At 41.3% G+C, this 72089-nt stretch overlaps 2 long non-coding RNA genes across 3 annotated transcripts; one reads left to right on the forward strand and one right to left on the reverse strand.

Annotated features, from left to right (window-relative positions):
• Positions 1-8329: 8329 nt before the first annotated feature.
• Positions 8330-27995, reverse strand: LOC148120764 (uncharacterized). 2 transcript variants are annotated; one of them, XR_015738723.1, is made up of 5 exons: positions 27906-27995; positions 27327-27514; positions 11474-11634; positions 9701-9833; positions 8330-9318 (listed from the first exon to the last, which is right to left on the reverse strand). It is a non-coding gene; the product is annotated as an uncharacterized LOC148120764 (long non-coding RNA). The 2 variants fall into 2 exon arrangements; XR_015738722.1 differs by lacking the exon at positions 27906-27995 and having other exon boundaries at positions 27327-27898.
• Positions 27372-44473, forward strand: LOC125408066 (uncharacterized). Its single transcript, XR_015738724.1, has 3 exons — positions 27372-27484; positions 31515-31608; positions 44248-44473. It is a non-coding gene; the product is annotated as an uncharacterized LOC125408066 (long non-coding RNA).
• The last annotated feature ends 27616 nt before the right edge of the window (positions 44474-72089 follow it).

A 72089-nucleotide genomic window follows, 5' to 3' on the forward strand; every position in this document is an offset into this window, starting at 1 on the left:
GCGCCATATGTAGTATGAGGGGGCCGGCTTGTTGGGGTTTCCATTCCTGCCCAGTACCACACAGCCGGCAACTCCCAAGGAAAATCACACACAGGACTCCATAAGGTTATAAACTGATTGGCCCATTAGGTCAGGCTACTTATTAGTTCTTATAACTTATCTTAACCCATTATTCTGATCTATGTTAGCCACATGGGCTCAGTACCTTTCTCAGTGTGACAGCTTACATGTTGCCTCTTCGGTGTTCTGCGCAGGAGTGGCTGAGGGAGCTCTGCTTCCAGAATACTCCCAGTCTCTTTGCTCCACCCCTACTTCCTGTCTGGCTTTCCCGCCTATACTGCCTGCCTGGCCAATCAGCGTTTTATTAAAATACATGATTGACAGAATACAGATAATTCTCCCGCACCAGTATACTTGTGTAGATCAGAGACGATTTTGAGGAAGAAGCTTTCTCCTTTCACTATGGGATCTCAGAAAGAGATTAATGTTGCCAGGCTTATGAAGCAAGAACCTTCACCCACTGTGTTAACTCAGCAGCTCAGTATAGGATCACTACTTAAGACAGACAATGTTTTGTTTGAAAGATATTGTCTTTAAACACAGATGTAGAGGTAAGTAGGTAGATAGATACACAGATATTTACAACAAACAATCATTACTTAAGAATGAAGTGCATGTGTGTATGTGAGAGAGAGAGGGAGAGAGACAGAGACAGAGATAGACTGAGAGAGGGACACACACACACACACACACACACACACGCAGAACTCATTATATAGGGCTTATCAATCAAATGTAAGTTGCATCGTTGGTGTCCCCAGCATCTCAGAATTGAGAGGATGAGCCATGACTGAGTCAGAGGCAGTGATATAAAACTAACTGAAGGGTTTTGTGTGCTCAAATATGAAGAGAAAGGTTGTCTTGAAGAGAGGAGACTTGTGGACTGCTGAGCTGCCACAGAGCACCCCAGTTTCCCTGTGATCCGGAGACCTTGCCTGACCTGTCCTCTGGGAGGTCCTTTGATTGTACCTTATCTATATCTGAGCTTCATAAAGATGAGTAGTTAAGTGTGGTTAATAAAGCCCAGCTGGGTGTTTTCTCCATGAGTCAACACACCACTCTTTCTACTGTTTGTTCATATGGGACTGATGAATAGGACTCCCGATTCGTATTTTCATTGTAAGTAGAAAACTAGAAATAATATCAACATATGATACTTGTTCTTATAAAGTGTTTTAGAGACACCCTGAAAGTTTCAAATAATTATAGCCCCAGTAAAAATTTTATGGCTGCCTGTGGATTTTCATGATCAAAGAAAAAGTAAACAGAACACTTTTAGGCTGAAAGACACTTAGGACCCTATGGTTTATTTTTTGTTGTTGGCTTTCTTAAGAGAGTGATTAATAGTTTCACAATGTAAAATCACCCACATTTGGGATCAAGCAATTGAATGAAATTAATTCCTGAATCCATTTTTCATGCCCCTCAGGCATGATGTATAGTAGACTTTCTTGGTGCTTGAAGTTACCATGAGCTAGAAACAAGAAAAGCCCACCGGGTTTCTCATGGTTCTATTCCATTCCCTGCACTTCATCCCAATGCTTCTCATCTGGTTACATCAAAAATAACAGTGCACTAGTGCTAGCAATACTATTTGAAAAGAGATGCGATTACATTTTAGTACTCTTGGTATTAATAGCTTGACCTTAAGAGTTGTCCTTTGGTCATACAGCAGATATCATCGGTTGACACAATACCATTGATGGTAGAAATTACCATGTGCATATGATCAGAGAAGGAAATTCATGACTTAGTTCCTAATAAGAAATATGAGATGTATTTAGTCATATAGACATGGATTTAAATATATATGAATAAGTATGTGTGTATGGATGTGTGCAGGTACACATAGATGTGTGTGTTAGAATGTGCAAGTACATGTACAAAAGCACAGGTACAGGATTTATATCTATGTATATGGAATTAAAACAAGAATATGTATACATTCACACCTATACCTCTTTCCCACACTGATTTTTCTTCTCATTGGATTGATATGCCATAGTAGGATTTCTGGACCATATATATGGCAGTTGTAGTATTCATATTTCGGAGGAATCGCCATACTGTTTTGAAAATGTCTATCATATTGTTTGCCTGTTTTTAAATGTAGTTATTTTCATTTTTGCTTCAAATAATTTACATTTCTTATATATGTCCCATATGATCTCTTATTCTGAAATTTTGAACCAAGTTAAACTTTTTCCCCCCTAACTTGTTTCTTTCAGGCATTTATGTCTCAGCAACACAAAACTAAGACAGTAATGATTCTCAGCTTTCTCTTATTCCACCATACTTAAATATCTAAGTTTTTCCTCGCTTGGCCCCAGCCATCACTATCTCCTACCCAGATGGCTATGATTGCTCCTGAGAAGTTGCTCTGACTCATTATGTTTTCAAGCTTATGGTTCCCAACCACCATTTAAAACAGCACCTCGCCACCTCCTGTCCCTCTCCTGGCTGTCAACCTCTGCAGAATTGCACACCATACTAGTGATTACATTTTATTTTACCGTCTTTGCCTTTACGTTTCTCCTAGCTTTGACTATAAACTTAAAAAAGAAAATTTTGTTTATTTTCTTCTGTTTTTGACCCTTATATCTGCAATCTACCATAGTACCCAACACATTGTGAAGGCATGTTTTAGCTGTTTTCATAAGAAATATTGGAAATATATCTAGAATCCTCCCCAAGTCTTCCTTGAGATAGACAGCACTTATTTAGCATTGAATAAGAAAGCTCATTAGGAAAGCATCATAAAGCACACATGTTTTTAAGACTTATTTTATTATGTGTATGTATGTGCACATGTACATGTGTTTGTACATGCATGTTTGTGTGACTGAGAAGATCAAAAGAGGGCACTGGATCTCATCAGCTAGAACTGCAGGTGACTGAGTTGTTCAGTGTGAGTGCTGGGAACTGAACCAAGATCTTCTAGAAGAACTGTAAACCCTGTGACCCGCTTGAACCACCTCTCCTGCCCACTTAGTATGAATACTTCAAACTAATTTAGAGACAAAAGATTATCTGTAGACCAAGAGACATTCACAAATCAAACATTTTCAGGGCCAGTTGAAGAATCTCCCTAAAAGGTTTGGATTAAAGGATGCCTATTCAAGTTGATTTGTGACTTAAGACACTATGAGTCTAAACCCATTTCTAATCCTTCAGTGAAATATTCCTGGACTTGGAGCCTGTAGGATTACAGTTGTATTTCTTAGACACATCAGCTATGGGATAACTGGGTGAAGTGCTTAATCCATTCGGGGCTTAAGCTATAAATTGGTGATGACATCCGTAATAACCGGGACCTCACAAGATCATGGAAGGGATCAGCCTGAGATTATGGACATCAATTACCGTCCTCAGTATCTTCATATATAAGGATAAAGACTATGAACCCAAGCTAAGAGGATACAATAAGTTCAATGCTAGTATTCTCTTACCATAGGATTTATTATGAGATTTGTTCAAAGCTTAAAGAAATTCTAGCTTGTTTGAGAAACTATTTCAAACAGTCTCAATTGTAAGTAATTATCATTGTATGTGCTCTCTCTCTCTCTCTCTCTTTCTCTCTCTCTCTCTCTCTCTCTCTCTCTCGTGTGTGTGTGTGTGTGTGTGTGTGTGTGTTTGTGTGTGTATATATACATTTGCTTATATCAGCAGAAGCCAAAAGGAGATGTCAGATCCCTGGAATTGGAGTGAGTTACAGGAGGCTACACGCTGCCAGTCATGGATGCTGGGAACTGAAATCTGGTCCTCTGCAAGAGCGACAAGTGTCCTCAATCTCTGGGCCACCTCATCAGCCCAATAGTATTCATCATACCTCAGCTGCATGCTTCCAAAGTGGATTTTACTTCTCCCAGCTAGAGTTGGAGGCCACCCATTTCCTGCCTCTCATACCCAGGTTTACTTGCTCCCTGTCTTAAAAAAATCAGTCCGTTGAATACACTGTAGAGGAGTCAGAAAAACACAAGGTGAACGGGCTTAGAATACTGATATTAATCTAGGTTGCCTGAAGTGGCCTTCTCAGTTCTTCCTTCAGAGTCACAGTGATGGTTAATACTGGGAATCTGACTAAAGGGTCTAGAAATACTCAGGAGAGGAAGCTTCTTGAGAAGGCTAACGGAAGCAAGCAAGGAGACACATTCTAAATGGGAGCAATGCATTCTCACAAACTAGGGTTCCAAACTGAATAAAGAAGGGATGGTCCGCACAGAACCAGCATTTGCCTCTTGGTTTCCTGAACAGGGATACTGTGTGACTGACTGCCTCATGCTCCCACTGCCCTGATTCCTCATCGTGATAGATTATGAGCCAAAACAGACCCCATCTCTTTCAGTTTCATTGCCTTTGTAGGGTATTTTATCACCGCCACATTGAAGCACAATTAATAAAAACTCAGAGAAAGAAATTGGAGATTCAACCTGAAGATCCAGAAAGCAAAACAGCCAGACACTGGCTCTTACCTCAACCTCAGTCTGAAGTGGCCATCCTGCCCCCTGAAATCTCAGAATGAGACGGTGTGTTGAGAGCTGTTTTCTCCCATTTTATATTCCTCTCTAAAGCTGGCACTAGTGGCACTAAAGGCGTGTACCACTGTGGTTAAAGGTGGCATGGACTGCCCGGTTTCTATGGCAACGAGTGAGGCTACTGTGATTAAAGGTGCGTGTCATTATTGCTGCTAGGATTAAGGTGTGTGTTGTCATAACCTGGTCTGTAAGGCTGACCAGTGGAACTGTTTTGCTCTCAGATCTTCAGGCAGGCTTTATTTATTAAAATATAATTAAAATGCCACCACACCACATGAACAACTAAGATTGCGTAAAAACTGGGCACTTCGTACCCCAATCCTTTTACTCTTTCTCAAATCTTTGTGATCTACCACCACCACCATCCCTTTTGCAAAGAAGCAAATTGGAAAATTGGAATTCTAGGGGTTTAGAAGAAGTCATGGTAGAACCATGCTTTTCAACTATGGCCACGGGATCCATTTTGCTTAGATTTTACATTGTGTGTGTGTGTGTGTGTGTGCATGTGTGTGTGTGTGTGTGTGTGTGTGTGTGTGTGTAATCTTGTACCACCGCACACATGTGAAGGATAGAGAACAACTGGCAGGTATCAGTCCTCTCTGTGTGCGATGCCTCAGGTGTCAAACTCAGGTTCTCAGGCTTGGCAGCCAGCAATTTTGTCTGCCCAGTCATTCCACTGGCCCAGCAAATCTCTGCTCTAATACCCAAACCTCGTCATGTTGCAAGCTTCTGTGGGTGGAAAACAAGTTCCTTAAAGGCAGGTGGTCTCAAAAGAAAAATGAAAAGAAGAGAGAAAAGCAAATAACAAACACACCAAGAGGGTAGATTATGGCTCCTGGGAGGCAGTCTTCTTATAGCTGTATCAGGTTCCCTTGGACATGGGGCTGCCTTCCCCTAGACTTGACCTAATTTCCTTAAGACTTTGACACATGAGTGTGGCCATTTCTCTGGCCTCCAGGGGTGCTCAGACTTTGGCTAGAATACTGCAACCCTTGTTCTTTTGGTCAGTGGAGTGTCTGACAAATTTAGAGCCCAAAAACCAAAACAATAAAATTACAGTGTTATAATTTCTTAGGTCGCCTAACCATTCGCCAGACAGAAGGAGTGGGCACGGTTCCCCTTCGTGCTATTTTCCAAGCTTTCTTGGGATCTTCCTGGGCCGTTTGCTTCTTTTATGCACGCAGCTCAGTCTCCAGTGAAAGAAACGGGAAGCCCTTATATATCATCCCGGCCCCGCTTCCAGCTCACCACTGGCCTTGCTGGGTTTAAATGATTCCTTTCTTTGGGCAGGAACGGCAGCATTTCAGGACTCCTTGGGTGGAAGAAAGTTGGCAGAGAAGAGGTCCACAGTGAACCGTTAAGCATTATATGAATTAATACTCCCCATCAGTACTTTAATGGGTAAAATGCATTGATCGCTTGGAGAATTGGGCTGAGGGCTACAGTCGTAGGCAGAGATGTCTGATTTGACATCTCTAAAAAAAAAAAAAATCTACGTCTGCCATGTAATCTACTCCCAATTACACAACAACCCCACCAAAGTAGTGCCGAGTGGTCCCACTACAGTAGTAACATCTTATAAAAGCTCAGGTTTCAGGACAATTAGCTTCTGGCTGCAGTTTATGACCCCATTTGAGATTTAAAACATTTATTTTTCCATTGCATTCCATCAACGCTTATGTGTCTGGGGCAGGCGCTTTAAAACAATAACGGACTTGCAAATATCTGTCTGGCAGGCGTTTGCTTTAGAAGAAGGGGATATTGCAGTAAAAAAAAAATCAAACAAGACACAATGCATTAACAAATACAATTTTTTTAATTATTTAAAATAGTCAGGGTTGCAATGTTTTACAAAGAAAAGTTACTTTACTAGCACGATGTAGAAAACTTAAGAAACATTTGGAAAATGGAATTACTCTGTTCTCTTTTAAATTTTTTTTGTTTGTTTGCTTGTTTTAATTTTATGTGTATGAGGGTTTTTTTTTTTTTTTGGTTTTTTTGGGGGCCTGGATGTATGTCTGCGCATCAACTATGTGCAGTTCCCTTGGAGTCCAAAAGGGGGCGTCAGATACCCTGGTTTTTGAGATACAGAAGTGTGTGAGCTGTCATGTGGGTACTAGGAATTGAACCCTGCTCCTCTGGAAGAGCATCCTGTACTCCTAACCGCTGAGCCATCTTTCCAACCCCAACTCTGTTATCCTAAAGACAATATCCACACACTGAAAAACAGCATCCTTGTCTGCATCTGTTCATCCGTTTTGTGCCCTTCTTATAATGTCTGATGTGAGATAACTGAACCCTCCCTTGGATTCCTTAGTTCACAGGATGTTGGCAGTTAGGGGCTTTGCATTTTTGAGTGGGCATGACGAGAGAGAAGTTTGTTAGGAGTTCATTCCATGAGCAAGTGCTAGGCTAAAGCCTTCTGTGGATGATATTTTTAAAATTTCCCCCAACTTCTTTGGTTGGGTAATATTATTGCATCCATTTAATAAATGTAGAAATAGAGGCTTAAATACTCTGGAATTAATTTACTGTACAGGAAATAATGGAAGTTCTTATTAAACTCCATTTCATAATTTTTTTTTTTTTTGGCTTTTCGAGACAGGGTTTCTCTGTAGCTTTGGAGCTTGTCCTGAAACTAGCTCTTGTAGACCAACCAGGCTGGTCTCGAACTCACAGAGATCTGCCTGCCTCTGTCTCCCGAGTGCTGGGATTAAAGGCGTGTGCTACCACCACCCGGCTAAGAGTATCTTGATCATACTTCTCCACGTAGCTCCTTCCCACCTAACCTCTCCCAGGACCACCAACCCAACACATTTCCCTCCCAACTTCAGATTCTTTTTTATTCATTTACTCATGTATTTATTATATTTGAATCCACCAGATAATTAGTGTTGCCCATATGCTTGCGGGTGGGAGGGGTCTTTAGCAAGGGAATATGTTTCCTGTCTGTGATCACATCCTCAAAGAGAGAGTAACTCTCCCTCCCCAAGCAGTCATCAACTGCAGGAGTCTGTCAGTGAGCGACAGAGATTCAGAAACCCCTACCGACCTCTGATGGAAAGTTTAACTGGTTTGATTTTGCCCAGATCTGAGAACTCATGTGTGTGACAGCTGTGTCATGTCTAGGTGACATTTTACAGCACTCTTGTCCCTCCTCCAGCTCTTACCATCCTTTCTTCCCTTTTCTGCCATGTCCCCCAACTTGCTGATTGTGGGCAGGGAGGTTGGAGCTGTGGCCTTCACTAGAGACAGACTTGACAGAGGATGCTAGTGATGCTGTTGGTGACAGATAAGAAAGACAGCCGGAGCGAACCTGGTAGATGATCTTTTCTGTCTCTGATGTTTTATTAAGCAATTCTCTTTTCTAGATCTCTGAATTATATATCATTTTTCAGGTCTCAGTGTAGATCCCTTTTGTCTTGGTGTCCACTTGTGTCTTATTCCCCCCTCACTCAGTGTCATCTGTCCCTCATGGTGGGAGCCCATGCTTTCGTGAGGAAGCTGAGGTGAAGCTCAGAGGTGAGCTCTTCCAGTTCTCAGTTATGAATCTCACCTATATTCCAAACCATATCATTTCTTTCAAAGACTCTTTAAAATCAGTATTTCAGTGATCAAGACTCATTTTCCTGGAACTCGTGCGTGTAACGTGAGGGCAGGCTTGTTGGGGTTTCTGTCCCTCCCAGGACCCCAACAGGTGGCAAGCAACAAAGAAAATCACCCACAAGACTCCATAAGGTTATAAACTGATTGGCCCATTAGGTCAGGCTACTTATTAGCTCTTATAACTTATGTTACCCCATTATCCTTATCTACGTTAGCACATGGCTCAGTACCTTTTCCAGCAGGGCAGCTTACATCTTTCCTCTCCGGTGGTGTGGGCAGAACTGTGGAGGGAGCTTCCTGTTTTCCCAGAATACTCCCAGTCTCTTTGCTCCACCCCTACTTCCTGTCTGGCTTTCCCGCCTATACTGCCTGCCTGGCCAATCAGCGTTTTATTAAAATATGATTGACAGAATACAGACAATGCTCCCGCACCACGTGCTGACAGATATTTAGGCTGTTTAAGTCAGTTAGAATATTGACTTAGCATGTATTCTGTATATAAGCACGTATTCTAAGCATGTATGAGAAGACTTTCCTTCCTAATGCTTCAACCATTAGGCCCTTAAATACTGTTTCTGACATTGCGATGATCCCCAACCATAAAATTATTTTGAGCCACTTTATAATTGCAATTTTGCTACTGTTACGAATCATAATGTAAATATATGATACACAAGATCTCTGATATTCCATTCCTGTGGGGCGTTGTGACCCACAGGTTGAGAATCACTGCTTCAGACTGAGGCTATGTATGCATTTGCCCAACTGATATTACTAGATGCCCATTGTTTGCACTCGTCTTCCTAGGCACAGAGGGCAATAACAGTAAGTAAACCTGGGGGTTTAAGTGGTTTCATGGAGAGAAACGTGCGTGTGAACCAGCCAGGTGAATGACTAATAAAGACAACAGGTAGTTGGGGTGCATACGGTGAAAGATGCATGGTTTAAAACTGGGTGTAGGTTGAGAGTAGGAGTCTGATTTCCATGGTTTTTGCTGTGTTCTCAGTCCTGCATGCAGAGGTATAACTTGTTGAGTCTCTCTGCTATCAGTGTATGTCCTCAAAAAGGGAAAACTGGGGGAAGGAAAACCCTCGGAAGGAACCAGGATGAGCAGCCCCTGAAGAATATGAACAGAAACAGCCCGTCAAGGCAACTAGAAACACAGCACATGGCAAGACACACGGATGCAGCCTGAGTGGAGCATGAAGAAGGACGGGGGTTCGCAGTCTCACTGTGAAGATCCAAGACTCCTGACTTCATCCTGAACATGTGTGTTTGGAACATGTCTGCAGTAGGATAATGTGATCATGCCAGTATCTTTATATAGGGAGCAGAAGTCTTAGGTAAATCATGGGATCTGAATTGGTAAGCCTGGAAGTATGGGTTTTTCAATCCTAAGTATCTTAGTGAAGTTATTTTTTCAACGAATACAATTATAATGTTCAAATAAGCTCTTTCTGGGGAAAAGAAAGTGGTCTGTCAGGGTCTACTTTCCATACCTAGGACGAGGCATGTATTACACTGTCTACTCTTTAACACTGAACTCTAGCTTTCCACCAGACAAACCTCTCCTCTCTCGGGGGGGTCCAAGCAAAGACTTGTATGCCAATCTTCAGGCTCCACCTTTTCAATCTGGAGAAGAGGATGAAGAAAATAGAGAATTAAAGCACACACATTGAGGAAAACAGGAATTCGGCATGCTGTTTCCTTGTGAAAATATGTATAAGGCTGGAGAGATAGCTCAGTGGTTAAGAGCCCTGAATTCTCTTCCAGGGAACCCAAGTTAGGTTCCCCATACCCACATGGTGGCTATCAACTTCTGTAATTCCAATCCTAGAGGCATCCTTTTTACCTCTGTGAGCACTGCACTTATAGAGTACGTGGACATACATGTGGGCAAGACATTAATACATACAAAAATAGAAATATTAAATGATCAAAAAAGTAAGGAATATATTTGTAGTTGACATTTTGTAAAAGACTTCAGTAAAGCACCAATTTTCATTTTCTTCTCTCTCTCTCTGTCTCTCTCTCTCTTTCTCTCCTCTGCTAGTAATATTGCTAAGTCAGGTATAAAGAAGAAACATCAAAATTGAGAGTGCTTCTGAAAGAATAGGATCAAATTGATTTGCTGATTACTCGGAGAGGGGTTTAATGAGTAAACATTTTACAAAACATTAAGTAGCCAGGCAATGGGGCTGCGCACCTTTAAACCCAGCATTTGAGAGGCAGAGGCAGGAGGATCTCTGTGAGTTTGAGGCCAGCCTGGTCTACAGAGCGAGTTCCAAGATGATCTCCAAAGCTACTGTCTCGAAAAACAAAACAAAACAAAAAGATAGAAAATAGAAAGAAAAAAAGCATTAAGCAGGTTGAGTTGTTCTTCCACAGAGAGAGATAAAATTAAGCTCTCGATGATTGTTCCTAGAGTTACATAGCCACTCCGTACCTTTTGTGCTGGCTCTTGTTTTCCCAGAAAGAGCACTCTGACCCACGGCAATACTCATTCACAGTCACACAAGTCTCTGTTTTAAGATCAATGCTGGATATATCTCACTCACTCTCTCTCTCATCTTCTAACTGGACCAATTGAAACATAGTGCCTCACTCAGAGAGGGGCATGGGTGTCACTGGGAGTCAATGGAGACTCTTCAGTTTTGCATTAGTAGGTAGGTCTTCGCCATACATTTATGAGCGACGGGAGGCTTCAGTGTGGTCAATGGTCAACTCTACAATCAAGCTTATTACAATGGTTTCAAGCTAATTGCACAAGAGAAGAGAGCTCCAGGTATAAAAACAGTTTTATCTCCAGTAGCCGGGTCGGAGTTGTTGTATGTGGAACGCCATGAATAGAAATATTGACAGGACATCCTGAAGCCCTCATGCTTAGTATTTACACACCTTTGCTTAGGGATAATAAGGCAGCTTCCAAAGAGGAAACCCAGGAGCCATTCAACAGCATAAAAGCACTCCTAACAGAAGTGATCGCCTTGGTAGCTGTCAAGGGAAAGCATCTTTGTTTTTGGTAGACTGCAATGAATAGTCTCAGCCTTTGACAAAACAATATGCAATTGTTACCGCGATGCCAACTGGGCAAAGGAGAAGAGATCCGATGTTCTTGGGAACCAGAGGACTCAGTTAAAACAAAATTCAGTAAAGGGATTATGCTTAGTTCTAATACTTTCCTGCCAGGTTTAGACGTGATTCAATTGGTCACCCTGACCAAGTCTTGGGTTCCCCACAATAACTCTAAGGTCACAGACAGCCACCCTCACCTGACCAGAGGGCAGCAAGGACTGGATGTGCCTGTTTTCTTCAAAGTCTTCCAAGTTTGTAAATCCAGGTTCTGTTATCAACACAAGTCGGGGAGGGAGCTCATGTAGAACTATCACTTAAACGTGGCTTCTCCAATGTTTTGGTCCTCAGGTCCTTTGCTCTGTTATAAAAAAAAAAAAGACAAAACAAAATGAAAAAACCTACTATGATTATACAGGTTTTTACTAGAGATATGATCCATCAAGAATTACAAGAGAGAAATTATGGTGTACATTGGTTAATATATTTAGAACACAAATAAACATTTATATGTTTATCTATGTGGAATACTTTTAATGGGAAATGGTTATGCTCACCTAAAGGAATGGGGAAAATGCAATGTTAAAACTTCTGGAAATCTAATGTCTATTTTTTTTTTTTTTGAGAAAGGCAACTGAGGAGGCTGGAGAAATGACTCAGAGGTTTAACACGTTTACTGCTCTTGCACAGGACTCGGGTTCCCTTCTCGGTGCTCACAGTTGCCTGTAACTCCAGCTCCAGGGAGTTCGATGCCCTCCTCTGGACTCCAAAGGCACTCATGCATGTATGTAGAAACAAACATACACACATACAAACGCACAACTAAAACAGAAAAAGAAGTCATCTAAACACTGAAGACGAAGAATAGCAGATGATCAACTTATCTAGATCCATTAAATGTTGACAAACCTCACTCTGTGAAAGAGTCATGCTGTTTCTACCATCTCTAATCACAGCAAAAGAATCTGAAATAATGACAAATATTCATTTTTACTGGGAAGATTATATTTTATTATTAAAGTGTGCCCCAGTCGCACAGTTGGTTGGCATGTGATGCCTATACTTTAGCATTGCAAACAAATGTTGCCTCTTGTTTTCCTGGAAGTGACAGATTCATTTGATTCACTTTGAAAATCTGTCCGCCAAATGTCCACATCTAAATGATCATAAATAATCTTTTTTCTCCAATAAGAGTGACATTTGTTTTGTTTGCAACTCTGAGCTGTAGTTGATCCATTTCCCCTGAGTCTCTGTAAAAAGTTAGAACATTTTAGACTCCTCTGAAGCTATCACATACAGTCTGAAAGAGCTGTGCATGGAAATTCTGGATATAATGACAATATTTTATCTTAATTTATCAAGATTTGGGTAAAACTGCCTTTTGAAAATGGCACTGCCTTTATTCATCCCAAAGAACTTTCATGTGGGGATTGTGTACACGTGTGAACCACAGGGAGGATGGCCAACTGCATGTCTGTATTATCACAAGAAGTATTTTCAAAAATAAATGTATTACATTTTGTGTGTGTATGCATGTGTGTGTATGTATGTGTATGTACATGTGTGCAATCCTATGTCATATTGTTTGTGCAGAGGCCAGGGAAGAACTTAAAGTTGTCAATTCTTTTTGTCTACCGTGTGGGTCAGGGCATGAAATCCAGTTCCTCAGATGTAGCCGGAAGCTTATTTACCTTCTGAACCATCGTACAAGCCTCAGAATTTAGCTTCTCAGAAAAATTTGAAATAGTTTCCCCTGGAACACTGTGGACCATAATTTGAAAAGAGCAATGTTGTTTTATTAAACGACTATTTCTTATATATTTTTAAATAAAAGCACGAGGATCTCTGGCGGTTGAGGGAGGCAACATGCTATCCTAAAGGCTAAGCCAGCACTTTAAGTTTGGGACAGACAGAGTTTGTGCTGGGATGAACTAGACATTTTTTGACATCTGACTTTTTGCTGACCTAGTCCAGGGTCCCTTTTACTAAATTCCATTCAAGATTTATCTTTATCTGAATTTGCATGGTCACAGCAAACAGGTAGTTATGGGGAAGGGGGATCGCTGGGTCTCGTTCCTCTTCCTGTCTGAAGCAGAGCCAGTGGTGCTACACACTGGAGCACAGCAGTTCTCCTGACTTGATACATCAGTGTGCCTCATAGAGGTGATTCGAATTTAATCATCCCTATGACCTCAACTTTCCTGAAAATCTCTTACTTCATTCTCTTCTGTCCTCCCGCTGATGTCCCTGGATGAGCATAGTCATCTTTCCTGGGAAAGTAATTCATTGCACTTGAAAACACACACACACACACACACACACACACACACACACACCTGTTTATCCATCATCCATCCATCCTCCCATCCATCTACTCATCCCTTCACCTATCCATCTATCATCCACTTATTCATCTTTCATCTATCTATCCATCTATCCATCCATCTATCCACCCATTCTTAAAGAGAAACATCCAACCCACAGATAGACACCTATCAAATGGTCTTGGAGCAGATACTGACAGTGTCTTAGAAATGTTGTCCTGATATTCAGGGAAATCACTCACATTCATGTGAGAACCAAATGATGTTTGCCAATGCTTTGACTGCTTCCAAGGGGAGATGTCTAAAGTCTACAGTATAAACCATCTTTCCCGTCTAGTTCAGCCAAATCAGGACGGTGGAAAAGTCGGACTGTGGTAGGGCCGATTGGTGGATCCTGGTTCTATGAATACATGGAAAATTGAAGTTTCCAGGGAGGTGTAATTGGCACCTTAGAGGAAAGCCAAATTAACTTTTAAAAAGCTGAGAGTGACTAACAATCCCTACAAAAGACTAATTTTGGAAGTAACCCTGGTGAAACTAGGCTGGTCAGTCCAGAGAACAACTGGCCCAATGACCTAATTACCAACTCGCTGGGAAAAAATGAAACCAGTCCTTGGAAAATTGCGTCAATATCATGACCTTTTGTGGGCACTATTTTTAAAAATACCCGTGGCCATCCTGAAAATGTTCCTTTCTTTATAACCAACCACACGCTGAAGGCCAGTTTCATTTTGAAAACACAATAACAAAGTTCTTCGTGTTTAAGGAGAATCCCACGAAGACTTCTAGGCTTTAAGGCTAATTTAAGGATTAGTAAAAGGAGTTGTTATACCATTCCCCTGAAGATTTGCTTGTGTCTAGATGTGATGAGCTGCTCTCCTTAGTGGAACACCTGGTTGTTGAGTCTGTCCATATTTTTAAGGTCAGAACTCTCTTGGAAGAAGACTTTTGTTTACTGCTGTATCCAAATGATCTAACAAGTGTTTGTTGGGGGAGATGGTTCAGTCAGTGGCGTGTTTATAGTTTAAACACGAACACCTGAATCACATCTCCATAAACCTCATTAAATCTGAACACTGTGGTACCCATCTGCAGCCTTTGGGGCAGAGGAACAGAGACAGGAGCATCCCCGGAGTTAAACAGAGACCCATTCTAGAAAAAAAACATGATCTACCAGTTCAGTGACATACCCTGTCTCAAAATCTAAGGGGAGGAGGGCCTGAGGTTGGCCATGGGTTGACTCCATGTCAACCTCTGGCTTCCATGGGCACATATGTGCATGTACTCCAACACATACATATATACAAACACTTAAGCACATGGACACACTTATAGCACAAAACACAAATGCACAAGAATAAATAAATATAAACAAATACAAAGAATAAGTAAGAATTATAACAATTTCTCTGTTCTGGATAGGTACCTTTAGTCTCCCTTCTTTTAAAAACTTGCTACAAACACACCCCTGAAAAAGAGTGGGAAATTATTTGATGGGCCTTGCTTCACGCTGTTTTGTATCTGCGGTCATCATTCCGGAGTCACCAAAGGGAATGTATCTAAGTGCAGAAAATAAGACTCTGGAAGATATATGAATTGGCATTAATAATCAATAAGCCCATGAATGAATAAACATTCAGTCAACAGTCATGCATATAGATCTACACTTTGTATATATATATAACATATATATACATACATATATATATATATATATGTACACACACACACATATATAAATGGAGAGTGGGGATTAATTAGTCAACTGAACAAGAAATGGCTATGGATACTTGTCAGGTTGAAAGCAAACATCACTTAATAAATGCTTGTTAACTTGATTGTGTTAGTTGGATACATTCTAGGGATGAATGAAAAATTGCTAGAATAAAGCTAAGCCAAATCTTGAAACAAAGAGATGCAATGTTGCTGAGAAACACACCCTTCAGCTGAGACATTCACATGAAATCTTCAGACGATTTGAGCAGCTCCCCTCATCTTTGCAGAAAGCCCTTCCTCTAGGGCCCACTTAATGAAAACCAAAGCGTTTATTCAAAGAGGAAGGATAGCTTTCTTGCCTCCCTCCTTCCTCTGGCTGATTAGAACACACTGGGGCTTCTCAGGCCACCGTAAACTCCCCTCAGCTGTTTGTTTAGAAGTGGGTTCTACACCTGCCTTCATGGCTCCCAGTTCCCCATTGACATCCTGATACACTTCCCCTTTGCGACTCTCCCACAGGTCCCAGAATCCTTCTCCTTGGAAGATATGATTGTTTCAGTATAAAGGCAATGGCCATGGTTTCAGAGCATGTATTTTGAAGTATAAAGAATCTCTCAGAGGTTTATCAGGGTGACCATTGTTGTGGTTTGTTTTCACAAGCCAACCTGGCCTTCTAATTCCTCAGCTATCTGCTTGCATTTGCAACAAGCTTTGCTGTGCACTTGGCTTTTTTTTTTTTATCCTTTTCTGAGACACAGATGAATGCTACTTTTTTGTCCTATATTCTTATGAGCAGCACTTCTGAAAATTCCCAAAGACAGCACAGTGATTTTATGAAAAAATAAATAAATAAAGTGTTTCTAGGTCTGGCTTCTGAGTAATGTCCAAATTTTAAATGTTCCTGTTCTGCTGCAGCAGGGTCGTTTGCTTTCATCTCTGAGGTGGGTCAGACTCCTTGGGTTTTGCCTCACTGCCTTCCGTGATTAACATTCTGAAAGACTACTCCATAAATCACAGAATTTAAAGGCTAACGCTGAGAGGGGAGATCTTCTGTATGTTATGAAACTCTCAGAGTGAGAGAAGTGACGCTTCTGTTGCCTCCGGGAGGCTCAGTTGGTGCAGGAGTCTCACATAATATACAGTATCTTGGAGCAGTGTCCCTACCATGCCCAGAACAGCCCTGATCCTGAACCATTTCCTTCTCGCATGCTGTTGGCAGCATTATTCCAGGTAATGGTTTATTGACAAGAGTAAACACTGTCTTTACCACACACCAGTCACCTTTCTATCTCCTTTGAAGAACCAAGAACATAAGCAGCAGCACCAATGTGGTCTACAAGGCAGACCCAATTCACTCTTCCATCAAGCTTTCACTGCAAATGTTTAGGAGAAGAGAAACTCTCAAACAATGGGTTGTAAATTCAGCAACAGGGGCTAGGAGGACCGCGGGAGATATTGTCTTCGAAGGGCAGGATTCTGAACTGGAGAAACACCAGATGATGAGGATGGATTTGATGTAGAAAGTTTGAGAAGAGAAACACTCTAGGAGGCTGGTGAATACAACATCTGAAGCTGATAGAACAGTTGATGTGTGGGGAAAGGAATGAGAGACTGTTATAAGATGGAGTAAACGGGTAGATACGGTACTGAGGATTGGGGAATTCTGCTAAGTACAGAGGGGAGCCACGACAAAATCTTTCATTCTGCACAGTACAACATGTCTGTTAATTGCTTTCTCTAGTTAACCAGACATCAGAAGTCATTCTTGATCCGTAGTCTGTCTGTTATATATAGTGAGTTGTGCTGTCTTTCTTTACTTCTTGGGTTTAGGGTCCTGGAGAAGCTGAGGAAGCCTAGCGTGTTAGCCTGCATCTCCTTGGCTCCCATTTTTTCCCCTTTACTTTCTTTTTATTTTATTTTTGTCTTTTTACCAAAACCCAATGAAAAGAACTGAAATTTTGCCCAGCATACAAACCTACCCACAGCACTATGGCTATTGAAAGCCTGTGGCTTTGTTTCACACTTCCATGCAGGTCAAGGACAACCTCCCCCCATTAAAGTAAAGTCCTCAGAAATAAGTTTAGTGAATAGAACTTATTTCATAATGTTCTGGGTGAGCCCTTTTGGTATTAAGTTGCTGCAGTTAGGAGAATATCCTCCTCCTCCTTCTCTTCGTCTTTTCACCCCCTTCCATTCCTTCCTCCTCTTTCTCCTTTTGGCAGTGAAGATAACATATCTTGTACTGGACTGTCTGTGAAACAGGGATTTTGTCTGCACTATAACGGCTATTATTGTGCTTCCTGACTGAGAGTCTTCAAATGGGAAAATACGGGGCCCTAGCTAGATTCTCCTGTTTGCCACAACCATCAGGCATTTATTGATTCTGAATTATATGCAGAACATGACTGTCCAGAAACCCAGATTTTTTTTCAATAGTAAAAGTTTATTTATATTTATTTGTTGTGTATGTGTTTATAGTGAGATAGAGACATATAGACAAAGAGAGATAGGTAGGTACACATATATCATTTTGGGGGTTTGTGTGTGTGCTTCTGTGTCTGTGTGTACACACACAGGTACACACATGCCATGGCACACGGATGGAGTTCAGAGAATAACTTTGCAGACTCAAGTCTTTCCATCTCCCTGTCAGGAGTTCTCTTTCTACTGACATCCTTTGGTCTCCAGGTCCCCTGGCCTGTGAACTTCCAAGCAGTTCTCCAGTCTCTGTCTCGCATGTCACTAGGAGAACGCTAGGATTACAGATGTATACCACCACGCCTGGCTCTGTTATGTGAGTTCTGGAGACTGTACTTGGGCTCCAAATGTTTTTCACTGACTGAGTCATCTCATGATCCTGTATATTAATTAATGTATGGTTCCTTCATATGCAGCCCTATAATAACTCAAACAGCCAATAAGCCCAGTTGGAGCACAAGTTTCTCAAGAAACGTTTGTGATAATATTGATAATTTTTAAACCTCTGTGAAGACCAATGTTGTCAGTACTGTCTTGAGGCTGTGGCAGGGCCACCAGAAATGGAACATAATAATACAGAAATTAAGGCATTCATGACTTGGTGTTTACAATAAGCCATATTCCCTGAGGCATGCCCAACCTCCTATGTGGCTCTAATTTTCCAGTGATTGTCTCTTCTTCCTGCACTGTATTGTGTGCCTGTTGGACTGGTTTGAAGCGTGAAGGTTAATACATTGAGTGTGTGTGTGTGGGAAGATGTCCATGCCACTACCTGGAGATCATTAATCATTCATTTGTTATTTCAGCATTGAGAATATACTTTGTCTCAGAGGCTTGAACCTGCACATGGGAAGCAAGCACACACTTAGCACTGTAGTCCTAACCGGATCACACAACAGCGTGTTTTATGCACCCAGCCCTGATCCTCGTCTGTGTTAAGACTACAGAATCAACAGTCTTTGGCCTTTTACCGTACAGTTAATTTCTCTATATGATAGACATTGATTTAACAAATGTCCCTAAATTACTTAATCTAAGTAATCAACTTCTAATTATGTAAGATGCACATAGCAACAGAAGACGCCTGTCACCTCGGTAATACTACAAAGAATAAAACAAAACCTTGTTATTTATTTTATTTTTCTAGTTTTGGGTAGTATTCTGGTTTTATGTAAGAACACATAAAACGTGCAATGAGTCATCTAGTCCTTTCCCCCACTGCTCCACCTGGTGTTGAGATTTGCAATTCTGGTGGTCAGCTAGGCTGCCCTTTCCCTGACAGCTTTGAAGTTCTAGGGAGACACACTCAATACAATCTCAATACAGCAAGATTCATTTCTCTACCTACATTTTTTTTATTTCTGAGACAGAATGTCTCACTGAATCTAGAGCTCACTGATTTGACTGGGCTTGGTGGCCAGGGAGCCCCTTCTGGTCTTCTTTTCTCTACCTTCCTAATGCTGGGATTGTGGGTGTTCATCACTGCACCAAGCTTTATCATGTGTATACTGGGGATAGGAACTCAAGACCTCATGTCTTTGTACCAAGAACTTGACCTGCTGTGCCGTGTTCCCAGGCCTCTAAACTTTGAGTTTCTTGAATTTACATATAAATAGGCTTATGAAAAATAATTTGATGGAGAGCTTATTTTTTTCATTTTTACTGTGGTTTAGAAGAACTTTCTCCAACATGAGATATTAAGAAACATTTGATTGATTAGGTCAGAAGCCACTGAAGATTTCATTTTTGTACAGAAGTGGGGCTTCTGAACTGACATTGTGACCGTGGGTAGATATTGTCTAAGGGAAACATGATTGACAAGCATTCCAGTGGCAAAGTCTGTAAGGAAAGTATGACATCATAATGCTATCCCAAGGAGCAATTATAGACCAAGTCAGGGACCTACTGCTCTTTCTCAGACGTGCATGGTGCTACTGAAGAGTGACCAGTCCTCATGAAAATGCCTTGCCTATTGACTTATCGCATTGCTCTGTCCAATGTTGGTGAAATCAAACCATTTATTGACATGTTCAAAACTAACTCTGGATGAGGATTTTAATCGATAATGGTTGAAGAGAAAGATTTACAACAGTAACCGTTGCGGCAAAAATAGACAACCCATTGGGTTATGTAGCTTACAGATGCACACAAAAACAAGTCTGAGTAATAAACTCCAGTCTTTTCTTTTCTTTTCTTTTCTTTTCTTTTTCTATTTCCAACTTCCTTGGTGAAATGAAGGCCCCCAAAACACTATTCCTCCTATTCAGCCTAATCAATAGTAGTGTGAGTTTGGCAACACAGCCTCAGATAAAAAAAAATTTAAAATAAATATTTTTCTGCATCATGAAATCTCAGTTCCTTTTTCTGGCCAAAGTATAAGTGCCTACTTGAGCTAATTACTGTCCAACTTTTGATCTTGTTACTTCTGCTAGAGTATGATAAATTCAATCCACTTCATTATAATGGGCTATAAAAAAGTCCCTATATAAAATTAGAAATTCTGCAAAGAATCAGGCATCTGTGTACCGCCATCCCCAGCAATACTCATTTTCACTCAAAACATCTGGAGGCAATGGTGAAGTATTACATAAGCTGATTTTAAAAAGCAATAGCAATTCAATCAATTCAACTTCAATTTTGTTTTCTGACTCAAGCAATTTTTAGAGTGTGGATTTTTCAGGACATTATGAAGTGAAATAACATATCCCTTGGGCTAAGGATCTTCCCTGAAGGTGGAGAGCAAAAGAACTAACATCTGAGCGGGGGAGGAACGATTCCTACAACCCACCAGAATCATTTTGCTGAAACATTTCTAGCTTTCTGGTTGATTTGATCATGTGCCCACTCACCTCCGTGAGCTCAGGCTGCTCTAGGACTTGGTACTGAACATCTCATAATACAAGGACCTTCTTGATGCCAGGTAAATCAGAATTGTTATTCTAACTGGAAAACACGTCCAGTCCCTGGGGAGGTGACTGGCTTAGGGTATCTAATGTCTTCCTTTCCTGGTATATCTGTTTTATGAAGATGCACACGCAGCACTCTGGAGATTTCAGAATTCCTTTTGTGCCTCTTGATATTAATTCTTGTATATTCTAGGAGGCTTTTTTGCTTTGCAGATTTTCATCCTCGGTGATGACTATCAAATACCTACTCATTTCAGCTCAAATTCAGATATGACCTCACTTTTGGAGCACCTGTCTTATGTCACTTTCTGGGTTAAGTTTAAATGGGGCATGGTTAGGTGTTATCTAGCCATCCTGGGAGACAAAGGGTACTTTTGTATTCCACGGATGAAATGGATAGTCTCTCACTCTGCAAAGCCTTTCCTTGAACAGTGGTGCTCTTGGGACAGGCGGAGGCCAATGACCTCATGCCTGGGACAACCACTTGTATTTCAAATCTAGCATACAGGTTTTTATTATGTAAGCATATTAAGCACATTAAGTTTGCTTGGAATAAAACCTACTGTCAAGAATTCATTCAGCCCACAATTCTGTGCTGTCATCTGGAAGGGAAGACGGTGGGGGGAGGTTACAAGAGGCAAAATACAACGTGCCGTTCCTAAGTCAGCTTTCTGTTGAGGTGTACGCAGTTTGAGGTAACAGCGTGATCCACTATGTACCAATTATGCCGTTCACATGCTTCATTTGCTACACACACACATGAGAACCAGAGGCTTCCTCAAAGGCAAACCCAAAGCAGGATGCCAAAGCCACAAATCACGTATGCCTTGGGTGAAACACCCCCAAGAAATGCGGGTCATGAACACATTTGTGCCTGTGGACATGTGTCTATACTTCAAAGGTAGAAATATGAGAGAGCCTGGGCACTCGGGGAGAGCATGACTAAGTGATCAGTGTCGGCAGGTGTGCAGGTGGAGTTGGATCGAAGCAGTTAAACAGTACTCGAACTCTCGCCTACTCTCCTAGCAAGTTTTTAAACAAAACTTGGAAGGCAGTGGCACCAGGCCCTACTGCTGTCAGCTTTGAGTTGTGGGGCCTTTATAAATGTCAATGTATTGCTTTTGGTGAACTTCATATATGGGTACTGTGGTTACATCATTTCAACTCCTCTCTCCCTCTCTCTTAGTTTTCCTCTCTCCAGCTCTTCCTGGGCCCTCTCTCAAACCTATAAGTTCACCAGGAAGCTACACCAATTAAACCTTAGCAGTATGGTTGCCTTAAAAAGACCTGCTGAATGGTACCAGTTGACAATACAACATGGATAGGGAAAAATGCATGAAGATCACACCCACGAAGAGCATGAAGACCTATGGGAAATCAGTGGCTACTACGAGAGGGAGACTCAGTCTTCTCTCGGGACGAGCTCCCTGCTAGGTCTCTCAGGCCTAAGTGGTCCATCCCAATCACATGTATATATGAGCAACACTAAATTGTCTCATCAGTAACTTATATGTCTAGGTGGAGCAACATGTATTAGGTCATGGAGATCTCCACTAGCAGAAGTCAAATGCCTGAGTCCCAATGTCTATTCCTCTGTCACTACATCGGAAAGGTGGAGATGCATAAAGATGCAGGGATCTTCATGCAATTCCAACTTCCATGTCCTTTGTTCCCAATTGAGTGACTGAGATGAAAATGAGGTTTTGAGGGGCTAGGGATGTAGGTAGGTGATCACCTGGCACTCAGGAAACGCTGGGTTCAATTCCCACCATTCTGTGATCTGGGCATGGTTGTGCACACCTGTAATGCCTTACTTAGAAGATGGTGGCGAGGAGATAAGAAGATTCAAGGGAATCCTTGATAGAGCAAGTTTGAGGACAGTCTTGGCTAGGTAGAAATCATGTCAGTTTTTGTGAAGGTTTCAAATATTGTTATGTATGTCTCAGGGATAATCTTGATTCTGTGTAAGGATGGAGAATCATAGTGAGCCCTCAGGGAGGGGGGGTTATCGAATTCTCTTTGTCAAACCTTTTATCTTACATTTTTTTGTGAGTCAGAAATCTGCCCTTTTAACAAAAATTAAGTTAAAAATATTACATTTTCTTTCAAGAAAAATTAAAACTGCCTACAAACATATTTGACATGGCATTACTAAAACGAAGGGAACTTTATACAATTTCTCAGTCCCAAGTTACTTATTGACTGGTTTAGTCAAACGAAGTGATATTTGTGTGTGATTTAACCATTCTTTTCTGGTCCTTTCTTGCGTGTGAACTATACGCACTGAGTCTCACTAGTGACACCCAAGAGATGACCGTAACTTAAGTGGATATGCAGAGTAAACTCTGATACGCCTCTTTGATACAAAGTTGTACTTTGTTCAAAGCTTCCAGAATTATGCCATGACCTCTGCTGAAGTCGGTAGTATCTATTGATTGTTTACTTTGTGAATTTGACAGGCATTGTGCCACGTTTTCCTTGTGGATGGTCCCGTCTGCCATCAGGACAATCTTCTGAGAGGTATGCTAGTTTTCCCCCTAGCAAACACACTGTGGGCATTTCCTCAATATTAGTATTTTTAGTACATATAAAAATTCCACAACTAGAGAACAGATGTCTGAGGTGGGGCTTAAAGGCTATACTTGTTTGTTTCATCTTAAGAATGGGTCTTGTTAGATATTCCGTGCTACCTCGAACTCACAAGCCTTCCACCTGGGTCAGAAGAATTCTGAAACACAGGACCGTGCCCTCCCTTAAAGATGTAGCCTATGAATCAAGTGTGAAATGGCAATATGCAAACCATTCTTATCACAGAAAACTTGAATCATTTACGTTAAGATTAAAAGACTGTAGTTCACAAGTAGGTTACATTTTAGACTCTCTTTTATCTAGGGGAGGAGACAAACTAAACTTTTCAATAAGGTAACAGAATCAGTGTTGCAATTCCAGTTGACCTACTTACTACTCAGGAGTCAGCGAAGACTGGAGACGAAACTTACTAGTACGTCTAACTGAAAGATGGCGCCAACAGGAAAGAAGCACGCACGTAGTAGGCACTTTGTGCCAGTTGTTGGAGCTGACAAGCCGGAATTGGGTCTAACTGGTTTACAACTTCACTGGGGGCTTGACGAACCTACTTTGCTCAGGCCGCCTTCTCTTTCCAGCACTGTGTTTGCCCACTGTCTCATTCTAGCTGGGAACACAAGAGGAAGAGAGTCACTGCGCCCTCTAGGGGATGTTGTAGAAAAACCTCAGCAAATGCAACTACCCACAAATGTAGGCTCTGCCCTTTGCCCAGGAGAAAAGGAAGGAGGGAGAACACGGGCCCTGAGAAAAGACAGAGTTGTTCTTCCTCTAGTGTTTCCTCCCCTGGGTGATCCCTGGAAACATCCCATCAGACTTCTTGACAGGGCCCTAACGTTATCAACCCCTCAATTATTTTATTATTAAAAGGCAAGTTGACAGCATGCTATTCATTCTTGGCTGCGCACTGTTTCTCTGGCCCTTACGTTCCAAAATAGCTCTTTGTGGTGACCGGTTTCTGCTTTGGCTGGCAGGATTCTTTCTGTGGCCTCTCCCAATCTGCTTCTGAATGCTACGTGCTGTCTCGGGCAGATCCTCTAGCCAAAGTCACCTGTTTCCCTGTGAAGAATCTGACCTACAGAGAGCCAGACTATCTTTTGAAGATTAAAAAAAAAAATGCTTAAGAAGACAGAAAAGGGCAACAAACTTCATGATCGCAGCAGCATCAATCAGCAAGAAGTGATTAATTACTAAAGGGAAACACACAGCCTGCTTTGGAGAATGAGGCAAAGAAGACCTGACATTTGCATTCAGGGAGCATTTTGGGTGGTATGTTCAGAAAAATCACATCTAATGCCTTATTTAGTCACTATTATACTCTTAACCGTTACTTTTTTTATATCTTTTTCTTATTTCTTCCAAAACACAAAGGCAATTTTGAAAAGACAAGCAGTACATTCAGGGTCACAGGTCAGTAAAAGGCAGGGGAAAAAAATGATCTAGGAACTTTCTAACTCCCTGTCTTATGCCTTTTCCAAGGACAGTGAACACTAAGATCAGCGTTAATTTAATATCTAGGAAATATTGTAAAAGAGGAGTATGAATCACTTCACGTGTTGACTTCAGCTGTTATTGGACCACGCATGTTGTCAGCAAAGCATAGAGGGTATGCTTGGAATAAAGCATCCAAGAATAATGCATAACTCAGAGGAGTAAGATATAAAAATCTCTTAATCCTTCAAAGGGGAATTGGACTTGGATTGATATGTATATAACAAGAAGGGTCAGATCACCCACTCCACATAAGCCATTTCTCTCCCCCACAGGAAGGAGAAACATGTCTTTTACCCACATAGAGATATCACATAGGAAAAGCAGAAAGACTGGTTTGCCTTTGCCAAACTGTCAGGAGAGGTATAGATTTTTCCATAGAATTCTCACTGTCCTTAAAATTTACTGATGCTTAGATGCCTAAAACATCATATTACATGGATCAATGTCTTGCCCCCCCCCCATCTCACGTATTCATCCATTCTAGCTTTTGGAGTTCTGATTCCTTCAAATGATGCCTTGAACTCCCCCCTCTAGGTTAACCACCTTAACACAGCTCAGGAGAAAAGGTCAAGTTTCAGGCTTCTTCTGTGTTGAGAATTTACTTTCAACATCTTGACACAAGCCAGAGGTCTGCCTTGCAGCAAGGGAGATGAATGCAGGAGGAAATTCCGCCTGACAAATGCCAGTCCCACCTGTGTGGGTTCATAAGCAAAGCTGCAGCCCAGTCAGCAATCCTCTGGTAACCGTCATTTCCTTGCAGCCAATCAGGTGCCTGGGAATTATCCCAATAAAAAGAAAAAAAAAAGAATGCAGTATGTCGTTTATCGGGCAGCCAATTAGAGAGCTTCTGCAGGAGAAGGTAAGCTGGAAACCAGTTCTTACAAAGGAATCAGGGCAGGGCCAAGCCAGTATGGGCCTGGAGGGAATTGAAGAAGCTAAGTGGTGGCTGGCTCCTAGGAGGACCAAATTTGGAAAATATAGGAGTTGGTAATCTTTCACAGTTTCTAAGGACATCAGGGTGTGAACAGGGAGTCTCCTAACCCATCTAATCTTACCTAAGCAGTCTCTTGCAGCCATGAGATCAAGGATCATGTACTGTGTTTCTTGGTTCCAAAGGCATAGTTAGCATTAGATGTCTTGAAAATTTAGCAAAAGTAAGTAGCTAAATAAAAGCTAGTTGAAGACAATAGTATCCTAAGTTTATTGGACATCTTGACTCCTTTTGTTAATTGGAGTAACAGAACAAATAGAATGATATGGTCTCGTTATCACATTTTGGAAAAATAGAAGCAGTTCTTTGGGATTAAAACATGCAGGGAAGACATATTTTCACCTTTGGGGTTCATAACGAAGGTTCTCTATTATGTATACAGTAAATGTATAACAAACATGTTTGTTGAAATGTATTAAATGCTTTCGAATTGCACTATAACCAGTTGGCCATTTCAAAATACAAGTCAATCACTAGCTACCAGGACCATCAGTACCAACATGGGTTAGCAGTTGGTATCTAAGCTCATGTCAGGGACTGCAGCTCAGATTTACATCTTTGTTTTGACCTTTCTGTGTGGAGGTGTCTGAAAATACAAAAGGTTTTAAATCACTAATTGCCATTAATCCTTTAATTCTAAGTCAATCAATGATATTTATTATAAATCAGTGACATATAAGACTTGGTAAGGCCATAGGAATGGAGTGGAAGTATATTGATGGACAGGATGGCAGCCACCAATGAGAAATGTAAAAGCTATCTGTGAAATACAAAGTCATATTACTGTCAACTGTAGACACGGTTCAAATCCTGCCTATCAGGGCTGGAGAACTGCAGAGTGAGGAATCACAGACCTCTAGCACAAGTCATCCAAGAGTCTGGCTGTGGACAGTTAAATGTCAAACTTGTTAGTCACCCCTGTAGTTGTATGAGGCCAGCAGTCTGCTACAGAGACACGAACAGGAAGTTCAGTGCTATTTCCCTTATCCCCTGCGTATAGTTTTTGTCTCTTAAAGAAAAAAAAAAAAACTTGGCTCTACTCATGTTATAGACTTAGTTCTTCTGTCTCTCCCTTACTTATATTCTTTCGTTGTGAGAGTTGTTCCAACAGAAGCTGTCAAGTCATTTTTAATAAGACGATTAAGAATTAGAGTCTAAGGGACCCAACTCTGAGTTTCCATGAGACAGCCCTCAGAGGCCAATGTACAGAACATTGAAGTGATTGTGCAGGTGGCTGAGTCCTTTGTTTTATTACCTTATTGTGCTTCTAGCACTGACAGAAATTCTACACACAGGAGAGAGAGAGAGAGAGAGAGAGAGAGAGAGAGAGAGAGAGAGAGAATAATTTAATCTTGTTGCACATGATCATTGCCTACAAGTTATTCCAATAACTAAAACAACAATCTGACCTAGATGCCTTTTGGTTCAAATATTCACAAATAACCTCATTTCAAATAAAGGATCCCCCTTCTAAAAGCAAGTCATCCACTTCAATAAACATTTCAGAGGAGATAAAAAGTTGCCCTCCCAGCAAGTCTGACCCTTACCCAATTAAACTCACCAAGAATCAGCTGACCAGCTAATCAATGGAGTAGTTGGTTTATTAGGTACACGCTGTAGTCAAACTGGATCTCCAATCTAAAGTACTGCTTTCGCCAGTGACCTTGACACCCAGCTTCGCCTCTCTGAGATTCAGCTCTTGTTTCTTTAGACACAGAGGTAAGTGACTCTTCGTGCCTCGGGGTTAGGCTGCAGTAAATAGGATGCCACTGTGAAGTGCTTAGAGACGCAGCACCCTGTCGATAAATAACAGCTACAGCGCTACCGGTTAGTACTCTTAATAGCCTGCCCAGAGAACAGCACAAGGAAGCCCAGTGCAACCAAAGAGGTGGTTTTCCATGTCTTCTGCCCAAAGCCAATGGAAACCTGAGGGTCCCTACTCTGTCGGGAGACATCGTCTAATGGGACCTGTCGATGCGAAGATGGGCTGCGACACTGCAAGTTACACAGGAAATTTCCGACGTATGTCACTTCCAAAAGACAATACTGCCCAATTGGCATGTAACAAACGTCAACTCTGGTTATTTCTGAAACCGACAAGCCCCCTGCCTTTCCGTCTGCCTCCTGCCTGGCTGTTTACCTTCTTCCTTTCCTCTCTCTTTCCCATAGTACTTTCTCCGCACCCGGTTCCCCTTGAGTGACACCGGGGACAATTTCGGTTGCATTGCTTCCTGAAAATCGGTTATTTTGAAACACGAGGCGACACGGGGAGATAAACACCACCTACCTGCTCTGTTGTGGTTGGCGCCGTGCCAGCTGTGATGCAACTGCGCTGGAGCGTTATCAACAGCAGTTTCTTCTTCTTTTCCTTTAAGCGTCTTTGCCCTTGCATATCTTTGGAAATCAGAGATTTTCCCCCGCCCCCACCCCCGAAGCAATTTGTCAAAAACTCAAAGGACGGCATGACAGACAACCAAACAAAATGAGGCCTCCTATTTAAAAGGACAGAGACCAAGGGTCTGTGGTGTTAAAACGTACTAAGTTGCACGTCTTGGTTGCTAGTCCCTGGTATCCTGAAGAGATCCCTGAGAGGAGTTTCTTTCGCAAGACTTAAGGTTCATCATTTTAAAAATGCCCTCTGAAGGTCTCTCTTATATTTCATATTCTATGAGCCTCTGTTGAAAATGGAGATACTGAGTGGTGATGAAAATCTAGTCTTCCCAGAACGGATGCCAGCGAGAAGTGATCCACGCCAACACATGCATCACTGCTGTTTCCCTATCTGCGCTGCTGGCCCTTGACTTTCCGATGTTCCCATTGCTGCAGACCGAAAGAGGTCTGGGCAGTGCCTGCCTGACATCATGGCAGGAAATAATTTCTTCTCTTACAAGCAAAGCTGCTTTTGCCCAGACAGAAAGCACCGCCACCTTGCGACTGAGCTCCTTTTGTGACCCAACACCGAGAAAGGGCGACAGAAACAGGAAAGGGGGTGCAGAGATCCATCGCTTCTCTATTAAGAGCATTGTTATGTGGGTCTTTCTGCCTTTCCATAGTTTGCTGTGGCCACCATTCAGGCCTCTCCTGCTTGGCAACCATAGATTCACACTTACACACACACAAACACACACACACAGACACACACACACAAACACACACACACACACACACACACACACACACAGAGAGAGAGAGAGAGAGAGAGAGAGAGAGAGAGAGAAACCCCCAGTCTAGTAAGAGGCCAACCTTTCTGCTCTCGCCGTTTACCACCAAGGACTTGGCATAACTTTCACTGAGGAATTGGAAGAGGCTAAAGATTAAGACACAGAGCCGGCATCACCTGTATAAAGTTCAATTGTGAGACCCCAGTCTGAGCATAAGCAACTAAGGGACCAAGGGTTTTTAGAGAAAGTTCCATGGATTAAGTATCGTTCACAAACTTTCTGGAAGGGCAGGAGAAGTTGGACAGAAAATGGTAGGAAGAAGGAAAGAGTGTTCGGAGTTATAACTCCAGAAAGAACAAACGATCTCAAAGCAGGAAGCCCAGAGAGATAGCGAGGAGAGGTTGAAAAGACTCACTGTGAGGGACCAACGCAGATGAACGCTGAAGGCCAGACTATAGCGAGCCAGGACGAAAAGATGGATAGTCGCATAGGCATTGGGTTAACAATGGGAACTTAAAACATGTCAGGCAGCTACCATGCAGGCAGTAACATGCTTGACTCCATCTTGCATTCAGGCCTCAGGTCAGACACTGTCATGGCAGGAAGTTCTTGTCTTATGACTGAGACGAAAGCAGCCACTGACACTCCTAAGTCACCCTTCATCATGTCTTGTATTATTCTGCTTTGTTCAATTAGTCAAAACAGTTACTACCTAGACTTATTTATATGTGTGGCTTTTGTTGCGTGTGTGTGTGTAGGTGTTTAGGTGTATGTGTGTGTTTGTGGGGGTGCAGGTGAACTCACATGGGCATGGAGGTCCGAGGTTTTCCTTTGGTGTCATTATCAGGTGCTACTTAACTTGATTTTAGAGATAGGGTCTCTAATTTGCCCTGGAATGCACAAATTTAGCTAACTAAGTCTGCAAGCCGGCAAGCATCAGGGGTCCATTTCTCTCCCCACCTCCTCAGAACGAGGGTTTTAAGTATACCACCATCTGTGGATTTTTCGTGTGGGTTCTTAGGATTGAATTGAGGTCCACAAGTTTGCATGTTAAGCTATTTACTGACAGAGTTGTCTCCCTAGCTCCTACTTTATTTCAATGTATTCCTTGCCTTGTGAGCCTTCTAGTAAGAGAAGACCTGGTACTAACTGCTAACCAATGATTCAGATGGATGCATTGCTTTATAGGTGATTTTGAAGGAACGGGTGAATGAATGAGCTAAAAAAAACATACTTAGTACTCCATTAGCTTACAGGTAGCCTCGGCTTAAGATGTAATTCCTTTTCTTTTCTTTGCTGTATCTGGTAAAAGGAGAATCGCATGTTTTTGATAATAAAACCCAGTCCAGCCAGCCTGAGTTAGCAGCACCTACTCCTGTAGGGACCTCTACACTCTCAGCAATACCTCTTCCAAACGCTGTTGGTACGTTCAGACTTCTCATGTCTTCCAAAACCACATGGATGGGGAACGTTAAATCCGGGGGTGAGCATGTCTGTGTGATTTCCTCCATTCTATAAGGGTTTGGTGACTTTTTCCCCCCAGGCCACAGATTAGCTTAACAATTGCAAACCAGCTTTAGAGGTTTCTTCCCTTCACAAGGGGGAAAAATGGTAACATGTTAGAACAGGCTAGACTTGGTGAAGGTTCCTTTGTTTTTCGTCTTAAACTGTTCACCTGGCCTCTATGAACCTTCTCTCTTACAGAGCTTTAAAAGGAGTCACATTTACACTCAAACTTCAGTATCTACAGGTTCTAAACGAATGGATTTAAAGAACACAGTTTGCGAATATTCGAGGGGAAACTGGGAGCTTTTGAACATCCGTAATTGTAACTTATTTCCGTACCATTTACAAGGGACCAAGCATTTTAAGTAGCACAGGGATTCTTTTCAGTGTTTAGGAGATGTGTGTAGATTATACATAAAGAGCATATGAGTTTGTTACTGAGACTTGAGGACTTTTTCAGTTTGGAGGTTCGTGGGGCATCCCAGGGTCAGTCGCTGCTGCAAATGAAGGGGGTGGCGATTGTGTGTGATATTGACGTTTTCATTTCTTTTATCACAGATGAATACAGGAATCAAAGGATGTTAATGTTCTCTCCTGTTCCGATAGCTAAGATTGGTGTGTGTGTTTTAATACAGAGTCCCCCAGGAGAGAGGGAGCATGCAGTGTAAATAAGCAACCGATTGATTTAGCAAGTCCTTATTCAGCTGGCCTTTGGCTTTAGTTTGGAGAACCACTTTCCTTGTTTTGATTTGAAATGATGCCACCAAAACATTGTGCTTTGCAAAAACAGAACAAGCCAAATGAGCCTCCCCAAGTGTAAACAGCACTCTTGTTTGGGTGAGCTGTTTTTCTGAGGATCCAAGTGAAACCAAATGGAGACCTTTGAAAGCACATGCAGGGTCCCCCTGAATTGCTAACACTGTACTACAGTCTTCTGATTCGCTCCTGTCTGAGAGAGGCTGTGGTTTTCAAGTTGTCTAAAACACAAATAGTTGTCACACAGAGAAGCATAACGTTAGAGCCGTCGGTGATAGCAAAAGACACTGAAGTGTTCTGTTGGTTGTGTGATTTTTTTTTTTCAGCTTCTCCGCAACCGGGGTTAGACCCAGCCAGGAAGAAACCAGTGGAGTGCCATTGCTGAAGAGAGCCAGCATCCATTTGTGGGAAATAAGTAAGGTCTGTGCTTTCTCACCCTGAGGATACTTCACCTAAGTGCCGTTCTCATGCCTACCCTCACTCAGTGTGGCATTTCGTGCCTTGGCAAGCCATTCTTCGTGATGGCAACAGGGTCTGAGGTCGGAGTCACTGGCTGGGACATGACTTTGTTGTTGGCTGTGAGAAGGTAAGCTGTGAGCAGCAAGCCCAGGCATGGACCTTTCCAAAGCAACTCTGCTTATCTTTCTTCTGTGTGTGTAAAATGGAGATAGTCTGGTGCTTTTAGCACATTTATCAAATCAGCTGGTGTCTAGACAGCTGCAAGGACAGGAAGTTAGTCCATTTTACCAAAACCCAAACGCAAGTTCTGCTTTCTTACATCCTGCAAGGAAAAAAAGAAATTCACCCAACAACCACCTACGAAATTGAGTCTCAAAATGAAGTGCTGAGAAAGGAGCCACCCCTTTCCTTCCTTTCCTCAACCCTCCACCTCACCCGTCACACACAATCAGCACAGGGACCCTGGGATCCTCTTTTAGGCAGTGCTGGATGTGTGGCACTCTATTTGAGACAGGTAAAGGAGCTTCGGTGACAGCGCTTTAGGACGAGCTTTACTTCACTTCCTCTCATCCTAGGAGATGAAGCTACTTTAATGCTTGCTGTGCGGACAGATCAGAGCACTGAGGAATGTCACCTTTAAGCTCCCGGTAGATGACAGTCAGAGATGGTACCTAGTCAGTTTGTTCCCCTGCTGGTCTCTTGGGACCCACAAAACATTAAACAAAACTATCAGATGGATATGGTAGCACAGATGTGTAACAAAGAACTTGGGGGATTGGGGCAGAACTATCACAAGTTTGGGACCAAACTAGGCTAAATGCTTTTCTTAAAGCCAAAAGAACAAACACTAAAGAAATCTAACTATTGTAACAAATTTTAAAAATTTGCCTGTTCCTATGAGAGAGATCCATGCCATCTCTCCAGTCCTTTTGAAGATACGTACATTACTGATAAGCATTTGAACTTCCTCTGTCAGAGCTGTTCTTAGATTCTCAAGTATATAGCTCCAGTATGGAGGCATGTGAGGGCAGGTTTCAGTTTGGCAGCAGCCTATTATCTTTCTTACCTGGGGGATCCCCCTTGGATCTCCAAATGGGCTGTGACTGTAAAATCATGAGCCTAGCATTTTTATGTGGATAATGACCTGTTTCCAGAAAGATTTTGAACTTGGCCATACAAGGGTCTGGTTTATTCAGCCAACCTGGCTGACATCAACACAAAGACCTCCCCAGTTTGGAAGTTATGACTTACTAGATGGGACCATATGCCAGCTTGACTATGCCATGCCTTATTTGTATAGAGAGGTAGGAAGCAGCACCCTATACTCGATGATATTCTTTTGCTATGGGGAAAGGGGAATACAAAGGAGAAAATGAATATGAGCAGTGGAGAGTTTTGATAATATGGGAAGGGGAGGGATGGGTGATTCTTTGGGTATTGCTCAATCAGATCATTGCAAGCAATTCGTTCATGACTTGGAAAATGGCTTACATGATGGTTGATTTTATATACTGACTCGACCGGTCTGTGCCTAGTTATGGTCAAATATTACTCTATGGGAAGATATTTAGAAATAAGTTTAACATTTAAATTGATAGGATGAGCCAAATAGATGGCATTCCCTAATTCAGATTGAGCTCATCTAGCCAACCAAGGGTTGGGATAGAACAAACAGGTTTGCGTTTCCCTACGTGAGGGGCAATTCCTGCTTATTGCTGCTATGGAGTCTAGGATATCAGGTGCCTTCTTGCCAGAAACCTTGAATTGAAATCTTGGCCCTTGCTTAACCTCAAAGCCTGCTGAAGTCCAATGTAGAACTACCTGTAAGTTCTCCTGGCTTTCTAAGGTGTAGACTGAAAATGTTGAGAACCATCAACCTGGTAATTACATGTTCCAGTGTTTATATAAAAAAAAATCTATGTGTGTATGTATTAAAGATACAGGTAGGCAGCCACACACATATACATGCGCATACACACATACCATACACAAGCTTGCATGCGTGTGCATGTGTGTGCGTGTGTGTGAGCAGACACACACACACACACACACACCATTTGTTTGATTTCTATAGCAAACCCTAATTAATAAGTTTGAGTATTCGTAATGCCTTTCTAGTCTAGGTTTTGCTGACAGTTCTCATCATAAATCTCCATCATGGTTTTAATCCATCTTGACAGATGAGAACTTCTAATCCAAATCAGATGGTATGGGGGAGGGGACACAGCTAGGAGTGCATGCAGATTATTGTGGCTGTGTGCCCGCGCCCAAGGCTCTCTCGGATTAGCACAATCAGCAGGTGGCTGGGGAAGGACGCCCGAACGGGAAGAATCCTTTCCTCCACAGCCCCGCCCCCTGCACCTCTATTCTGTTGGGGATCATTACAGATTTTTAAACTCTAACTCTGGAAGCGAATGCAGCTGCTCTTTCTAATTGTGAAAGTGAGTTAAAGGGAGGGTGTTGTGGCCCTGCAGGTGCAATCATTAGCTGCCGTGGATGCTGTGTAATTAACCTCATTTCCATGTGAATGTCCCTGGTTTACCCACTGCTCGCCTAGCTCACCCGGTGATCAAGACACTTACAGTCAATCCAATTAGATAGAGGTTCCCACACTTAGGGGAGAGCAAGAATGACTATGGGGAAGGCCTCTCTCAAGAAGGTCTCTAGTTAAATGTCTCAAAATAAACAACTGTGGCCTAATTAATTGTACCACGGGCGAAAGGAGCACACCAAGAAACTACTTATGTGTCTGAAGCCCAATCGGAGGGAGCTGCTTAATAGAATTTCCTTTTGTTTTCGCTTGCACAGGCTGGGGAGATGGGTACTGAGAGGGAGGGGGAGGAGCTTATGTCTATTCTCCATTGTCTCTTTTACTGAAAACTCAAGTATAGTCAGTGAGTTTAGTAAGTTTATTTTGATTCTCCTTTAAAAAAAATCCTCTTTAGGTGCCGAGAGGGGTGGGGTGGAGGGAAATCTAAATTCTCAAAGCATGACTGTCAATCATTATTCTTTATCAGTTTCCCTCCCAATTCTTCTACTAACTTTTAAGAAGTGATCGTTTTTATATCTAGTTTACTTTTTTAAATCCGAAACTATATTTTAGCAGAACAGAATGATTCATAAGTGCAATCCGAGATAGCATTTGAGAGTTTGAGTCTCTGTCGTTCTCCTTCTTCTCATGAGATTTTCCAGTTCTCCACCCCTTTAATGGCTCTTCCAATCTACACTGGGGGGGCACTTTCTTGGGGCAGCACTGGATCTTTAAGCTCTACTGAATTTGGGGTTCTTATGAACTGAAGGACTCCCAACACAATGGTTCTTTCAGTAAACAGCAGCTATGTTAAAAAAAAAAGTGAAAGAAAAAGAAAGGAAAAGAAAAGGAAGAAAATACCACAACCAATCCAAATATCCAAGAATATTGGCTTGTTACTGCTTGCTTCAAGTCCAGAGGTGGAAACCACAGGGTTTCATCTCCTTCTCTTCCTCTACCCAGAGCTGTGTGGATGCCAGGGCCTTTACTAATTACAAACGTGTTCAACGTCTAATGAGGAAAACAGATATGGACGTACATTTGGAGTTTCTGGCGAGTGATTTGAATGTGATGGTAACAAAATTGACCTAACACCAACCCCAAAGACTTGTTTCTGGGGTGTGTGACACCCAAGGTAAGCCCAGTTTGGGGAACTGGGGCTGTGTTCTGTCCACAAGGAGGACTTTTTAGAACACAGACAGTACAAATTTCTCTAAGTTATTCTTTGAAAGACAGAAAAGAGGGAGAAGTGTTGGCAAGAAGAAGAGAATCAGCTGGCATGGGAGGAAGAAAAGAGAGGAGAATGGGGTGAATCAAATGATCAAAATGCTTTGCATACCTGCATAAAAATGTCATGATGGCATCTATTCCTGTATATAGTTAATGCATGTTAATAAAAATCAGTAAAAAAAAAATCACATGCTTAGACATTTACCTAGGTGGAGCAAAATAAAAAACAAGTAAGGAAAAACCACTCCTGCAGTACATATGTGTGTAGTATGTGTGTCATATGTGTGTAGTATGTGTGTCTTTCCTAGTAACGATGGAGTATCATGTGGTAGGTGGCTAAATAAGAACTCAGGTGACATGAAACAATAGAACAGAGAGCCACAGCAAGACACAGCCCTGGATGATTGGTGTCAGAATAATGCTGCCAAATGATAATACTAATCAGCTGTGTGTGCCCTGAACTGCATGTGAGAACTGTCAGTGTCTGGCTGACTACAAGTCTATAACCTGCTGTTGAACCCGCCCCTTTGTTCTGTGTGTGGGAATATGTTTCTGGAAGGCAAGCCAGGACAGGTCTCTAATGGTTCTTGTAGAAACATTTCAGGGTGACTGCAATTTAGGAAAGTCCAGTCTCTCAGCCAGGCTCTGGAGTACACAGTCTACTGCAAGAAAAAAAAAATGGAGTCAAGTACCTAGCTTGATATCTCAGTTTCCCCTTCTCTATCAGCTGTCCCTTCTCTCTCCATAGTCACCCTCCTTACATGAGCCAACCCAACTCTCTTGTCTTCTGGAAAAAATGTATTATGCCAGAAACTTGGGTCTAATTTAATTGGATAATCCTTGTCGGGGGAAGGTTTCCCACGGAGGTGCAAAGGTATTCTGCACCAGGAACCAGGACTTGGGACTTAAGCCACAGTGAGTGTGAGGTCCAATTTCGGCACATACTAATTACCTTCATAAACTAGGTAGGCGGTCACAGGAGCATACATGGTAGATATAAGACAGATTCTGTCTGTAGCCCACATGAGGCCCTGCTTGGGAAAATATCACCTAGGCAGCAGGTCTCAGTCGGTCCTGCTATTTCTTTCCTAATCCATAATTGCTAATTCACTTAAGTAAAAACAATATTTGGTCTTCCAGGTGCCAACCTAAGTAAGCTATTGCTTTAGTTGGAGTGAGTGAAAAACATAGTTATGCAACATGCATGGACATTCCTCCTCCTTCACAGATTGCAGTGAAACTTTGAAAAATGATTTGCTTTTCGAAAACCCAAGTCTATATTTCTAACGGAGAACTAGCTACAATACGTATCTACATATGTGTACTCTAAGCTCAGAACTGTGTCACAGAGATAAAGGGAAAATTATCAGTATTTGTACATTTTGCTTTTTGTAGTTGAAAAAGAATCCAAGGCCTTATAATGGAATGGTCTGTAAATCTATTATGAGTATGTGTGTCCTTCATCCAAAAAAACATTCATTCCTATGAAGCAGTTTCCCAAGAACATTTTGTTACTGCTTCCATTAACACATATAAAATAGACAATGCATCTCTATGAGCAAATGTGGAGAAAAATCAAAGTTTTATAACTTGTTCCACTTTATCGGACAGTTTGATTTGGAGTCAGGCTAAGAAAAAAAAAACACCAGTGAATGTTTGCTAGTCATGCTTTTAAATTTATGCATTTATGCATGTGTTTAAATTCTGCATCTCTCCTTGGTAAATAAACTGGGTGTGTAATATGCATATTGAAATCTTTAAAGTCATTTAACGAGGGGACAAGATGCAATTCACTGAAGGAAGAGCTATGAGAATATGTGATTACAGGCCTGAGGTCTCACTACTGGTTATTCTGGGTTCAAAGTTGCCTAGGGTTCACCCAGCGTGGGATTTGTGTTTATAGGTATCTTGGTCACTGTCCTATTGCTGTGAAGAGAAACCATGACCAAGGTAACTCTTATTTTTTTTTTTTTAAAAAAAAAAAGCATTTAATCAGGGTTTGCTTGCAGGTTTGAGGACTAGTCTATGATCACCGTGGTGGGGAGAAGGGTGCCAGACAGAGAGACAAGGCACTGGAAAGTAGTTGAGAGCTTTAGATTTTGATCCCCAGGTCGCAGACCAGAGTGAGAGATGGAGCCTAGCATGTTCTTTGGGAACCTCAAAGTTCCCTTCCAGTGACAAGCCTTCTCCAAGACCACAATTACTTCAACAAGGCCCTTCTTCCTAATCCTTCCCAGGTGTGCCTTTCCCCTGTGAGTGAGTATTCAAATATATGAACCTAATGGGGCCATTCTGATTCAAACCACCACAATGGGTAAGTAGATTGGAGACTTAAAAGCAAGCTGGAGGTGTAACTCAGTGGAGCACTTGCCTTGTGAACACAAGACCCTGAACTCAGTTCTCAGTCCTGCAAATAACAGTAGCAATAACAGTAACAATATCCCACTTATATAGAGAAGGAAAAGAGCAGGTTCCAGGTTACTGCTGGTCTTGCCTTGTTTGATGCTCTAAATAATGAGGACTAACTCTCCACGCTATACCCCAGTTCAGCGTCAGCTCAGAAGAGCACAAGCCCAGCTCACCCTGTGGTATGTGATCCCTACCCAACCAAACACACATAATGAAGGCAAAGTGTATTTTTTTCAGTGTCTAAGCAAGAGATATTTCTGGAGTTATTTGCATAGGCATCTGTGCAGAGGAGGAACAGAGAAAAGGAAACAGTGACAAACCCTCCTTACCTGTGCTCCACATGGCATACCAGGAACTAGCATCTTCCATATGTGTGTGATTCGTCAGGTCATCTCACTTAAAAACACTATGGCATTGTCCTCATATTTTCAGGACCTTGAGGACCTTGGAAAGATGCTACCCATGTACTTCTATGTACTATTCTGGCAGATGAGGGTTTGCAATACTTAAGAAACCTTCAGAACTGAAAGCTGAGATCATCCATCTGAAAACCACAATGAGAGTCAGATTCACTTTAGAGGGATGTCCTATCTGTTTATTGCAACGAAGGAAAACATGTTACATGACTCTTGGTTGGTGCATCTTATCAAAACAGACTTTCTACAGTAAGAAGTGAAAATTTAATGTTTTTATTTTTAGCCTCCGGGGTTGGTTCAGTTGATAAAATGCTGGCCCCCACAACGCGAGCTCAGTCCTCATCAACCAGGTGAAAGTCATACTAGCGAAATTTATCCCAGCTCCTGCACTGGCTGAGTAGCCAGAGACTGGGAATCCATGCAGCTTGTTGGCCAATCAGTATAAATGGATCAATGAGTTCTGGGTTCAGTGAGAAACCTTGTATCAGAAATAAGTTGGAGGGCAGCGGAAGAAAACATTTAATGCCACAAAGATTCCATTTAAAATAAATTAGATGAAATATACAATTAAATAAAAACTTCAAGAGGTAATGAATATTACAAGACCACTAATTTATTCATTCTTTTTATTCCCGTTAAAATTTTTATCTTATTTCTTTCTATACTATCATGGTGTTTTTAGTTAAATTTGCAGTTTCATTTCTTCTAAGTCCTTTTTTTGTTCCCTGGAAATACATTTTTTTCTCATAAATGAAAATTATACTTCCCCCACCTATTTATTGAAACATTTACTCTTCTTCAATATTTTTCTCATCTTTAACTTCTATTCATCTACCTATTTATTTCTATTATTTTGTTCTTGGAGCAGGTTCTCCCTCTCCAGCCCACCCTGGCTTTAAACTTATTACCCTCCTTTTTCTGATTCCATAGGACTTAGCAATTCACAGGCAGACACCACCACACCCAGCTTTGATTTATTTTATAGTCAGAAGATTGTGCACAGCATAAGACAAAATTTATAATTGCGATACTTAGACTCTAGTTTAAAACCAATTGAGCACAAGAAAACATAGGTGCTATTGGAGGGATATTTTCTTTAACTGGGGGACAATAATAATAGTATTCTGAACTAACTTTATTTGAGACTCTAAATTTTATAGAATTGCATGGAAAGCAACTTACTTACCAGAAAGCTGTAATATTTTGCTCACCTACAGAATACATCCTCTTAAGTGTTAGCTTCGCTTTGTCTCTTGAACTCTTTTTAACATCAAAATTTAAAATTTAGTAAGTCTGTGCTACGAATCTTCACATCTCTTTACTTTTTTTGACCTTCCCAGGCAGGCTCACATATCATATTATTACATATTAATGATATTGTTATATCATTAATCTAGGAAAGCCTTGAGCATTTGAACTAGAAATATTTTATTTCTACTTAATTATTTTTTTAAAAAACTGTTTTTAATACAAGGGCAGAGAGAAAAATTCTTTCAGTTTTTTGTTCAAGTCATTGAGGTTTATCCCCCAGATAGAAGACACTGTGTCAGACTGTAGAAGGTAAATCTGATTCTGTTTGTTCACTATGACATTGCCATCGTTCAGTGTTGATGTGACGTGATCCTTTGTTATCGAGTCTTGAAAGTTGACAGGTTTTCTGTAGCCGGACTATTTACATTGGATGAGTCTCTGGTTAATAAAAACACTATTTGGGAAAAGACAGTTTCCTTTCCTAATGCTCCCTGTGAAGCCAGCTTGACAGACACCATGTTTCTCTGGGCATTCAGATAAACAGCTGCTCCAAACCCTAAGATCAACACACGTCAGAACCCTGGGCAAGGTGAAACTTGGTCATCATCTCCCCTCTGCTTCCGACACAGCTCTTCATGGTCACGTCCTTGCTCAGTAGCCTCTCCCTGTCAGGAAACATTCATAACTTTCCCATCTCTGAAACTGCCCATATCCCACACTTTGTCTTCACATATTCACACACCCAGTTGTCAGTTCCTCGGAGTGCCATCGCTGTGTTCAAAAATTTCTTAATTTTTCCCATTTTATCTACATTCTTCCTTAAAATAAGTTGTAAATAGCCCACCTTGTTTGAAAATGTGTATTTTCCCCTTCAGAGCCTTCCAAATCTACCAGTGGTATTCAGAACACTGCCTTACATGATGTTTTTAAATTTGAATAGAGATGGGAAATGTCCATTTCATTTCAGTGACAGACTGATACGATAATTACATTCTTCCCTGTCACCTTTGAGCTGATGGAACAATCTTGTTCACACAATGCAACAGTCAAATGCTTTTTTAATTCAAAAAATCCTTTTAATTAGATCAGAGAGAAATAAAGTGCCTATCCACTGTTTAAGTTACCAGGAAAAAGTTTAGACTCATCTTCAGACTATCATATTCATTTCGATAGTACTTTGACCTCTGTCACTCCAAACCTTTATCTAAGCAGATCTGCAAACACTGACAGCTTTTCCTGAAGCTGAATTCATTCATTTTTATAGTTGCATGTGGTATACCTTTATAAGAAATTAATTTCTGAGAATTAAATGGCCCTGTCAAGATTTAGACATAATTTACGTCTAATTATAACAACAGAGCTATCATTTAATGAGCCTCATATTATTTGTTGTTTATTGTGATGAATGTTTCACCCCTAATCTCCTTTAATTAACTCTAAGCTTGTGTGTAATGATCATCTTAGCTAAGAGAACCAATGCAGAGTGGCTGGTGAAGACACGATTAGGAAACATGAGTGAATTTCAAGTCTCGATATGTCTGAATTCAAATGCCAGGGTTAGTCACTGCTAAAGCACTTTAAAAATATTACTTTTGCATCTGGTGGTGGCACATGCCTTTAATCTCACAGTCAGGATGCAGAGACAGGTTTATCACTGGGAGTTCGAGGCCAGCATGGTCTATACAGCAGCTTCCAGGACAGCCAGGGCTACACAGAGAAACCTTATCTTGAAAAAACCCGAAATGAAAACTAATCTGTCGATTTCTCTCTCTCTCTCTCTCTCTCTCTCTCTCTCTCTCTCTCTCTCTCTCTCTCTCTCTCTGTATCTACCTACCTACCTACTCTATCATCTATCTGCTATCTGTCTATCTATCTGTCTGTCTATCTATTTATCTAATCTATCTGTCACTTTTGCTTAGGTCTTCTGCAAACAATGTGCAAAGTGAAATTGGCCCTCGTTTTATCACTTCTTACCTTGATTTTACTCCTTGACTCACTCCTGTTCAGTCTTCCTGCTCTGGTTCTCTCTGGCATATAATCTCAGAAGGTATAGAATTTCACTTTCAAACAAAACGAAATTTATTCCTGCTCCATATGGCTAACTAGGCTGATAAAAATTACTTTGTATTAGCTATCTCATTCCCTTTGCTTCCTCCAGTGCACAAAACAACAGGATCCACATTTACTAGATTTGCAAAGTCTAATTCTAGCTGTTTCTTTCCTCACGTTTTATGATGACTGGTTGACTTACACACACAGTTAGGAAATTTTGATCTCAGTCCCATGAAATTTGAACTTCCTCTGGGGATTCCCCCTTTACCTAAGGGACGAGAAATACATAAAAAGAGAGTTGAGAAGAGATTAACGACTTGAAACACTGCCCGAACACTGACTGTCTCTTGCATTCAGTGTGGGTATTCTGTTAAAGCAGAAATAAGCTAGCTGAGCTTAGTTTTCCTTTCAAATGTAGAAAACATCCTAGAGATTGAAAGCGAGAAATGATGCAAGACAGCGCTTCCTACCAAAGACGGTACTCAGGGTACTTTTAAGTTCTTGCTTTTAAATGTACATGTCCCTCACCTTGGGACCTTATTGAAATATGAACTCACTGAAGCATGTCTAGAGTGGCTTTTGAGAGTGAGCTCTTTCAACTAGCTCCCAGGAAGTCCCGAGGCTACTGGGCAGGTGAGCCAATCCTGTCCCGTGATAGATTTAATCTACGTCTACCACCCTCAGCATATGGACCTTCAGTTTTCCCATAGCAACCTCCTAGTGTTGGGGAATGGCAGGATCTTCACGTGTGATGACGACCATCATTTATTCAAACTATGAACTTCATGTAACTGCTCAAATCAGTGTAGTGAAATTTCATCAGTGAACCTGAAAAGGAAAACAGGGTGGTTATTCCTGCCCAGGGCCCCAGACTGAACTCTGTGAAATACATGCTGATTCCTGGGGCCAAGTTTGTCCCAAAGTGATTGTCTATTTTTTTTTCTACTCATTTTAAAAAGGTATCTTGATGGAGGGAGCCGCTTGTTTGTTCCGGCTGCCCAGAACTGAAATAATCACACCAGAAACTATATTATTTAAATTACTTCTTGGCCCATTAGCTCTAGCTTCTTATTGGCTAACTCATATCCTAATTTAACCCACCTCTTTTAATCTGTGTATTGCCACGTGGTTGTGGTTTACCAGATAAAGTTCCCAGCATCTGTCTCTGGCAGGGCTACATGGCTTCACCCTGACTCTGCCCTTCTTTCTCCCAGCATTCAGTTTACATTTTTATGCCAATCTACCCTATCAGGCCAAACCAATTTCTTTATTAACCATTGGTATCACAGCACACATAGGGGAATCCCACATCAGTATCTCTTAGGTTCTGGTGTTCTCCTCCCTGGACCAAACTGATATTGTTGTTTTTTCCAAATATGGCTCATATAATTGAGCCTATTCAAGACTTATTCAAAAACTGTTCAAGATCAGCCTAACCAGGATATCTGAATAAAAAGCAATAACAACAGCAGCAACAACAACAAAAATCCTTAGCATTCATGCTTATCAGTGGGTGATTATTGGAGCTCAGCCTTGTGCAAGGAGACAGAAGCTTTTCTCTGGAAGGTTGTACGCCAGCACCTATATTGCAGTGAATGATAAAATGTCCATATTTGACACACTGGTTTTAAGTACCAGTTCAGCAGGGCTCTGGTCAAGCACTAATGTAGAGATTGCTCTAACACTACTTCAGAGATATGTTGGACCTTTGCGATAAGATGATGTTGGGTAGCAGAACTTATTTTTGATTATGTACATGAGCCTTATCCAGTCAGTTGAAGGACTTAAGAAAAAGGTGGGCTTTGCTGACCTGGAGCGGGTTCTGGATTGTAACCCTGAAATCTGTCTGAGTATCCAACTTGCAGTTAGCCCATGGCTTTCAGGCTTAAGACTGTGACTTCATTATGTTTTTAACTTTATTTCTAGACAGTAATTTTATCTTAAGACTTTTGATTAGCCAGCTCTTGTAATTATGTGAGCCTATTTATTAGAAATAAATCTCTGGCACAGGTTCGCACTCACGTGCACAAGCACACATGCATTATAAACACATACCTGTTGGGAACACATACCATACACATATATACATGGACATACACACACACACACACACATCATACTCTTTTTATACTCTTTTCCTCTCATTAGTCTAAGGTGTGAATTGGCTCATAAATGACACATTGACTATTGTTTCTCCAAAACAAATACATACAGGCATCATTAAAAAATTCTACCCACAGTTTCAGGATGTTTAATTACCCTAAATTCTCTAAAAAGATAAAAGATGTAAATCAAGGTCTTTTATTATTTACTGCAATATAGATAGAGGCCATTGCATCATTCCTATAACCCCCGATGCTAAGATATCTCCACAGAAGGACGTGTTCAGCAATTTTGGGAGAGTGACCCGTATGGAGACGATATAACTGTACTCAGATTGGAAAGTCAACTGGACCAGAGTATCAGCAAGTGTAGGGTATTGAGCGTAAGAGGTACCACTGTTCAGTGATGGAAGGAGCAACTTAACAATGTAGTGGGTAAGACTGACTCGAGCTATAGAAGAAAGGCTTGGAGTTTAAACTCACAGGAGCTGGTAGGGACTTGGACACATAAAACCCGGCTATATGTGACTCAACAAGCAGGTATAAAAAAAGATGTAATGATAAAGAGGAAATCCAGACTCGTTAGATCATCTTGTCTTTCTTCCTTCAGGCAATCTGCACCCAGATTTGCAGCATCTGCTGCCTGTGAAGACCTTCTCGTTCATGACTGTGCAGAAACGTATCTTGTGACAGTTGAGCCTTCTGAGACAGCGTGACTTCTAACATTGCATATGAAGGTCTTTATTTGGTAAAGTTTTACCTGGTAGCCCACATGGAATGATGTTATAGAAATGAATAACTTAAAATATATGTGCATCTATGTGTGTGTGTGTGTGTGTGTGTATGTGTGTGTGTGTGTGTGTGTGTGTGTAAAACACAGCCCCATTTGGGCTTTTTAAAACCACTGCTTCCTGCATCTTATGACTAAGCTTACGTAATTAAGCCAAGATCACTTTTTCCACTCCACCCAAACTTCGTAAAAACCTGTTGTAATTTTTCCTTGATTTATTTGCTCTTTTGTATTCCTTTTTTTTTCAGTTTCTCCAGACTAATGATTTCAAATGAAAGACATTCAAATCAATGGTTGACCCAATGATTAACTGATTCTTTTAACACTGTAAAAAGAGAAATCCATTACAGGCTGGGGGATGAAGCGAAGGAGGGAGGGAGTCTCTTAACAGCAGTCTGCTGTATTTATAGCATTGGGCCTTGGCTCCCGAGGAGGTGGTGGAGGTGGTGGGTGGGAGCCATGGTGGTGGTAAATGATACTCATTTGTAAGCATCAGCAATATTCACCAAGAAAAATAAAGAAGTGATTTGTGGAATCCATTAAGTTATAGGCATGAATAATAACTCGAGAGTTAGCAGTGTGGGCCTTTAACAGGTATTTGAGTTTTAAAATGCAGTATACGTTGCAATTTTCAGGGCATGTGTCCTAAGTGGTAAGACATATGTCAAAAGCTGGTCCATAAAACAAAACATTCACACTGAAAACTTTATTCACTTTGGCTTTGTCTTAACCTTTCTCTTTTATCCAGGAAAGAATCAATCCACTAACATTTTCAGAGACTGCTTTGGCCCGGCAGTCTAGTAGGGAATAGGGAAGAAGCAAGGCTTATCTATATATAGATAAAACACAAGCCCTCAGGACTTAAGACAGTTCTCTGGGGGCCAACCTTTCCTTTCCTACTGTCTCCACAAATATTTCCTAACTCATTAACCAAAGCCTTCACATTTGTGGTTGCTCTACTTACCGGATACGAACATAAGACACCTGTATTTACTTAGCGACCAAACTGTCCTTGTATTCCTGATGACGAATACATCCCACAGTTTTTTTTCTAGATGAGACTATGGTAATGTGCAAGGACATGACCAGCACCTCTTCAAATAATGATGTTGTCTACTGATTATTTCAATCCAATATAGATTTGATACTGGATTCGATGTTTTAGATGGTAATGATAAGAAACGCCTACTCTTTTCCTGCCTTCTTCTTTTTCTTCTGGCCTCATTTCACTGTGCTAGCAGGTATTTGTTTTCATAATAGCAGAACCAAAGGACCATCATTGGCACAGACTTTGGGGGAGTGGCCAAGTTCCTACAACCATACCCACTTTTTGGCATACACTGACATAACATGTAGCCCACGAAGACACCAGTACTTTAGAAGATTAAATGATACTTCACAGTGAAAACTGTTCCAGAGTCTTTTTCCCAGCATTCAATTTTTCATGGCCAACACTCTTCTGTTCAACTGTCTGGCACCGTGGCCCATGTATGGTTACAGCCACAGACTGTGGCAAAAGTATCAGCTATTTTACGTTTTCTTTTAACATAAAATCTCGGAGATCTTTGTAATAGTGATACCTTGGAGGAATGAGTGGGCTTCCATCCAAAGTTTCAGAAAGTTGTATTTCTAGAATGATAAAATCGTATTTTTAGAAACTGAAATCGAGTCGGTTATCTATCGATTCTCATCTTTCGCTCTGCCTCCTGTGTCTTTGCTGTCTCTTCCATTCCTGCTTTCTGAACGCACTGGCCATCGAAGACCGACTTAGCAAACGAGAATGTTTCCTCGGTAAGGCTGCCACAAGTGTGGGCAACCTCTGCTGCCAGCCCAGTCCCAAGGCCAGGGTAGTCTCGAGTTTCGCTGACATTTGCAAACCTTTGGGTAGTTGTCGACGGAGCTATGATTACAGATGGAACTCATTTGATATGTGGTCACTAGTGTCCCAGTCTGGCAGAGTAGCTGATGTTTAGCTTTGTGTGGGACTTGGGAAGGAGTACAAAGGAGAAATTGCAAGCCCTGTCCTGAGGTGGGGGCGGGGGGAACCTCAGGTGAATTTCAGTTGCCATGAGTCACTTAGCAAACCTTTGGCCAAAATCCTTATGATTCCCTCTTTCCTAGTAGATGACCTCTTTCCTAATGGCAATTTACACTTCAGATTTTCAGTTTCTCCTGCAAAGGCCCCTTGACTGCTGAGGGAGCTCCTTTTGCTCCTTCAGCCAATAGCCTTTGAGATACCAGCCCACTGGGGCGTGGTATCTTTTGCTTTAAAAAAGAGGGCGGAAGCCCTCTGCCCTTGACTTCCAGCATCGCTCCCTTGCATCTTGAAGCCTATAGACAGATGGTTTTGGGCAATGGCAGAGTCCAACAGAATATCGTGTTGACTCAGCGACACAGTGCTGCTTTACGTGGTGTCTCTGGTCAAAGCTACCATGGAAGAAAATGATTAGTAGCTCTAGTTTTCCTCTTAGCTGTGGGAGTTAGGAGACCACTCTTACCATTACTCAATAATCAGGATTGACAGCGTTCTCAGAGGCCAATAGCGACACTTTTCTTACGTCAGGTGAGTATTTCAACTTGGAAGCCTCACTTGTAAATGGATGGACTCCAGAGTAAAGAAAGACTTTATCAAAGTCAAGTTCAGGAGTATCTTGAGTTTCTATCAAGAAAGAGCAATGAGGGGAGCCCTGAGAGTCTGCGCAGGAGTGCCTTCTTGTCGTGACTCCTGCATGTGGAGATTTTGAACCGTCAGCAGTGAAAGAAATATCTGTAACACTAATTCTTCTTCAGTGGCATCCTCCTTCCATGAATTCTGGGTGAATCATTAGCAAAGTCATTCACATGCTCTGAAGGAGGGGACATCCTAATTCCAAATGCCACAAGTCATTGGGCTGAAACTGTTCATTAAAAACTTTTTTTTTTCTGGTTAATTTTAGGTCTGGCCTCAGATTATTTCTTATGTCAGAGGTATAAGAGGTAGCAGGAAGAAGGGACTATTATTGTACGCTGAGATCTCAGGCCTGGGTGTGGCTTTGAAGTGCTCCCTCCAGACAGCAGCAAGGTGCCAGGCTGAAAGCATCAGGACTGGCAAAGCTGTGTATACAAAGCAGAGACTGTCTGTGTTTTTACTGCCCTGGACCAGCTTTTCTTTCGCCCTTGTTTTAACCTCTTTCCCAATGTACAGTGTACTCTATTCCTGATTTTCCCATCAGATCCTTCCTCTCTTCCCGATAGCAAGAGGAACCTTACTGGTGGGCAGAGAAATGAACAAAATACATAACTGAAGTGTGTGTGTGTGTGTGTGTGTGTGAGAGAGAGAGAGAGAGAGAGAGAGAGAGAGAGAGAGAGAGCGCTATAGCTCCCATGTCAGGTTCCTTACAAACAACTTCCTGCAGTTTCCCTAAAAGCAAAAGGGGCAGGCATTGTAATTGAGATGAAGTGGGTAGGTGAGCATCTCAACTAAGGTCCCATGTTGGCCCCTTGGGGGTGGATTACAAATGAACATCTCTTTACTAATATAATTCAGATTGAATTGACAACATTTCCTAAATTCTACTGGAAAGAAACTTACTTTTTTTTGTGATTCCCAATCTATTGCCTCAGTTCTCACCCCTACGCGTGCGCACGCACACACACACACACACACACACACACACACACACACACACACACACACTTGAAATGTGGTGTCATGCATCCCAGGCTTGCCTCAAACTATGCAGTGAAACACAAATAGTTCATCTTCCTGTCTCCATCTTTTGAGTCCTGGGATTACAGATGTGAGCCCCGCAGCGTGGGAGAGAAGCACTCTACCGAATTAGCTACATCTTCAGTGCTGTCACATCTTTTAAAGAAAATCATTTTGAATTTTCCAGAGAGGTAAGAAATAAATGGCTTGGCCAAGTTGTCTTTTTGTCTACTTAAGCCTTAAAGTTAAACTTCTGTTGGGTCTGAGGGGCATGGGGGCGGAGTTCTAGAGTTGATGCTAACAATATTGCACAATTCTTCAACTGTAAGAAATGGTAGTGATGATGATCAATATGTTGACTGTCATTATATGAGACTTAATGCTGTCTTCTTTCTGTGCATTGGCTCATTTGGTCATGGAATAAATACCTTTAATTAATTAATTAGTTAGTTAAGGACAGTTAGCTTCTCATGGGCACATAGGTGCATGAACCTGAATCTATACTCTTACATTTGCAACGGAGACCTGGGTTGTGCTCCTGAGTAATGATAGCACAGTATTTCACTGAGAAATGGAGTGTGACTTCAGAGAGGCTGCTGGGAATTCTTGGTTATTATCGTGGGCTTTGTCACTGTGGCTAGGATGAACAGATAGAACAGCATGTCTTATCACTTGGGACACCGTATCCTACCTAAGTAAATGTATGCTGGAGAAAAGTCATGGGTTGACCTTCGACTAAGATGATCTTTTTTAACATTTGCATGTTTGTGTGTGTATGTGGTATCTGTGTGTTATTTGTGTATGTATGATGTGTGTATGTGTATAAGTGTGTGTGGTGTGTCTCTGTGTGTGGTGTCTGTGTGTGTATGTGTGTGCATGTGTTTGTCTGGTTTATGCATTTGTATGTATGTATGTATGTATGGTATCTGTGCATGTGTGTGTGTGTCTGGTGTATGCGGTTGTGTGTGTGTGTGTGGTATATGAGTGTGATTTGTATGTATGACATGTATGCATATATAAATGTGTATAGTACAAGTGTCTCTGTGTGTTAGGTGTCTGTGTATATGTGATCTGTACATGTATGATGTGTGTGTGTGTGTTTGTGTGTGTATTCAAGTATATAAATGTGACATACAATGAAAGCTGGAGACAACTTAGATGTAGGGTCTTGTCTTCCACCCTCACCTCACCATTCAACTGTCCTGCTATCTCTGTAATAATCTCAGTAATTCTCTGCCTCTGCCTCCAAGCACTGGGATTGCCGACCTGAGTTCTAGGCTTTGGAACTCAAGTCTTCATGCATGTGTGGCAAGCATTTTACCCACTAAGCCATCTCTCCCGCCTAAGTTGAATCCCTTTTTATTCTCTGTTGGCCTTTATTAAGTAATAATTTTAAGAAACATATGTAGGGAAGACAGGCTAAAGATATGTTTTATTTTGTTGACTGACTTCCTTTACAGTTCAGTTTTGTATCCTGTGTCTGTTTTGTAGGGAAGATGAAGGGATGACATCAGGAGGAATGTGCTGGCAAATAATTGAGGACAAAGGGAAGTGAAACACTGGCTAAAGTGTTCGTTATCCAAGAGTTTTCCACTTGTTTTCAAGGGTGCATTTTAAGGGCACAACAAACTAAGAAACATGAGATGGAAGAGAAGATAAATTTTTATTCCTGGGGCCAGTGAAATGGCTCAGGAGTTCAGAGTACCTACTACTCTATCAGAGGACCCGAGTTCAATTCCCAGCATTTATATTCGGCAGTTTGTCACTGTCTCTAACCCCACATCCAGGGAATCTTATACCCTCTTTGGTCTCTGACGGTACTCCCCATATGTGGCATACACCCACACACACAGATACATATGAACACATAAATACAAATAAATGTGAAAAACCAAATTCTTTCTTATGTCCTTCTCTGCTGTAACTATTTTAAGTGACACTCTATGGTCCGGAGAATACTCCCAGCAGTTTGATATTGTTTTACTCAATCACAAACACTCAGGGTCAGACTTAAGCAATCCGTTCAAAGGCCACAGCCATCACTAGTAAGTGAGAGCTATCTCAGTTACAAAAGAATGATCTTCCAGGCTGTGAAAGTCATATCAATTTAGCATATCATATTATCCATTATGTTTAAAATCAAGATTTGGGGACCACTGAGATGGCACAGAGGGTAAAGGTCATTGTTGCTCAGCTTGGCAGCCTGAGTTCAATCCCTGGAACCCACATAATAGCAGGAGAGAACTGACTTCTGCCAACTGACCTCTGACCTCCACATGAGTGCTTATGGTATTCTATCTCTCTATGAGATTGTCTTCCTCTTTGAGAGATTTTGAATGCCTAATTATTGAGCCCAGGTGGTGGTATAGAAATTCTTTTCTACTTGTAGAGTTTTGGTTATGCCTAGCAATCTTGTTTTAAAATGAAATAATAGTGACCTAAAGGAAGTTTCTTTGTTCTTTTGAATGGAAACAGTGCAGAGGTATGAGGCCTGGATGTGAGACCGTAGAACGGGAGTATCAGAAACGCAGGTTTCCCCTGGCATCTCTTGGTAACTCCACCTTTAAAGGATACAGCCATCTGTCATACCCTTCTACATTCCCAGGTGACAGCTGGAGATTTGGTCCCTGGGTCTGTATTTCCCACAGAAAGTACAAGAAATTTTGAGACAGAAGAGCAAGCAAATGCCTCAAGTGTTGCTGCCCAATCCAGATTTCTCAAAACCATACCCCCCCCCAAATTACACCTTGTTGGCCACCCTTAGCATAGGGGAGTTTGCAAATAAAGTCTTTTGGCTGGGCGTATTGCCACATGGATTAAATTTGGGGTTCTGTTACTACGAAAGAATGGGATAATGGCTATTGGATAAGCTACTTGAAGTATTAACCGCAATTAGCTAATCAAGTGCTCAGCCCCAGTGGCAGGACTTCCAATATAAATTCATTAAAATAACATCCTCCTTGCTGTGTGTGGTCTATGATCATTAATAAATAATTGGATCAGCTGCCCACTCAAGGGAGAAGCCGTGGAGCATACAGGCTTTGGAGACTCTGAGAAGGGAGGCGTCTCAGGAGGACTGTCACTCTCGGTTGGGAAAGGTAGGGATGATTCATCAGCCTTAAAAGATCGCAATCAATGCCCTCTGAATAGGCACTCACCTGGCTCCAGCCAACCAGGCAGGAGACAGATAATTCAAAGCTACAGCTCTACTGGCACCAAGCGAGAGAGAGAGAGAGAGAGAGAGAGAGAGAGAGAGAGAGAGAGAGAGAGAATCAGAGAGAGAGAGAGAGAGAATCAGAGAGAGAGAGAGAGAAAATCAGAGAGAGAGAGAGAGGGAGAGAGGGAGGGAGGAAGGGAGGGAGGGGAGAGAGAGAGAGAGAGAGAAAGAGAGAGAGAGAGAGAGAATCTACCTCGGGAGTGTTAGCTTCTTTAACAAGCTGATTGGATTTTAAATATCTGCTTCATTTTACAAAAACCCAAGCACGGACTCATAGGACTAGATGGAACTCAGAAGCAAGACCCTGTAGGTACTTTCCCCACGTAGCTTGTCAGAGTAGGTGTCCAGTCAATCACACTGCAGAGTCTGTGCTTATTAAACGATTTAAGAGTTTTAGCCATCTACCCTTGAATTAGCTTTAACAACCCCAGAGATTTTTTTTTCTGTCTTTCTCTTCCCGGACTCCTACTTCCTTCCAGCCTTTGCGACAGGCCTAGCTAGAGGCAGAGGCGTGGCTTGGCTTTCCATCCCGCGGCCTCCCCTCCAATCAGCCGTGTCATGGTGGAATTTTTATTAGCCATAACTTTTTTTACTGGCTAGATTAATGTGATTGAAAGCATCGCACCCAGTAAATACTGTCTGCTATTTGTTTTAGCAATACCTGTGGAAAAAGGGCAATTGGGACCCAGGCACAGCAGAGCTGGTGAAGCCATTGGCTGCGCAGAACTCGTTGGGGGCCCCTTTGACTGATGACCAGGGGATGCTCTTCTTCGAGGGAGGTCCGCCCAGCAAGAGGCTCCATTGGTGCATGCGGCTGCCATGTGTAGCCATGATTCACTTCACTGACTATCAAAGCTTTCTACAACTTTGCTTGCTGACTTTTGACCAGAGGTTCCCTTTCAACACAAGGAAAATCTGCCTAGAGAGAGACGGAGAGAAAGCACACGGCAGGGAAATAAATGGCAGCCGTGTTCCTGGCGGTCTAGATTTTATGGCCCGAGGCGCTCCTGCTTGAGTCTGCCCCGTGGTGCTGCCTGGTGGATGTGTTTGGTGGCATTTTATGGAGCATGGTTTATAATCAGCATGGATTATTGTAACAACAACAAGGGGTATATTCAACAAAACCTTGTTGGATGGCAAAGACCCTACACAAAACCCTCTTCAGAGGCCTGGGACCCAAGCCGGAGTGTTTATTAAATCACCTTCGGAAATGTCCTTTCACGGAAGCCTATGTGTTTGGAAGCAGATTTTAAAAGAAGGCTCCGGGTCTGCAAGCCATTGGTCCCCATCTGTTTTCTCCCCTCTGACCTTGGTTGTTTGATTACCTGGTCATGACCCCTTCTCGAGTGGAGTAAATGTTCTGCACAGACAGTTGGTAGAAACTTCACCTTTAGGTCTCCAGCTCTGCCTGGAGTCCTCTTGCTCGTTCCTTCCTGGAGGAGAAAAAAAAGAGCCACATTTCTCTTCTGTAAAAGAAAAAAAGTTATGAAAGAGAAGCACAAATAGAGAATGAGCCAAATTGCTAAAGGGGATCAAGAATTGAAATACAGCCTCCAAAGTTGCGTGTACAGAGAGAAACCCTAAAACGTTCCCAAACCCCAACCTGGAGCATTGATCTGCCTGAATTTCTTTAGTCTCAGGCCAGTTTCAACCATTAGAAGACTTACAATTATAAAGTTGGCAGTGGCTGCAGCCCATGGTGGCTGGAGGGGATTCACTTTGTAAATTCAGTTCCTTGGGTAGGTGGTATTGGCAAGATCATCCTGTTCCCTCTGTGCCAACTCTGAAGGCCCAGAATGCCTTTCCTGGATCGAGGTTCAACAAGGCAAGCTGGGAAGAGACTGGAAGGAGGAAGAGGAAGAAAGACCCAAAAAGGTGAAGATGAGGAAGCTACAGGGAGAAGGCAGAAAGGTAGAAGTCACGAATGAGAGGGGAACAAAGAGGAGAGAGCAGTGTGCAATGCAGAAAGAGCGAGGGAAGTGAAAGGGGACAGGCAGAAAGGTAAGGAAGACATCTTTGGGAACTAGATTTAAAAATCATGAGACGCCATGGATCTGCCTCCAAAGTAAGACATGCTGCCGAAACTTAGCCAGTAAGTCCCTGCCACATGGCGATACACAGATGAATAGAAATGGGTTAAATCAAGATGTGAGACTTAGCCAATAAGAAGTTAGAGCTAATGGGCCAAGCAATGTTTTAATTAATACAGTTTCTGTGTAGTTATTTCGGGGCTAAACTAGCCGGGCGGTCGGGATGAACAAGCAGCCCTTCCCCTGCAACAATCGTGAATATCTTTTTTTTAGAAATCATAATTTTGACTTCACAAGTTTTCTTCATAGCTTGGGCTATCAGTCTCATATCTGTTCTTTGTTACAACGCCTCCTGAGACCAAGGCCTGTGCAGCATGCACAGGATGAAGGCTCACCTTGTGGGTGTGGATGTGAAATGCTTCGCTTCCTGGACAGGGCATTGAGAGAGGAAGCCTGGATGGATCGCAGCAATGGCTTATTCTGGGAACTGCCATCCAGTCTCCTACCAGGCAGGGGCTCTCATCTCTGCCGCATGTGCAGGGTTTATTTTTCCAAGCATGGTACCTTCTATGACTCACAGGACTCAGATGGTCCTTGCTAATGGGCCCTTGTACAAGTCAAGAATGTGACACACGGCGAGACACGCAGCTCAACAATCACAAACAGCAGCATGGTTAATGGGGGGTGAAGCTTCAGTGGCATGTGTCACACCAAAGGGCCAACGCCCCATTCTCCCTGAGGCCACAGATGAAGGGTCTCCATACTGTGTAATAATGATAAAATATTGCCATCTGTTGGCATGCTGTGTAAGCAGACTGCGACTTACACACCATTGATGATTTTCCAGGATGCCCTTCACGTTTGCCTGGAGAGAGTAAAAAATACTGGGTTAGGAAAAATACAAAGCATGGGAGGCTGAATGTCTGTAGGAGAGATAAAAGCAACGCCCTGGATGTTCAAATCGGAAGAAAACAGAGGGCATCGCCTTAGTCCAGCTGAGCAGAAATAAAACTGCTCAAAGCAGCTGGCCTCCCATTCAATGAATCAGAGGGTTTGGACTTCCGATGCGATGTGTCATGAAATGGCACTAGAGACGCCAGAGTCCTGTAGGGAGTTTTCCATCACGTGTGATCTTTATCACAAGAGTAATAGATAAGAATATCCAGCTCCGAAGATCACACAGTGTTCAGGCAAAATGGTAAACCATAATAACCTAAAAGATTCCCTAGTATAACCACCCATACATTCTTGGAAAAATAAAATAAACTTACTTGTAATATTTTTCTAAGAACTTGCAAAATTGAGGTGAAAATGGAATCTGAAAACAGGTGCAAGAATCATGGTCACTCAGATGCCCAGAAGGGATTTACCAGATCTGATAATCGAGGTGGTGGTTATAATGTCCATTCAGGTACAGTGCTATCCAGTCTCTTAGGACAGAGATGCCTATAAGAGAAAGAAAAAAATGAATGGAAGGAAGGAAGGTAGAAAGGAGATAGAGAGAGAGAGAGAGAGAGAGAGAGAGAGAGAGAGAGAGAGAGAGAGAAACTGGGATCTTGGGCCTAGAGAGATGGCTCAGCAGTAAAGAGTGTGTTTTGCTCTTCCAGAGTTCCTGGCCTAACTCCCAGCATCCATAATGGCAACTCACCTCCTCACAAATACAGTTTTGGGGGATCCAACACCCTCTTCTAGCCTCTGTGAAAACTGGCAGAGACATGCTATACATGTACCTAAATAATAATGCATCTATTTTTCAAAGAAAGAAAAACCTTTTATTTATATAGATATAGATAGATATCTGTAGTTTCCATAAACAATACATAGAGAACACAATAACCTAAACCTCCAAATCTCATTTATTGTTTCCTTCCATGTATAGTCATTGAGCTTTATTTTCATGTTTTGAAAACCACAGAAAGATAAGCAGAGATCGGGAAATCCAAATTATGGCCCAATTAAACATTGAATGACCAAAGTAAGAGACAGAAATAGATACAACTCATGGTAAACATGGTGGTTCAATTGATACAGAAATAATTTTTTTCACTCTTCCCCCTTGAAATTTTTGCTTTTATTGTCTAAGGAACTCCGCCATTCACTTCCTACTGTAAGCCTTTGCCTCGGGTTTAGCTTTCTGTCTTTCACTTGGCAATCATTGGAGGAGATAGAGTTTGGAAAGGGGAATGTCCATATCTGACAACAAGGATTATTCTCTGTGTAATGTGTTAGTGCCACAGCAAGAAGCGTTCCCTTATAATGTTCATTCACAATACTCACTCCATATTCTACCAGACTTTATTACTCTCTCTTATTCTCCCCTGCCCCTGCCCTCTCCCTTTATATTTCTCCATCCACCTTCCTAGTAGTCACCTTTTTGCTCTTGTGTCCTTGAGTTTTCTTCACATATGAGAGAAAACGTGGTACTTAGGCTTTTTTTTTTTTTTTTTTGGCTTGGCTTGGCTTGTTTCACATGACACTGTTGTCTCCAGTCCCATCCATTTTTGTATGAATGAAGCATTCCATTCTACTCTCTCTCTTCTTGAACTCACTGACTAAAATGTAGATTTTTTTTTTTTTTACCGTCCTGAGATAGGCCTCATCATTTGACTGAGGTAGTTCGAATATGGGGCTTGTAAATTTATCATGTTCATCTTGACGCCTGCATGGATAAGTTTACTAGGCAATGCTTTCTGGATAAAAGCCACATCTCAGGAAACTGTCTTGGAAAGATTGCTCCAGATGGGTAAAGGTGTTCGTCACCCAGCTTGGCAACCCGAGTTCGATTTAGAAACCTACATGTTGGAAGAAAAGAATCAGTTTCACAAAGGTGTATCTATATAATCACATGAGCACACTGGCTCATATTGCTAGTGAAAAGAAACCAGGGCGATCAGACCAGCTGTCCGGAATCAGAGGTCTCTTAGACTCAAAGACTCCACAACAACTCTCAACTCTCATTTGGACAATTTATCACGAGAAAATCACCTTTGTTTATAATTGCTGTTCCACATCGCGATTTGAGAATCTGGGTTAAGCAGGATGTCTGTGCTCCAGAATTAAAACCACGGTTTCCCACATACCCTTTCATGCATGGTGACTGTATTGTAATGCTAAAAGACCAATCCCCTCAGCAGCACTGAGAATACTAAATGTTATAAGCTGTAACATGGATAGGTTGTTCTAGCCTGGGTCGCAATACTGAACATGCTGACTGCTCAGTTTCATTTCTGAAACAAGATTGGGTTTTAGCTGAATGAAGCACTGTTTTCAGAACAACATCTCCATGGCCATTTCTGCCTACAATGTTTATCAATTCATCACTGGCGCACCTAAGATCTTTAACATTTAGTAGATTAAAAAAAATAAAATAAAAGTGTTGCAGTGTGCCAGCAATGTCCCAAACCAGGGCTTCTACTTGGTATCACCTTCCTGGGTATAGGCTCCACTTCGAATGTTTGTTCTGTTACAATTAATCACATGCTTTTCAAATGTCAACATAATTTCCATGGTCTGGTAAAAAGTAGTATTCATAATAGAGAAAAATAATAGAGTAACCATTAAAAATTGATCTGTCACTGTTCATTTTGAAATCGTTGGTTCTGCCTGAGCAAACCATATGGAATTTTCAAAGTTTCCATCAACGTGTCTCTGTATTCCTGCTTGGAAAGCCTACCTGCTTCTCCGTAACCTTCCAGCCTTCGCCATTAAGCAGGACTGTGCGTGAACGAATGCATGGTGGAAGAACTACAGTGATTTTTTTTTTAAATTTCAGAAAGTCAAACCACAGTGTCAGATGACCTTCATGCACAAACAGCAAGTCGGCTTATGGGTAGTGGCAGCCGTTGCATTGGGAGTTCAACTATGATAGTTATTAATGAAAAAAATAACAGAATTGTAAGCAAACTTGAGTATTTGTAGACTTTCTGGATGGAGGGGCTTCTACTGAGGGTCAATTCCTCTCCACCCAAGTGTACTCTATAGATAGGTGTGCCAAGAGGAAACTCTATATTCTTAATCTCAGTAGGAGGCTTTGGAGGCAGTTCTGTGAAAATAAACACATTCTTTATTTGGAAAAATATTCCTCTAGAAAGTTGCTTTCTTACTTGGTTAAAATGCAAAGGCCCCAGGGTAACGATATAGTTTGCCATAATGACTTTGGGTCCATAGGTGTCATATAGACTAAGAGAGTCCTTTAACTAGAAACCACTCATTTGGAGTCCCTAGATTTGCATCATTCCAAATCATATGGAATGACTAGATTTTCACTTTTAGATTTCTACACAGCTAAATACTAAGGTCTGTAAGTGACCCAAAATAAGTGTCTACTCTCAACTGTACCTTTTCAAAGAAAGTTCAAAGAATAAAGACACAGAAGAGAATCAAATGATGAGATGAAATGTTCAGCTCAGTAATTTTTTTGTTTTTTTCAATGTAGTAGCTAAATAACATCTAGATATAATAAAACTAATGGATATGTCAGGCTGACTTACATGTGAATACCCCCTTATCTTGTCAGTTTATGTTGTAGCAGGTCACTTGTTTGTCCTAGCCACCCAGAACCAAAATAATCACATAGAAACTATATTAATCGAATTACTGCTTGGCCCATTAGCTCTAGCTTCTTATTGGCTAACTCTTGCATATTAATTTAACCCATTTCTATTCATCTGTGTATCGCCACATGGCTGTGGCTTGCCAGCTAAAGTTCTGTCTGTCTTCAGCACGGCTACATGGCTTCTCTCTGACTCCACCCTTCTTTCCTCCAGTGTTCAGTTTAGTTTTTCCCCACCTAGCTCTATTCCCTTATAGCTCTGCTAAGGACCCAAAGCAGTTCCTTTATTAACCAATGATATTCACAGCATACAGAGTGGAGTCCCACATCACCTCCTCTTTTTTGTTTAAATGAAAAGAAAGGCTTTATTTGCAACATAGTGAAATTACAAATAACAAAACAAGTATCAAGCAATAATTACAGTTACAATATTTATATCTACTTTATCTTTTTATCATAACTAAGAAAAACTATAACTATAAATTCTTCAACTCTATCAAAGACTCCAGAAGTATATAATATTAACTGAGTAAACAGGAAGTGCATTGTAAGCAAGTTTCAAAACTTTATATTCAACAGAGACATCTTACTTTCTAGACTGACAGTTCTTCTGTACTGTTGGGACATCCATCTTCAGCCTATAGACCCATAGTATCTGGCAGACTTTTTCATGCAGCAGGAAATTTGAAAGACTATTTTGCCTCTATTGGCAGTTTGCTAGTCACTTTCTTCTGTGCCCTGCAGACTGTCTATAGACTCTCACATAAAACAGAAACTCTGAAGGACAGCCTCACCTTTAGGCAAGTTCAACAGTCATTTCTCTATGGGTCCTGCATATTCAGTTCATCAAGCAGTCCAGGAAAGAGCAGTTTCTTGCCCAAATGTCTAACCAATGCCACAAGCAGCCTCTTTGATGCCCATCTTCCTCTTGAAATAATTGGTGATGCCAGGAGCAGATGTGTCTCACTGTTATGAAAGGTCCTAAATTCTTAAAACATTTTAAATGCTATATTCTGAAGGTCTCTGAAAGATTTGAAGAATAACCTATCTAACTGAAATACATCTCTATATATCTAGAGAACCTAGCTAACATGACTACAAGCTTGACTATTATAGATGGCTCTCTATATGCCTATATTTCTTGATTATACATTACATTTTAAAATGAACTGCCCAATCACAATACCTTAATCAAGAACAGAAATATACATATAACAAAATTGACCTTAAATTTGTATCAATAACCAAGATCCATACCAATGCAAATCTCTATAGTATATCCCCCCTTTAAATGTAAAGAAACACTTATAAACTATATTTCGAATATAGGTATAGTTCATCTCTAAACTTTTTCCTGCTGTTTATTGGACTAAGTAACTTTTTGAGGAGTATTCAAGGTGACCTTTTAGGGTTCTTGGTCCATCAAACCATATTAGTCTGGAAGTAGTCCACAGGTTCTCATTCTTTGTGGAAACAAAAGAAGAACCTCTTTTCCAAAGCAACATATCCTTAGACCCATATTTTGAAGACAAGATACCTTTAAAGTATAAATGTTGGCTACTTAGCTCCTTCATAGTCAAACAAATTCAAAGGAAACATATAATATACATAATCCAGATTCTCTGTGTATATTCCATCTTTACATGGCTTGTTCTTTTTACTCTATATTTTATTATCTTTACTACTTTAATCTATGGTTGTCTGTACTCTGTCTCTTTAAAGACTTTGTTTTGTTTTGTTTTTAAAACCATTTATTTCTTTTTATAATTCTCTATACTCTTTTTCCTCTCTTTTCCAAGCCTATGTACATTTATCCAACACTGTGACCCATTTAGAGGTCTTTTATGTATGAATCTTTCCTGTTGTGTATCTGTAATTCTTTACTGTCCAGAAACACTTCTTAAAATGCTAAATGCTTCTTAAAAACTTAAGCTGTGGCATTGCTAGGGTATATACTGTGCTTCCTGCTTTCCCTGCTCAGTCCAGCATGGTGGAGCTGTTTGCTGCCTCTGAGAGCCATTCTCACAGCCCCATTCTCAGGCACACAGCTAGTCCACGCCACCATTAAGCAAGCTCTAGCAGTCTGCTCAGAAACCCCATTTAAATGCTCTGTAGCCAGCCCTCCTGCCTAAAAGAATTTGTGCTGGCAGCATGGTCCAGAAAGCTGGCATTTCAAAACAGCACAGCTTTTTTCCTGCTACTACTAAATCAGGAAAACCTCTCTTAATGGAGTCATGCTTTTGCTTGCTTCTAGCAAACAGATTCCACCCAAGAAAATGCTGCTTCCAAACCATGCTTAACTCTGTTCTTTTGTGTCTAGGATTCCTTTTTAAGCTTTCTCAGCTTTTACATGGATTTAGCCCACCATGTTGGTACACCAATTCATTGCAGGGAGCAGGGGATGCTTGTTAGTTCCTAGCTGCTTAGCCCCAAAATAACCACACAGATACTGTATTAATTAAATCACTGCTTGGCCCATTAGCTCTAGTTTCTTATTGGCTGACTCTTACATATTAATTTAACCCATTTTTATTGATCTGTGTATTGCCATGTGGCTGTGGCTTACTGGCTAAAGTTTCATCTAGCTTCAGTGGGGCTACATGGCTTCTCCCTGACTCTGCCCTTTTTTCTCCCAGCATTCAGTTTAATTTTTCATGCCTAATTCTGTGCCCATATAGCTCTGTTATATTCTCAAAGCAGTTCCTTTATTAACCAATGATATTCACAGCATACAGAGAGGAATCCCATATCACCATATAAACTGTGGTAATAATAAATAAGAATCTGAGATAATGTGAGAAAACCTCTTGTGCAGAAATTATAGCCACTCTGTCTATGCACAGATGAAATGAATTAAAGTTATTCAGGCATGCATTTCAGCTCACAACCCAAGGCCATGGACAGGGAAGTATAACCCCATCCATTCACTCTGCCTTCCTTGATCCACACCTTCACCTCATGTCAGGATAAGATTGTTCGCATCTGGGGATGAAATGTATAGCAAATCTACTAAGGAAACATGGTGGGTCTACACAGACATGGAATCTATGCCCCCTCAGACAAACAGCTACTTCCTTCCTCAAAGATCAGTTCGATGCCAGCTTATGTCAATAACTGTTTCTTGATAATATGATGACCACACGATTTGTCACAGATTGCCATTTAGTCAGATTACTTATAAGCCAGAAGTATCTAGAAACTAACCAGTAGATTTTTTAGTGACAGATCCTGACATTTACTAACATTTTTTCCATGGTTTATTAGAGATTGGCTTCCCTGAGATGGACTGGTCCTCTTTGATGAGGTGGATGAGAGGGGCAGCTGTTCTCCCTTTTTGAAAAGCCAGTTAACACCATCTTAGTAATGGCTTCACCAGTGTGGGATATGGCTTTCTGATGTGTGTCAAGTCTTTGGAACCTTGTCCCTATTACATGCTTCCCTAAAAATAGTCATCCTGAAATTCTAGACGAAATGTCTGAATAATATATGTTCAACAAGGGTTAAGAATATTGCAACTGGGTAGGGAGATGGCTCAGTGGATGAAGTACTTACTCTGCAAACATAAGACTGTGATAGCAATCCCTAAAACTTACTGGGTCTGACAGTGCATGCTTACTGGGTCTGACAGTAACCCCAGCACTGAGGTGACAAGAAAGGGACATTTAGTGGGGACTACTTTCTCTGATAGTCTATCTTAATGATACAGTAAGGAAGGCTGCTTGTTAGTTTCTGGCTGCTTAGCCCCCAAATAATCACACAGAAACTGTATTATTTAAATCACTGCTTGGCCCATTAGCTCTCGCATCTTATTGGCTAACTCTTACATATTAATGCAGCACATTTTCATTAATCTGTGTATCACCATGTGACTGTGGTTTACCAGGTAAAGTTCCCAGTGTCTGTCTCCAGCAGGCTACTTGGCTTCTCTCTGACTCTGCCTCCTTTCTCCCAGCATTAAGTTCTGTCTCTCCCACCCACCTAAGTTCTGCCCTGGTATAGGTCCAAAGCAGTTTCTTTATTCTTTAATGTAATCACGGCATACAGAGGGAAATCCACATCATAATGACAAGTTTAATGTTCAGTAAGTGACCATGCCTCAAAAGGCACAGTGAGAAGTATGCCAGCCAGAGACAAGGCAAAATGATGGGAAATGCCACCCTCTAGACTTGTTGAAACCATTGTAGTCATAACCCACAACAACTGTGCTTGAATGTATCAGATCTGTGTAAGACTGGTCCTGTGGACAAGTTATAGACCATGGTGGAGAGGTTCATGAAGCCCCACCCTTTTCTTGTTATACTGTTTAGCTATTGATAGATTCTGGGAGAGAGCCATCATTTTTAAATGTGTACAGCTGCCAAGCCCACCAGTCTCCATGGGATAGCTCCAAATCTATAGTTACGTATTTGTTTGAACATGCAAATGTCTTCATTACAAATAATCATCTTTTAGGTATTGGTCATACTGCATACTTATACCATAATACCCAATGGCCATTGTACACTGTTTCACAGTCACAAAAGAAAATGAGGAAGCAATGTACAATGTTTCACAGCCATAAAAGAAAATGAAGAAGCACTCATGCCTTTGTATGGTAGACAGACAAGGAAGTGCTGACTGGTAAAAAGCCAGAGATATATCCATACAGGATATTTGACATGATACCATTTGTTGAAAGGGAGGCAGGAAAGCATGTCTTTAGCAGCTTCTATTGTCTGAAAAGAATTGCAAAGGCATGGGACCATCTGCCAGAGCATGGGAAACCAGCCTGTGCACTCAGAGAAGAATGGCTCTCCTTTCCCCAGCATCCATGACTGGCCATAACTGCTAGTGGTTTCCCACTAAAGTGATGGGGCCTGAGGATCATCTACCCCAACCTAATTGGCCTTGTGTGTGTGTGTGTGTGTGTGTGTGCGTGCACGTGTGTGTTTAAGTTTTCTTTTCTTTTTAATGAGATGAAGTTAGGACAGGGAGGTAAGAAGTGAAAGATTGATATAACCAGACTTCATTACATACATACTTTTATGAAATTCTAGAAAAAAACTGTGTGAATACACAGAAACTAAGAAATAATACAAAGAAACTGAAAATATCTATAGGGTGAGAATGCTTAGGAAAATTACAAATTTGACAGGAAAGAAAGAGGGCATTGAAATAACTTTTGGTGGGAGAGTTAGAAAGATGTTTATTATAAATTCATAATTAGGAGGGAGAAAGCAATAGTGAGAGCAAGTGGGGAGAACTATGCCATCTGAGTTAGGCATTGCAGATAGGGGAGGGGGACTTCAAAGAAAGAGTTAGGAAACCAGGGTACAGCCAAGGTTATATGGAAATTCTGGCCAGCCACTGACAGTAACGGAGGGAAGAGGAGAAAAAGGAAAACTATGTCTTTCTGAGTCAGGACACAGGATCCTATATACACATCCTCAAGGCAGCTAAGAGGGACTGTCTTAACTCTTAATATTTAATAATGAGGACTGGTCTTTGGACCTGTCTGATACTTCTCACTCTTACACCACAATGCCTCTTCCCAGTAAATCCCTCTCCTACTTTTCTGTCTTCCTTTTGTCTGAGATCCACTGAGTCTAAGTAGAATATCTTGTCCTGGAATGATGGATGGTGAGTTATATGAACAGTAGCCACTGATCCACAGAAGATGAAACCATATCCTCTAGTGATGGTAAAATACCCGAGCTGTATCACCTCCTCTGGGGCTCAGAAAATATCCAGGAAGAAAAGAAAGAAAGAATGTAAGAGTCAGAGAGTGGGGAAATATGTAGGAAAAAAGATGTCTTCTGAAAATAACATGAGCCACCGTGTTCACGGACTCATTGAAGGTAAACACTTCATATGCTTCTTAAAAAAAAAACAACTCCTTTGAAGCCAAATAAAAATATACCTCTGAGACAATTATTTAAGTAATTGAAGCATACAAAGTAGTTATTCTCCATTCTTAGAAATTAAGTTTTAGAAATTTCAGATAATGAGAACTTACAGCCATAGTTTTCTCTTGACAGTACAGCAACAGAGTAAAATTAAATATTATTTTTGAGATACCCTTTAAAGTATATCAAATGAATTCAAAAGTCGAGGAGGCCAGGGATCACAGAAGCATGCTGTCAATATTATGTTGAAAACTACCTGTTTTCTAAGTTTTATAGCATGATTGCTGCTTTTCCTGAGGGTTCTGTGATAATCTCAGTCATTTGTCTTGTCTTTACTAATCCTGATATGGCAGCAGATGGAGACCAGTCACAGCATCATTCTGATGAAGAAAGGAAGGGAAGGCAAAGTCACCAAAACCCCAAATTCTAGGGAAATTCTGGAAGAGGGCAGAGGACAGAACACAGAAATCAACTTTGATGTGCAATCAGAACACCTTGTAGGCCACACCCAGGTCGTTTTTCCTTGGTCCTTTGTGTTTGAGGCACAGTGGAGGAATAAGTGTGCACATAAATGTGCACTAGTGTTGTGTGTGCATGTGTGTAGCTGCATGCGATGGCACTATAGGAAACTGGCTATTTGAACTTAGATCTAGGGTATTTTTTTGTGGAGTTTTGGTGTAAGAAAGGTAATAGAGATTCTCTTAGTAAGATATTTCTCAAATATGACTCCACTCTTGGCCAACAAGCCAGGAGTATATTTCTGAGTGTTAGGCATATGGGGATTTCCAATTATGCACTGGACCTCATGCACATCGCCATGCTGAAGCTTGTCGAAGGGGTGGGCAAGTACCCTACGGCTTCCACCTACAGTTGCTTTCCCAGAATACCAACCTGCACCTCCAGCAAACCTGTCCCTCATCGCTGCAGGCTTTTGATTCTTTTCCCAAAATAAAAGAGATGGAATTTTCAATCTTTTCATTTCTAAGAGTGTGACTCATCAGTGTAAAATTATGTAAACAAACTGAAATAAAAGATAGCTTCAAATATATTATCATTTATCATTGTCCCTTATGAGTTATCATTCATAATTGAGGCAAACTGGGCTCTCATCCTCTTTGGAGTGACCATTGGTGCATTGTCAGCTCTGTTTGTTCTTAGCTGAGAGGCTGAGACATGATTTTGTCTCTCCTGCACTGATAGCCCTTGTTAATTTTATAAATATTTTCCTGGGTTACTGGGATAATGAGTTGTTCAAATCTACAGGCAGAGCTCTGGGGGAATGGGTGAGCCTCTCCCTTCAGCCATGAGAAGGGATTCCAAACTATGTAGGAAAATAACACAGGAGAGAAGGGAGAAATGTGAGCTGAGAGTAGAGTCATGATTAGTCTTGAGTGGCTCCAGGAGGTTTCCCAGGCAACCTCTCTGATGCTGTTAAGTTCTGATTTTTAGTGAGTGTACGGAGCTTAGATATTAGTGACCCCATGGTGTTCCCACATTTATGAAAATTGTTCATTGTCAGTCCTTGCCTCATTCATATTACACATTATATGATACGCGGTTAGTTTTTCCCATAAGAGAGACTGCTGGTCACGAGATAGTGGGACTGACTTTGGTTTAGAGATCATGGATGACACCTAGATGACAAACCAGATTCCCAGGCTGAAGTTATTTTTGCTTTTCTTTTGTCACCTTTGCAACCTTGGGACTCCACAATTTAAACTGTGTTTGGGGCTGGAAAGGTGGCTCAGCGGGTAAAGTGCTTAACATGAGGACCTGAGTTCACCCTTAGTATTTATATGAAAAGCCAGACACGGGGACCTGTGCCTCTAATCCCGGCAATAGACAGGGGTCAGGACCAGGCAGGTCCTGGAGCCTCTGTGACTAGTCAGCCTAATCAAAATAGTGACTTCTTGGTTTAGTGAGAGAATATGCCTTGAAAAATGATGGTAGAGCATGAAGAAAAAAAAACTATCCACTTCTGTCCTCCATAGACACAGGCAGGAGTGAGAACACACACACACACACACACACACACGAATGCATGTGTGTACACACACATGTATGTATACCACACGCATAAACACACAAAAAGAAAACCAAATAAATAAGCCCTTCCTCTCTTAAAAATGTGTGCAGTATTTGTGTCAAAATGTCTTTTAAATGCTCTGTTTTCTTCTTTAAAATTATGTTTTATTGGTTTTCTTACAATAAGCAATAATTATTTTATAAGCACTTATAAAAGTACTTTTAATAGATGTAGCTATGACATCACCCTGTCTGGAAATTTCTTGAAAACAGAAAACACAAATTAAGAACGAAAATGTAAAAACAGGATGGATCTGGGCCAAGGAGATTAAAGAGCGTTTTGTTTTGCTTTGCCTTTGATTTATGCTATCCCCTCTGTTGCATTCTGTAACTCCTAACTACTGGCTTCTGACCCTCAGGAGTCAACTCGCATATTCTCTTGGGTAATAGTCCTAGTGAAAAATGAGAACCCCAGACAAGTTTTGTCCTATTGTTTATTCTGTCCAACTCACTTCTAGTTGGCTATTCCCTGGGCATGTGGTAGGCATTAACAATGCTGCAATCTCTGGTTAGTATGATCTCCACTGGAAGGAGTCCTACCATGAACCCTGCACGAGTCCATCTTTCTGGCATCGTGCATAAGAAAGTCAGAGACAGTTTGTGGAAAACCTCTTTCCATTTCTCATTTTTGAGAAGAAAGTATTCAATTTTATTTGTCTCGAACATATCAGGGGAGATTGTAGGGTGAATTGGAATTCCTAGGCAAAACCGAGCTCTGAGAAGAGCAGAGTCCTCCCATCATGTGCGTGGGCGCGCGAAGAACAAACGGGTGTCAAAGGCAAGAACAGACACGGCTCTTTTCTGCCCTAAGACACAGGATCTTATCTGAAGGTGAAAGAAGCAGTTGGTGCTTACTGAATGAGCAGTCTCTGTCCATTCCAGCTTACTGCTGAAGAATATGCTTTTTTTTTTCCCTCGGTTTCCTCGGGGTTATGAAACAAGCTAGGGGAGTTACATACAGGAAGACAGGGCTTGGCAGGTGTCTGAATGCGCCAGTTCCTGTGCCCATACTTTGGTCCTTTAAGTAACTTATCCCTCAGTATGTGTTTCCTAAATTGAGAGAAAATTTCTTTCAGTTATGGAAAGAATAGATTAAAGAGATGGAACCACTCTTCCTAGAAGGTGGAGAGGTGTGGAAATACCTAGAATAGAGCAGGTAGATCTGTTAGGAAGAATTCATGGGAGGATATTCTACTGACTCCTTCAGAGCAATTCAGCTCACACCTGGAATAAATGTTGAATGCCTACGGAGGATTTTCCTTGATTAAGGGTTTGACTGACAGTGTGAAGAATTGGGCAACCACCACTTTCTCTAAGTTGGAGGACTTTTCTAGTGCTAAGGATCTCAAGCTGTATTTAATATATTTTTTAAATTTTTATTTTATATGTTATGGGTGTTTTGCTTGCATGTATGTCTGTGCACCCCTGTGCATACAGTGTCTTCAGAGGCCACAAGAGGGCTTTGAAACCCTTGGAACTGGAGTGACAGATGGCTGGGAGCCACTACACGGGTACTGGGAATCAAACGTGGTTCCTCTGTGCAAGCGTCCAGTGCTCTTGCTTAGCAAGCTATCTCCCCAGGCCCTTAAACTTATATTCATTATGATAGCAATTCAAGTTGGTAGTCATAGCATGCATTTGTGTTCATTCTGACTGAAACGCACAATATGAAAGGTCGTTTGTAGACTACTACTATAATTTTCTTCCTCTCCAGAGGAGAATCATTGCAGTGTATTCATTTCAACTTTCAATATTTATATCTCATACAGAATTAAGACAATGAAAATGATAGGGATATAGTTGCTTGCCCAAGATCATACAGCGAATCGCATGAATACTGGCAATAAGGTCTACATTTAAAGACAACATCTGTTGAGTATGGAGTCCAATAACTTACCTGAAAATTGAAAATACATGTTTAGTATATTGTTGAAATTTGAAGAGTATTTTAGCACTTACAGAATATTGGTATTGGACAGCTGCTTTGAATCATCTAGGTCTAGCTCTGAGATCTACCCAAGAGGGCCCTGGGTGTGACTAGCAGCTCCTCCATCCTGTTCACCTCTTTAATCTAAGGTCAGCCATAAAACCCTCTGGCCCAGTGGAGTAGCAACAGCCAAATGATCTAATGTGAGACTTCATCAAAATTTCACTTAGAATACAAAAATCTAATAAAACCTGGCCATGGTGGACCTAAATAACAATTTTCCTTTGTTAGGTCTCTCAAGGGTGCATCAGTGAAGTTAAAGTAGTTGACATACTTGTCTTTAGTTGATTGGCTAAACTTTCTACTTTCCAATAAGTCTTTTATAGAAAAGTCAAGGGACATGCAGTTAGTCACTTATTAAGTCTGTCTCCAATGGCTACTGTGACAGATGGGTGTGGAGTTACAGTGAGTTCAATACCAGTAAAGAAACAAGAGCCTCTGTTATAAAAACACCCATCCTAACACCATTAGGAATGCTCCAGACAGTGTCTTAGGTGTGTTGGCCGCCTGTCCTCACAGCATGTTGTACCCACGATTTCCTTCCCGGACTCTCTCACCTCTCCTGTTTCTAATTCTTTCATGGATGCTAATGCTGCCATCCACAGGCTATATCCTCTTACAAATGTCTCATCCAAATGTTGGCACAAGCCCTGGTATTAGCTTTCATGAATAGATTGTGGTCTAAAATAAGAAATATTAACTTCACCTGCAGTCCGTACACTTGCTATGTCAAAACCACTGTGCAAGCGTGTTGTGGACTCTGACTCTTACAGAGTATGGACATTTTACCGTGGAGAGAAAAGGGTGACATGAGGCCATGGTCATTCATGTGAGTTTGTACGACTTTGAATGCAACTCCCTGTACGCCCTGCCTTCTCTTTTCTTCTCTACTCACCCTATGAGTCCCTTTTATCCCCCTCAGCATTTTCTATTCTACTTTCATTTCATATACACATGCACGATTTTGAGTATTTGGACAATAATCTAGAAGTCACAATGAGAGAACACTCAGGATATTTGTCTTTCTGAGACTGGTTTAACTCACTTAATAGAAATATTTCTACTTGCATCTGCTTTCCTACAAAGAACACAAACCAGCATTTTAAATTTTTATGGCCAGTCTATTGACACTTTCGCCAACGGAATGTGAACCTGTGAAGTTAAGGTTCTCTGGGAACTTGTCCCTTTCTTTCAGTTTCAAAATTCACCTCGAACTTAACTAAATAGCCCTTCACTCATTCCCCCCTCACTCCGTTACAGGATTTTTCTGTATGTCAGGATTGTGCTACCTCAGCTGCCTCTGGAAGTGGTCTGAGTGCAAAGCCGATGTCATACCTGGGCTTTCTGTGAGAACTCCCACTACATACAAAGGTTGCATTTTTTTTTTTTACAAAATTCCCATTGTAAATTTCCATGTAACTTCTATCTGTAATAACCCCAAGGTGTTTATAGAGGCAGAGTTATCTGGGAACGCTGCAAAGAATGGCTACAGAGTGAGGCACAAGGCTGCCGTTCCCCACGGAAAGGACTTAAGAGACTAGTTTCGCCTACTGGAGCCTCTGTGCCAAGGTACCCGGAGACTGTGTCTTTGAAATATTCCCATTCCAGTAGTTAAAATAAATTAAGAGGTCTGCCTATTCCAGGAAGGGCCCCTAAAATGACAATTTTTTTCACGTCTTCGTGATTATTTTTTCAAAAAAAAAGGTGCTTATAAAAACCACCTTTTTGCTAACGAAAAGTATAATCCGTCCAAAAACAAGGCTGTGGCTTCGCAGGTTGTTCTGCTGAGCTTTCCAACCGAGAATAAACAGGATGCTTTGCTTCGCTTTCCCTATTTTTCTTCATTTACAGTCGTGCCATACCGTCTCCTCCCTCGTGGCCCGAGGCAAGTTCAGATGGCGCCACATCCATGCGGTCATACCGAGAAATGAAAACGCTTCCTTCTCCTCCTCACTTTGAACACAGAGTCTGAAAGGAGGAAAAGCTAAAGCTAAGATGCTAAGAATTTTATCCAGACAGTGATATCCAGAAAAAAAAAAAAAAAGGAAAAAAAGAGACCCGAGAGTGCTGCAGTAGATTCACAGTTTACAAAAATTTCCAGATCAGATATTGGGAAGAGCTGCAGAGAAGACGTAAAGCAAATATGAAGTGTGAATGTCATTTGAATTTTGGTGTTGACAAGAAGACATCCTTAACATGATCAGAAGCTAAAAGTTTGCTTGTTGATTCATAGCAAAAATGATCTAGTTTCAGAGCAAACTGTGAGCATCACTGTAGAAGGTCTCTGTAGGGATTGTTCATGGATCAGGGGTGCATGTGGACATGCATAGTGATTAATTAACAGTGCTTTGGTAAGCCAAGTATAAGTTATTATCACTACCTTATCTTCAGTTTTATTAATAAGTGAATCAGTAGACGTGTAGGCTGGCATTTTTACCCAACTGCTTCCATCCCTTAATCAAATGCTGAGGCTCATTATGGTTTATTATCCCTTCCCTGGTGTGGAAAGAGGATAGGATATTATATTCATACTTTTATACAGTGGGAATATTGGTAATCAGTATTTGCTATCTACATTTCATATTCTTCCTTTTTATGAATACCATCCAACATTATTCAAATGATTTTGTTTATTTGTGCATGTGTGTGTTTATGTACATGCATGTTTGTGTGCATGCATGTGCATTTGTATGTGTGCATGTGTGTGTGTGTGTATAGGCCAGAGTTCAACCTCAAACCTCATTGTGCAGTTGTTATCTACCTTAGTTCTTTCTTCTTAAAACAGGGTCTTCCCCAGTCTGAGGCTCATCAGTTCATCTAGGCTGACTGGCCAGAGAGCTCCAGGGGCCGTCACTTTCTACTTCTTCAGTGCTGGGATTATAAGCCTGCACCCCATGTGCCTGGAATTTTTCAGTTTGGGTTCTGGGGCTCAAACTCAGGTCTTCATTCCTGCCGGGCCCTTTCCAAGCTAACCCATTTCTCTAGCCAGGTGCTCCCTGCTTAACTCACATTATTCAAATTCCTTTTTCTGGGGACAACAATAATACCATCTTAGAACAGTTTGTCCCAGAGACAACCATCTTTTCATTATGACTAAATCAATGCCTGTCCATCTTAAGAACCCTAACTTAGTGAACATTAAAGGCAACCTTCAGCTTTCTCTGAGGCTTCTCAGATCAAGAAATGATTACTAAGTGGAGCTACTCACAGACTTTTTTTTTTTTAAAAAAAGGATTTAAAAATTTTAAATTCATGTCTAAAGCCACGCCTCCTGTTGGTGTGCTTACACAAAATACACAATGAAAGCTAATAGAGAATCTACACTCACAGGGAGCCTGGGTACCATTTCTGTAATGCCCCAATGGGTTCCTGGCAATGAACACTTACAAGATGCCACATTACATACCATGTATAGGACATCTGTCAGCAGAAATCAACATTTTATTTTCAAAGTTCTACACCTTGGGGCTACCCAGTAGACTAAGCTCTGCATGAAAATTGAGAAAACCAATGATTTGAGGCTGTTAAAATGAAAAAAAGCATATATAAATATATAAAAAGCAAAGTACCTCAATTATTTCAACTACAGATGAAGCTTTGGGCTTTGAGATCAAGTCTCTATATTTTTCTTTTTGCACAATGCTCCTATGTGGTTACTAAATCCAAAAGAGTGTCCAATTTCTTATAAGGCTTTAGGCATCCAGGGCTTGGGTAGATTAACTTTCCATTCATGAAATGTTTCATTCAGGTGTGCAGCCATATTGCAGGAAAAATAAATGAAAACTTAATATGCATTTGCATCGAGTCATTTTACCATCAATAACCCGGGCTTACTGGAAAATTAGAAAGATAAACTGTAAAATTGTTTATATTCATTAGGAAAATATGTTATCCATATTTAGCGGACCCATTCGTACAGCAAAATGAATGCACACCTTTCTCTTCTTTCCACCATAAACAGACCCAGAGCTGACCATCAAGTTTATACACGCAACAGCTAGTTTAACTTAGACATCACTCATATTGCTGTTGTGTGGTGTGTTTTGGAATTTTTGTTATTTTGTTGTTGTTGCTTTTATAGTGAGAACAAATAAAAAATTATCATATGGTCCTTTCATCGCCAGCTGTGAAGGATCTGCTTTTCTTTCTGTAGAACATAGCGTTTCTAATTCAATTTACCTTTGTGTGCTGTATAATTTTGGATGAACTTTTAAAAAA

Source organism: Myodes glareolus, chromosome 9 (assembly GCF_982192425.1).
Source record: "Myodes glareolus chromosome 9, mMyoGla1.1, whole genome shotgun sequence".
NCBI classification, from domain to species: domain Eukaryota; kingdom Metazoa; phylum Chordata; class Mammalia; order Rodentia; family Cricetidae; genus Myodes; species Myodes glareolus.